Here is a 72089-nt window from a genome sequence, read left to right as displayed (position 1 = left end):
AAGATAACAAAGTCTTACATGAAACAACATAAAAAAGGCTGGACCAAATCCAAAGACTAAGGCCAACTCCAAGCACTTGATTTCGCGCCGCCGCGTCTATTTGGGTCGAAACGGACAGAAAACACGACCCAACACGCCGACGCAAACTGACGTAAAACTATGAAGATGATCATTTTTGTAGGCTGGCATGTGTGCCGGCCGCTGGAGCTCTAGCCGGCATAACTATGCCCACTGGCATGAACTACGGCCGTAGGGCCTAAATTTTAGATTCAATTTCCTTTGCAAAAATTTCAAACGGCCAAGCGAAATGCATCTGCCGGTTGGGTGCACGGCCAACACAGATGTAGAAACAGTTGGACGCTGCCCCTTTGCCCGACTCAACGAACAGAGTTAGGACAAAACGACGTTCGTTTGGGGTCGTGCGTTGAGTTGGCCTAAGGGACATCTCTGAAGCAGACCCTTGAATCGTCTGCCAATGTCCGGACCATGTTGTTTAGATGAAGTTTAGCATCCAACCCACCCCACATCGGCCCGTGAATCAGTCCGCTTGTCTATTTTCTCGCAAACCGGAAGTAAACTAGGGGGTTTTGCGGGAGTCGCAGCAGGGAGATGAAGAAAAGGAGAAATCACGTGGCGATGCTGCAACCTGCAAAGGCAGGTGCGTATGACAAGTCGGCCGTTCGTTGACTTAGGCCTTCTCTGGTTTACCGAAATTTTGTAACGATTTTGAAGGGTAGGAATTTTGTAGATTTTTCTTCTCTGGAGGCCTTTGGTTTGTAGAGATGGATTCATAGAAATCATACTTCACATTTCAAAGGAAAAAAACATTAGTCTAGACTTACTTTTTAATCCTATGCTTCAAATGATATCCTTTTGCATGTACGAATTGAGATATATGTCATCTCATTTTCTGTGCCTTTTTTATTCTTACAATATTGTTGTCTATGAATCAAGGAGCCTAGGGTTACTACCGCACACGATAGAATTGAGACCTGGCCAGATGGGCCGTCCCGACCAATCTAAATGGACCAAGCATGGTCCGGCACTCGTGCCACACTCCCTGGCCCAGGCACGACACAACAAGGAAACGGGCCGGCCCACCGGCACATTTAGCCAACGAATACGCCTAACTTTGGGTTGTCTTGGGTCTATTTAAGGGTGTTTTCTATTTGACGCTTGCGAGCGTCGAGGTGCTGCGCTTTCGCTGAAGTGCTCGAGAGAGCACCACGAAACGGGCCGGCCCAATTCCAGTGTCAAAGCAGACAAACTGGTTTTGGGAACCTTCTAGAAGGCTCCCTCAACCGATATTTTTTCTGGTTTTTCCCTTTTTGCCGGTTTTCTGGTTTTATTTTTTCTTTTCTTTTTCTTTTTCTTTGTGTTTTTGTTTCTGCGTCTATTTCTTTCTTTTTTCCCTTTCCTTTTTCATTTTTATTTTATCCTTTGTTTTCAAAAACGTTTTTTTTGTTTATGATTTCGAAAATTGTTCACAGTTTCAAATTTGGTTCATGTTTTAAAAATTTGTTCATAATTCAAAAAATTGTTCATTGTATATCACAAAATTATTCAACATTTGTTAACATTTTGTTTAGCGTATATCACAAAATGTTCAATGTGTATTTAAAAATTGTTCACGTATATTGCACAAAATGTTCAATGTATATTTAAAAGTTGTTCATTGTATATCACAAAAAAAAAGTTCAATGTGTTCTAAATATTGTTCTGTGTTTATCACAAAAATGTTCAATGTGTAGTTAAAAGTTGTTCAGTGTATATTACAAAAAGTTCAATATATAACTAAAATTTGTTCATCCTACATAAAAGAATCAATAAATGTTTGGAATTTCATAATTGTACTCATGTTTTAATAATTGTTCACGTTTTTAAGAAAATACGTTTTAAAATTTTGTTCTACTTTTGAAATTTGTTCAAGAAAACATTTTTCATTTTTTTGAAGGACGATTAAAAAAATGGATGTGCCGGTGCACATAGCACTTTAAGGGTGGCGCCGTAATTTAAGACATGCACAGTCCGTAGATGCAGTGGTTTTTTTGCGGGCAACTCAGAGAGCTTTATTAAGCAAGAGCATTCCTTGGACAGTCTGCCAATAGGCTGGTCACAAGGAAGTTAGGGGTCTCGTCGAGCCAACTCCGAGTCACATTCAGAGTGCATGCATGTTTTGCACAAAGATGCGTTGATAAGTTAGCCGGCCTGCTTATATGTTGTATAACAAAAGAAGTGAATAAAGAACTAAGCTCTCCTAATTCTAATAAAATCGAAGCCACAATAAACGAGAATTGTGGCGAGCTTCCCAGAGCTTCACCAGCTCCAGACAGTCAACCTCCATCATCACATGCTGGAAGCCACGTAGAGTAGCAAATCGGACTCCTTCCCGCAGTGAAAACGCCTCAATGATCAGTGGGTCAGACACCCCAATGAAAGGTTTACACCAGGCTCCTAAGAACATGGTGGGCGAGCGGGCTACCCCACCAGCGCCACCCCGTCCATCTGTGAAATTGAGCGCACCATCTGTATTGATCTTGATGAAGCCCACATCAGGTGGTCGCCATCCAAAGTCCGGCAAGGTAGCAGCCGCCTTTCGGGGCAGTTGAAGGAGAGCAATCGCCTCCTTGGTAGATCGGATAGTTGCAGTAGGATCTCGCCCTACCTCTCCATGTTTGATCCGATTCCTAGAATGCCAAATAGACCACATAATGGTTGTAATATTTGCACGATCATCATCTGAAAACAATGGGCTGCGTGTGATATCCCGCGCCCATGTCTCCCGCGAGAGAATTGGCAGCCGAAGCTCAAACCATGCCCATGCCTCCTCCCAAAAAGGTGTAGCATGCGAGCAGGATATAAGAGCATGGTACATGTCCTCCTCCCCGGCCAAACAAACTTTGCAGCTACTAGCGTCTGCAATATGACGGTTTTTGAGCGTGTATTCATTTGGAAAAATGCCACGAAGTACTCTCCACCAGAATACTCTTACTTTTGGAATAACATTAAGTTTCCATAGGGCTTTCCACAACTATTTGTCATCCTTTGAGGTCACGGTAGCCGTCCCTTCCTCTAGAGCTAGTCGCTCTTTCTGAGTCACGAGAGCTCGGTATGCCATCTTGACAGTGTAGTTGCCCGATCTATCAAACGCCCATGCAGGAAAATCAGGCCCTCCGCCCTGAAGAATAGGAATATTAAGTATAGCAGCTGCATCTGAGGCACCAAACGTTTCCCGAATCAAATCCTGCCGACATGTCCAACTCTCAGAATCGATCAAATCTGATACTTTTTCCACCTGTGAATTTAGTGGTCGTGCTTCTGGAGTCATAGAAATGGTGCCAGGGATCCATTTATCAGTCCAGACTGATATAGTGGAGCCATCCCCTACCCGGGAAATCAACCCAATCTGGAGAGCCTCTCGACCCGCTATGATCGCCTTCCATGTAGCTGAGGCCGACGTGGGTGCTGTGGCCTGCATAAATCTGATTCTGGAAAATAGTGACCCTTGAGTACCCTTGCACAAAGCGAGTCTGGATTGGCTAAAAAACGCCAACCTTGTTTACCCAGCATAGCCAGGTTAAACTGTTGTAAATCCCTGAAACCCATTCCCCCATTACACTTGGGTGTAGCCAAATCCTTCCAAGACACCCAATGCATAGACTTTTTGTTAAGAGAACTGCTCCAAAAATATTTTGCATAGGAAAAATTATACTCTTACAAACCTTCTTAGTCAGCAGAAAGGTACTCATCGGATAGGTAGGTATAGCTTGTACCACTGTCTTTAGCAAGATCTCACGTCCTGCACATGCTAACAGCTTCTCTGACCAACCCTGAATTCTTCCACGAGCTCTCTCACTTAAATGATCAAAAGTACCGCTCGTGATTCGCCCAACTGTCGTGGGAAGACCCAAATATTTTTCACTAAAGGCCTCAACTTGAATATTCAGAATCGCCTTCATAGAGTGCCTCACAGTATCAGGAGTGTTAGCAGAAAAGAAAATAGAGCTTTTGTCACGATTAACACGCTGACCTGAAGCATCACCATATATCCTGAGAATCTCATTCAGTCTATAGGCACTTTCTGTTTTTGCATTGATGAAAATCAAACTATCATCTGCAAACAGCAAATGTGTTACCCAAGGTGATCGGTAGCTAACACGCAAACCTTGGTCCACTGTACCTCCATCATAGCTCTTGAGCAGAGGAGAAACCTTCTCCACATAGTAGGAACAGATACGGCGAGATCGGATCGCCTTGTCGGAGTCCCTTTGAGGGGGTGAAAAACGGCAGGAGCTCACCGTTCACCCTGATTGAAAACCGCACAGAAGTCACACACTTCATAATTAATCTGACAAAATCGATGTTGAAACCAAGCTTTGATAGTATCGCTTCCAGATAGTGCCACTCGACACGATCATATGCTTTCATCATATCAAGCTTCACCGCGCAAGAAAACTTTTTTTCCTTTTTTCCTTCTCCTCATAGTATGCACACTCATATGTTACTAGAACATTATCAATGATTAGTCGACCTGGAACAAAGGCACTCTGTTCCTCGCTAACAATCTCGTCCATAATGCATCTTAGTCTGTTAGTGATTGCTTTGGATGCAATTTTATAGAGAACCGGACAAAGTGCAATAGGATGATACTGAGATATGAACTGTGGATGTTTTACCTTGGGTATAAGAGTAATTGATGTGTCATTTAGGCCCGAAGATAATTCTCCACCATTAAGAAATTCCAATACAGCACTCGTAACATCACCACCCAAGAGGGCCCAGTGACTTTGATAGAAGCCTGCCGTATATCCGTCCACACCCGGCGCCTTCGAAGGATCCATCTGGAAAAGTGCATGCTGATGACCCACAAGTATAGGGGATCTATCGTAGTCCTTTCGATAAGTAATAGTGTCGAACCCAATGAGGAGCAGAAGGAAATGATAAGCGGTTTCCAGCAAGGTATTCTCTGCAAGTACTGAAATAAGTGGTAACAGATAGTTTTGTGATAAGATAATGTGTAACGAGCAACAAGTAACAAAAGTAAATAAGGTGCAGCAAGGTGGCCCAATCCTTTTTGTAGCAAAGGACAAGCCTGGACAAACTCTTATATGATGTAAAGCGCTCCCGAGGACACATGGGAATATCGTCAAGCTAGTTTTCATCACGTTCATATCATTCGCGTTCAGTACTTTGATAATTTGGTATGTGGGTGGACCGGTGCTTGGGTGTTGTCCTTACTTGGACAAGCATCCCACTTATGATTAACCTCTATTATAAGCATCCGCAAATACAACAAAAGTATTAAGGTAAACTTAACCATAGCATGAAACATATGGATCCAAATCATACCCTTACGAAGCAACGCATAAACTAGGGTTTAAACTTCTGTCACTCTAGCAACCCATCATCTACTTATTACCTCCCAATGCCTTCCTCTAGGCCCAAATAATGGTGAAGTGTTATGTAGTCGACGTTCACATAACACCACTAGAGGAGAGACAACATACATCTCATCAAAATATCGAACGAATACCAAATTCACATGACTACTAATAGCAAGACTTCTCCCATGTCCTCAGGAACAAAAGTAACTACTCACAAAACATAAACATGTTCATAATCAGAGGGGTATTAATATGCATATAGGATCTGAACATATGATCTTCCACCAATTAAACCCACTAGCATCAACTACAAGGAGTAATTAACACTACTAGCAACCTACTAGCACCAATCCCGGACTTGGAGACAAGAATTGGATACAAGAGATGAACTAGGGTTTTGAGATGAGATGGTGCTGATGAAGATGTTGATGGAGATTGCCCTCTCCTGATGAGAGGAGCGTTGGTGATGACGATGGCGATGATTTCCCCCTCCGAGAGGGAAGTTTCCCCGGCAGAACAGCTCTGCCGGATCCCTAGATTGGATCCGCCAAGGTTCCGCCTCGTGGCGGCGGAGTTTCGTCCGAGAAGATGGCTTATGATTTTTTTCCCATCGAAAGACTCCATATAGCAGAAGATGGCCACCGGAGGGTCACCAGGGGGCCCACGAGGTAGGGGGCGTGCCCAGGGGGTAGGGCGCGCCCCCCACCCTTGTGGGCAGGGTGTGGCCCCCTGGTGAAGTTCTTGATCTCAGTATTTTTTATATATTTGGAAAACATCTTCCGTGAAGTTTCAGGACTTTTGGAGCTGTGCAGAATAGGTCTCTAATATTTGCTCCTTTTCCAGCCCAGAATCCCAGCTGCCGGCATTCTCCCTCTTTATGTAAACCTTGTAAAATAAGAGAGAATAGGCATAAGTATTGTGACATAATGTGTAATAATAGCCCATAATGCAATAAATATCGATATAAAAGCATGATGCAAAATGGACGTATCAACTCCCCCAAGCTTAGACCTCGCTTGTCCTCAAGCGAAAAGCCGAAATTGAAAAATATGTCCACATGTTTAGAGATAAAGGTGTCGATAAAAGTAAAATACGGACATGAGGACATCATGATCATTCTTAGAACAGCAACTTATATAATTCTTGTCATATGATCTCTAACGCTAGAGTAATAATTCAATCACAATATCAAGCATGAATCGTAAACTTTATTGAAAACTAACAAAGTACAATCTCAGTCATTGAAGCAATTGCAATTTATCATAACATAGGAAAGAGTCAATGTATAAGAGCTTTTTAGCAAGTCCACATACTCAACTATCATATAATCTTTCACAATTGCTAACACTCACGCAATACTTATGGGTATGGAGTTTTAATCGGACACAGAGAAAGATAGGGGCTTATAGTTTTGCCTCCCAACGTTTTACCTCAAGGGTAATGTCAACAGTAATAGTTCATGAAAACTCACATCCAATTAGCCATATATACCAGGATCTTTCCAACATATTGTGCTTGCCAAAGGGTAAAATGTAAAAAGGAAGTAGGGTGAAATATTGCCTTAAAAACTGTTTTGGAGTCGGTTTACTTACCGTACCACATACCTATTCCTTTTCGGAGTCTGAAACGTTCCGGAAAGTGTCCCTTATGTATTCCTCCGGGGTTACGGTTTCAATAACATTGGTTTCAACATTTATGGGATTACCTGAGATATAATGTTTGATTCTTTGACCGTTCACCACCTTCAGATTTGTGCCTTCAAAGTTGTTGATTTTTATGGCACCGGAACGGTAGACCTCCTCGATAACGTAAGGACCTTCCCATTTAGAGAGAAGTTTTCCTGCAAAAAATCTTAAACGAGAGTTGTATAGCAATACATAATCACCTACATTAAACTCACACTTTTGTATCCTTTTGTCATGCCATCTTTTAACTTTTTCTTTAAACAACTTGGCATTTTCGTAGGCTTGGGTTCTCCATTCATCAAGTGAGCTAATATCAAATAACCTCTTCTCACCGGCAAAGTTTAAAATCATAATTAAGTTCTTTAATAGCCCAATAAGCCTTGTGTTCTAGTTCGAGAAGTAAGTGACATGCTTTTCCATAGACCATTTTATACGGAGATATACCCATAGGATTTTTATATGCAGTTCTATAGGCCCATAATGCATCATTAAGTTTCTTGGACCAATTCTTTCTAGACCTATTAACAGTCTTTTTGCAAAACTAATTTGAGTTCTCTATTACTCAATTCTACTTGCCCACTAGACTGAGGGTGATAAGGAGATGCAATTCTATGATTAACGTCATATTTAGCAAGCATTTTACGGAAAGCACCATGAATAAAATGTGAACCACCATCAGTCATTAAATATCTAGGGACTCCAAATCTTGGAAAAATAACTTCTTTAAGCATTTTAATAAAAGTGTTATGATCAGCACTACTAGTTGGAATAGCTTCTACCCACTTAGTAATGTAATCAACAGCAACTAAAATATGTGTATAACCATTAGAGGAAGGAAAAGGTCCCATATAGTCAAAGCCCCAAACATCAAATGGTTCAATAACAAGTGAATAATTCATAGGCATTTCTTGACGTCTACTGATATTACCAATTCTTTGACATTCATCACAAGATAAGACAAACTTACGGGCATCCTTGAAGAGAGTAGGCCAATAAAAACCAGATTGCAGTACCTTATGTGCAGTTCTATCTCCAGCATGGTGTCCTCCATAAGCTTCGGAGTGACACTTGTGTAGGATCTGTTCCTGTTCATGCTCAGGTACACAACGTCTAATAACACCATCTACTCCTTCTTTATAAAGATGTGGGTCATCCCAAAAGTAATGCCTCAAATCATAGAAGAACTTTTTCTTTTGCTGGTATGTGAAACTAGGTGGTATAAACTTAGCAACAATGTAATTAGCATAATCAGCATACCATGGAGCAGTATGAGAAGCATTTATGACATTTAATTGCTCATCAGGAAAGCTATCATCAATAGGTAGTGGGTCATCAAGCACATTTTCTAACCTATATAAGTTGTCTGCAACGGGGTTCTCAGCTCCTTTTCTATCAACAATATGCAAATCAAATTCTTGTAGCAAGAGAACCCATCTAATAAGTCTAGGTTTAGCATCTTTCTTTTCCATAAGATATTTAATAGTAGCATGATCAATGTGAACAGTTACTTTAGAATCAACAATATAAGGTCTAAACTTATCAGAAGCAAAAACAACTGCTAAGAATTCTTTTTCAGTAGTAGCATAATTTCTTTGAGCATTGTCTAGAGTTTTACTAGCATATTGAATAACATTTAGTTTCTTATCAACTCTTTGTCCTAGAACAGCACCTACAGCATAATCACTAGCATCACACATAATTTCAAAGGGTAAATTCCAATCAGGTGGCTGAACAATAGGTGCAGAGATCAATGCTTTCTTAAGTATTTCAAATGCTTCTACACAATCATCATCAAAAACAAATGGTATATATTTTTGTAATAAATTAGTCAGAGGCCGAGAGATTTTCGAGAAGTCCTTAATGAACCTCCTATAAAAACCGGCATGACCAAGGACGCTTCTTATACCTTTGATGTCCTTGGGACATGGCATCTTTTCAATAGCATCAACCTTGGCTTTATCAACTTCAATACCTCTTTCAGAAACTTTATGACCCAAGACAATACCTTCATTAACCATAAAGTGGCACTTTTCCCAATTCAAGACAAGATTAGTTTCTTTGCATCTCTGCAAAACTCGATCAAGGTTGCTCAAGCAATCATCAAAAGAAGATCCATAGACAGAAAAGTCATCCATGAAAACCTCACAAATCTTTTCACAAAAGTCAGAGAATATAGCCATCATGCATCTTTGAAAGGTAGCAGGTGCATTACATAAACCAAAAGGCATACATCTATAAGCAAAAGTACCAAAAGGGCATGTAAAAGTAGTCTTCGATTGAACTTTGGCTGACACAGGTATTTGAGAGAAACCAGAATAACCATCTAGAAAGCAAAAATGTGTATGTTTGGAAAATCTTTCTAGCATTTGATCAATAAAAGGTAAGGGGTAATGATCCTTTTTAGTAGCCTTATTTAATTTGCGGAAATCAATTACCATCCTATAACCTGTAATAATTCTTTGAGGAATCAATTCATCTTTATCATCAGGAACAACAGTAATACCTCCCTTCTTAGGGACACAATGGACGGGGCTTATCCATTGACTATCAGCAACGGGATAAATTATACCTGCCTCAAGGAGCTTTAGTATCTCCTTTCTTACCACTTTTTTCAATTTAGGATTCAGACGGCGTCGGTGATCCGAACTGGTTTAGCATCTTCTTCCAAATTAATTTTATGTTGACATAGAGTGGGACTAATGCCCTTGAGATCATCAAGAGTATACCCAATAGCAGCACGGTGCTTCTTCAGAGTTTTCAATAATCTATCTTCCTCATGCTCTTAAAGGTTAGCACTAATAATAACAGGATATTTCTTTTTCTCATCAAGATAAGCATATTTAAGAGTATCAGGTAACGGTTTAAGCTCAAACACGGGATCACCCCTTGGGTGGAGGAGGATCCCCTAGGATTTCAACAGGTAAATTGTTTTTCAGAATAGGTTCCTGTTTAAAGAATACTTCATCAATTCCCTTCTTTCATTCATAAACATATCATTTTCATGGTGTAGCAAATATTGTTCTAAAGGATCACTAGGAGGTACGGCAATAGAAGCAAGACCAATAATTTCATCCTTACTAGGTAATTCTTCTTCTCGGTGTTGTCTACTAAATTTAGAAAAATTAAATTCATGAGTCATATCATCTAAACCGATAGTAACAACATCTCTTTTGCAATCTATGGTAGCATTAACAGTATTTAAGAAGGGTCTGCCAAATATAATGGGACAAAAGCTATCTTGTGGGGAACCAAGAACAAGAAAATTCCCATCGGTGAAATAGTATCTCTATTGGCAAGTTTAATTGTGACATCAATACCTTCCATCTCAGCAGGTGCAATATCATGCATAACTTCTTAGTATAAAGAATAAGGTATTGCACTAGCACTAGCACCCATATCACATAAGCCATGATAACAATGATCTCCTATTTTAACAGAAATAACAGGCATGCCTACCACAGGTCTAGGTTTATCTTTATCACGGGGTTTAGCAATTCTAGCAGTTTCATTACAGAAATAAATAACATGCCCATCTATATTATCAGACAAGAGATCTTTAACAATAGCAATATTAGGTTCAACTTTAACTTGCTCAGGAGGTGTATATGTTTTAATATTGCTTTTATGAACCACGGTTGAAGCTTTAGCATGATCCTTTATCCTAACAGGGAAAGGTGGTTTTTCAACATAAGAAGTAGGAACAATAGGATCATTATAAGTGATAGTCTTTTCTTCAACTTTAATAGGTGCAGCTACTTTTACTTCTATGGGAGGATGATATTTAAACCACTTCTCGTTGGGGAGATCAACATAAGCAGCAAAAGATTCACAGAAAGAAGCTACTATCTCAGAGTCAAGTCCATATTTAGTGCTAAATTTAAAATATCGGTATCCATAAAAGATTTAACACAATCAAAACTAGGTGTCATACCTGACTCCTTACCATTGTCGAGGTCCCAATCTTCAGATGCGTTTAATTCTTTCTAATAAATCACATTTGAATTCAATAGTCTTCATCATAAAAGAGCCAGCACAAGAAGTATCAAGCATGGTGCGATTGTTACCAGAAAGCCGAGCATAAATTTTTTGAATAATCATTTCTCTTGAGAGCTCATGATTGGGGCATGAATATAACATTGATTTAAGCCTCCCCCAAGCTGGAGCGATGCTTTCTCCTTCGCGAGGCCAAAAATTATATATATAATTGCGATCACGATGAACAAGATGCATAGGATAAAACTTCTAATGAAATTCCAATTTCAATCGTTTGTAATTCCAAGACCTCATATCATCACGTAGCCTATACCATGTCAATGCACCTCCCCTCAAAGATAAGGGAAAGACCTTCTTCTTAACAACATCTCCGGATACACCTGCAAGCTTAAATAATCCACAAACTTCATCCACATATATCAGATGTTCATCAGGATGTTTTGTTCCATCTCCTAGAAAAGGATTAGCTAGCAGTTTTTCTATCATACCCGAAGGAACTTCAAAGCAAGCATTTTCATTTTCAGTAGGTTCAATAGGATGAGGAGCAACTCTTTGCTCTACTGGTCGGGGTGAAGATACCCCGAACAAGCCCCTTAGAGGATTACTTTCCATGATAACAAGTGACAGTAAATTTCAGCACACTATATAAAATTTTCCTTACCAAATTCCACCTACCAAAGGCGCTTCACTCCCCGGCAACGGCGCTAGAAAAGAGTCTTGATGACCCACAAGTATAGGGGATCTATCATAGTCCTTTCGATAAGTAAGAGTGTCCAACCCAACGAGGAGCAGAAGGAAATGATAAGCGGTTTCCAGCAAGGTATTCTCTGCAAGTACTGAAATAAGTGGTAACAGATAGTTTTGTGATAAGATAATTTGTAGCGAGCAACAAGTAACAAAAGTAAATAAGGTGCAGCAAGGTGGCCCAATCCTTTTTGTAGCAAAGGACAAGCCTGGACAAACTCTTATATGATGTAAAGCGCTCCCGAGGACACATGGGAATATCATCAAGCTAGTTTTCATCACGTTCATATGATTCGCGTTCAGTACTTTGATAATTTGGTATGTGGGTGGACCGGTGCTTGGGTGCTATACTTACTTGGACAAGCATCCCACTTATGATTAACCTCTATTGCAAGCATCCGCAAATACAACAGAAGTATTAAGGTAAACCTAACCATAGCATGAAACATATGGATCCAAATCAGCCCCTTACGAAGCAACGCATAAACTAGGGTTTAAGCTTCTGTCACTCTAGCAACCCATCATCTACTTATTACTTCCCAATGCCTTCCTCTAGGCCCAAATAATGGTGAAGTGTCATGTAGTCGATGTTCACATAACACCACTAGAGGAGAGACAACATACATCTCATCAAAATATCGAACGAATACCAAATTCACATGACTACTAATAGCAAGACTTCTCCCATGTCCTCAGGAACAAAAGTAACTACTCACAAAGCATAAACATGTTCATAATCAGAGGGGTATTAATATGCATATAGGATCTGAACATATGATCTTCCACCAATTAAACCCACTAGCATCAACTACAAGGAGTAATTAACACTACTAGCAACCTACTAGCACCAATCCCGGACTTGGAGACAAGAGTTGGATACTAGATGAACTAGGGTTTTGAGATGAGATGGTGCTGATGAAGATGTTGATGGAGATTGCCCTCTCCCGATGAGAGGAGCGTTGGTGATGACGATGGCGATGATTTCCCCCTCCGGGAGGGAAGTTTCCCCGGCAGAACAGCTCTGCCCGAGCCCTAGATTGGATCCGCCAAGGTTCCGCCTCGTGGCGGCGGAGTTTCGTCCGAGAAGATGGCTTATGATTTTTTTCCCATCGAAAGACTCCATATAGCAGAAGATGGCCATCGGAGGGCCACCAGGGGGCCCACGAGGTAGGGGCGTGCCCAGGGGGGTAGGGCGCGCCCCCCACCCTCGTGGGCAGGGTGTGGCCCCCCTGGTGAAGTTCTTACTCTCAGTATTTTTTTTATATATTTGGAAAACATCTTCCGTGAAGTTTCGGGACTTTTGGAGCTGTGCAGAATAGGTCTCTAATATTTGCTCCTTTTCCAGCCCAGAATCCCAGCTGCCGGCATTCTCCCTCTTTATGGAAACCTTGTAAAATAAGAGAGAATATGCATAAGTATTGTGACATAATGTGTAATAATAGCCCATAATGCAATAAATATCGATATAAAAGCATGATGCAAAATGGACGTATCACATGCTTGACCTCGTCAGCAGTATACGGTCTTGTAATAATCTCATTCATTTCATGTGTAATTTTGACCAGAACATGAGCTAACAGCTCGCCCACATCAGCAAAACCTTGCGATCGATACAACTCTTTGTAGAAGCTCTGAACTTCCTCCTTGTCCTCATCTTCATTAGCACAAACATATCCATCTGCCCTCCGAAGGCCTTGTATCTTGTTTAGTCTCTTTCGTTGTCTAGCTTGTGCTTGAAAATAGGTAGTATTACTGTCTCCCTCTCATAGCCATGGTACTCGGGATCGTTGCCTGGACCACACTTCCTCCTGATGAAGCGCTTCTTTCAATTTTTTAATAGTGGACAGCTCCTCAGGCGACGGGCCCCGGCCCAAAGAACCAGATCGAATGCGGTCCAAATTCTTCTGTAGTTGCCTCACTCTCCTTGTTAAACAACCGAACTCTTTTGAACTCCATGGCTCTAGTGTAGCCTGAAGTTCACTCTGTGCATCTGATATGCCTTGCATACTGGAACAGCATTGCAGACCCTGCCAAGTATCTGCAACTAGGTGATCATAATCACTATGGGTCTGCCACACGTTTTCATATCTAAACTGCTTCTTAGCCCGTGGCCTGAGAGCTTATGTTTCTTTTATTTCCGCCACAACAAAACAATGGTCAGACTCCACCGATGAGAGATGCCTTACTCTTATATGCTGAAATTGTTGTCAGAACACCTCATTAGCAAAGGCATGGTTGAGTCTTGCTTTCACATTGTCCTCTCCAGCTTGGTGGTTATCCCAAGTGTACGATGTACCTGACCAACCCAAGTCCTGGAAGGAAAGATCGTCCACAACCTCTCGAAAAGCTTGCATCTATCGCTCAGGGCGAACAGCTCTGCTGAAATGTTCATTGGAGAACATAGTCTCATTAAAATCCCCCATGCACATCCATGCAGCATGTGGCACATTATAAAGAGTACACAATAACCACCAGCTATCACTTCTATCTTCAGCACACGGTGATCCGTAAAAACCTGTGAACCTCCAAGTTGGAGAACCAGGACTTTTATTACTAACCAAAACATCAGTATGACATTGACCATAGCTTTTTAGTTCTACTGAAACATCATTAGACCAAAAAAGACCAATGCCGCCACTAAGGCCAACACTGTCCACAGCAAAACAACCTCCGAAACCTAACAAAAACTTCAAGTCCTCTACTCTTTTTGCTTTTATTTTCGTTTATGTAACAAAGAGCAGAGAGGGCCCTTCCAGCCTCACAATACTACGAAGCTCACGGACTGTCTCAGGGTTCCCAAGCCCCCGACGGTTCCAACTGATGCGACTCATTGGGACGGGCAGGACCGCACCGCGGTCTCTACCGAATTCTCTGGAGTAGGCTTCTTCTTCTTTGGCTCTCTAGCAAATGCATCGTTATCATCCTTAGTTTCTGAAGATTCAGCAGCGCTAGCCTCATTCAAAGGCCCAGCAAAAGTCTCGGTACCTCCATCCGTAAGCAGCAGCGCAGTTTTTGCAACTGGTCTATAGACCTGATTTGGAGCATCTTTGCGTTTTTGCTGCTGCCTATTCTTTACAGGCGAGTTCACCTCATCTCCCGTGTCTTTAGTAGTACTCGAATGCCTCGTCTTATTACTTGCATTATGCTCCCTAGAAGAATTCTCAGAAGCCGTTGGCTTCCTGAACTCCTTCGGCGCTCTTAGCTTTGAACCAAACGACAGATCGCCATTCTCATCACGGGATCCTAGCGTTGGACAGTAGAGGTCAGAGTGACCCAACTTGCCACAGGAGAAACAGAAGTAGGGAACCTGCTCGTATTGAATATCATACATGTCCACCTTCTTCCTCCTGGCAGAATCAATGAGGATCCATCTTCTAAGCGGCTTCTCAACATCAATTGTAATTCATGCTCGCAGGAAACCACCATTATGATCAAAAGCTACCGAATGGGCATGCTTGTCCATCTGCTGCGCTATTGGCTTCCACCAAGATTCATCCCTCAGGTTATAGGGCAGATTGACAACTCTGGCCCAGATTTGCAAACGATCGAACTTAACCTCATATGGCCGCATGCACTCATCAAACTCCGCTAACACCACAACGTTCTTGTTAATGTGACAAGGCGATCTAGCCCAGACTCGATCTCTATCCCGTTGATTCTCAAAATTAGCCTCAAACATGTTAACTCCAACTAATCTGAACTTTAGTCCTCGTGGGTTTCCCCACGCCGGCCTGAGGGCATTGGTGATGGTCTGGATATGAAAGTGATTTCTGTGAAGAATCTTACCCGCCAAAAGCCACTTCACCAGACCTCCATCAACCCGATCGTCGATCACCAGGGGGGTCGCCTCTTCTTCAGATATGTCAAGTTTTCCCAATGCTTCCTCCAGCTTCCTCCTGGCCTCACGACCTCGTTGTTCATCATCTTCCCTCCCCCCTCTGGTCGAGGCATTGGGAGCAGCCATCCGCCCGATCACGCGGGGGCGCTCGATCAGCACGGGCGATGAATCTCCGGCCGAATAATCCGGTTCCACGGTCAAAACCCTAGTCGCCCAGGCGCCGCCAGAGCGTTTTAGGGGTTTTGGGAAAAACTCAACGCGCTTTATTTCGTTATCCAGAGTTAGTTTGAGGGTTCGACTCCATCCTACGCTGGTATTTTTTTTGTTTTTATTACGTTCGCTCAGCTCCTAGGAATGGGGCGGCCCGTTTGCGCGAAACCTTCAGCGAAACTCCATCCTAGGCTGGTATTTTTTTCGTTTTTATTACGTTCACTCGGCTCCTAGGAATGGGCCGACCCGTTTGCGCGAAACCTTCAGCGAAACCTCTCTGATTGACGCTAACGAGCGTCGAACATGAGCTCTCCTATTTAAGCTATTTTGGGGGTAAAATCCAACCCCCCAAATCATGACCCAACCAAAATTCATGGGAGGTTTGGGTTTTCGAGACTTCGAATTGTTAAATTTGGCTCTTCTTGCAAAACAGTCATGGCGCCTGCTCCAAAACCCACAGTCACTCTGCGCCAACATCTTCAAAGCTACCTATTATCCCAACCGTACTATACTTTCTGCTGAGTTGGGAACAAAACCTTCGCAGGTGTGGCGCGCTATAATGGAGGGTAGAGATGTGCTCAACCAGGGTCTTATAAGGAGGATAGGGAATGGAAATACAACGCCCATATGGGAGCACAATTGGTTACCCAATGAGGTGATGATGAGGCCGATTGCATGTATAACAAATGACCCGCAAGTTTTGGTAAGTGAATTGATATATCATACCAGCGCCGCTTGGAGGGTCAACCTGTTACAGCAAGTTTTTTTGGCGCCAGACATTAACAAAATTTGGAGCATCCCCCTGTGTACTAGGAATATGGATGATACCTGGGCATGGAATTATGGAAAGCATGGTAGATTCACTATCAGGTCGGCTTATCGCATGTTGGCAGATACTAAGAGGAGGAGGGAGGAGTGGCTAGAAAATAATGCAGGAATATCAAACTATGTTGAGGAGGCAAGGGCGTGGACTTCGCTTTGGTCGGTTCAAGTTCCCGGAGAGGTCCGCAACTTTCTCTGGAGATTAGCAAGATGTTCTATTCCAACTGAGGATGTTCGGCACGATAGAAAGATGGCAGACGATGATAAATGCCAACTTTGCGGGGCACAAGATTCTTGGAGGCACTCTGATAGAGGCAAAGGTGTCCCGATGTTTCGATGAGATGGTGGCTATCGTTTTCTGTGGGAGTCGACCTTGACGATCCGACTACGAACGTGCGAGACGTCGCGCCTTAACAATCGCTAAACCAACTTTCGAGGGGTTATTGACCACGCCGGAGCACGATCAACCTGACCACGAGGGCCTGTTTCCTGCGAGCAAACGAAGAACAAGCAAGAAACTGAGATTGCAATCTGGATATTGCGAATATAAGATGAAAGCTTTATTGATCAAGGTGGGGTTCTGTGACGTCTTGGTCTGGTCGTTGGACACAAACGAAGTACGCGAAGTTGCAGCTACTTATGCCTCTGATTTTGCTCAGCTTGTGTAACCTGCACACTCAAAACACGTTGAGCAACTAAACATTCATACCTGTCAGCATCTTCAGGAGCCATGTATTGCGTCTCATGATCAGAATCGTCTCCACCGTGTTCGTCACGTGTAATAAGAGCCAAAGTCTCCTCATCATAGTCACTAGCGGACTCATACCCACCATCCTCAGTAACAATCATCACACGCTTAGATGGGCATTCTCTCGCATAATGACCTCCACCCTTGCAACGTCGACAAATAATATCATGTGTTTGCCCTGTTGATGCCATGGATGAAGAAGAGCTCTTTGCAGGCCCAGAAGGTGTGCTCTTGGCAGATAGTGGTGATTGTGCCTGCTTTATTGTATCACGGTTGGAGGTGGCAGCCGACGGAGGCGCCGGTGAAGCAGAATGTGTGGAAGTAGATGATGCACGTGGTGTCCATGAAGAAGGTCGACCTGCAGAAAAGTTAGTCCGCGCCAATGCCTGTCGATCCTGCACTTCACGTTCAGCTTTACAAGCAAGATGGAATAAACGAGTGATATTAGTATACTCCTTATACTCTAGAATCGTCTGAATCTCTCTATTTAATCCACCCATAAAACGTGCAAGCATAGCTTCATTCTCCTCAACAATACCACATCTAATCGTGCCAGTTTGTAATTCCTGATAATATTCTTCTACAGAATTTTTTCCCTGTCTTAAGCGCTGCAATTTTTGAAGTAATTCACGTTGATAATATGGTGGAACCCAACGAGTACGCATAGCAGTTTTCAAAGCAGTCCAAGTAGCAGGAATGGGATATAATCTACAATGCTCAGACCACCAAACACATGCAAAACTAGTGAATGCACAAACAGCAGCAGGAACACGTCTCTCCTCGGGATATTGTAAACATGTAAATCGTTGTTCAGTTTCTAACTCCCAAGTAAGATATATATCAGGAACATATCTACCCTCAAATGGTGGAATATTCAATTTTAGTTTAGGGAGATGGTCATGATCTCGTACCTGAGGGTGAGCCCTACCATTGCCATTATTTGCATGTGGACGACCTGATGGTTGCTGTGCTGGTGGTGGCACGTAGTTCTGATTTTGATCAACCTCATCCTCGTAATCGCCAGCAAAATCATCCTCCTCCGCATCAGCAGCAGGAGCCACAGAAGTAGCAACAGCGACACCAACAGTTTGGCCAGGTGCAAGAGGGAGACGGCTCGCTCGGCGGAGGGCTGTTTCACGATGTGTAGGTAGTCGTCGTTGTTGTTGTTGTAGAGGTGCGTTAGGTGCAGCCGGTGGTGGTGGTGGAAGACGCGCGAGCAATTCATTAAACCTGTTATCGAGCTTTGTTTCGAACGTCTTCTCCATGTCATCTATCTTCTCCATGGCCTCTTCAAATCTGTTTAGCACATCCTGCACCTGTCCATTCATCATTTGCTGAAATTTATCATGCAACTCCTGATTCGTCATGTTCTCCCAGTCAGTCTCGTCGGCTTGTGATCCTGCCATGGTTAGCAACAATAGAAAACACACAAGAATATGATCCTACAGAATACTAACAAGAGGTGGTGGTGGCGGGTGTCACAAATCCGTCAAGCAAATCTCAAATTCTTACCAGTTCTTACCCAGCAGCAGGCGGTGATCGGCAACCGTTGTAGTCAAAACTCTCAAAAGTTTGGATAGAGCGATTGCCAGGGAGAGTCAAACGCACGACGTAGAGGTATGTGGAGCCGGGAAGGCTTATAGTATGGTAGCAAAAAGGGTCAGCAATAATCAATTCAGAGATGCAAAGTTGAATAAACGCTCAACGACGGTACTGTGCTGGTCCTAGGCTAGACCGTGCTAGAGACGCGAGCCTAGAACACTAACAAAATCACGACGCTGCACGTAAATAAGGGAAAAGCACACTCTGGAACTTTTTTTTCGCTTTTTTTTTGCGCTCCTCTTTTTTTTTGCGCTCCTCTTTTTTTTGTGAAAAATTACTATAATGGCGAGTGTCTCAAAACTCTTCCCTCGTCAAACTGATAGGATGGGCACGGAAAAAAATTTTTCACTTTTTTTTTCGGAAATCAGGGCAGCGACGACGAAAAAGTGCGACAAAAAATCACTATGATGGCACGTGGCTCAAAAGACTCAGAAAAGCCTAAAAATAGGATAGGGAAAAAATATTTTTGCCCGTGAAAATTTTGGCCTAAAAACTGCCCGGGGGTCTCCAGACTCTTTTTTTTTTCGAGACCTACGCAGGCAAGGAAACACGAATCGGAATTGAGATTGATCTCAAGAACAAACCTAATATGAGAAGAACTCGGATTGGTGGTGGATATATGGTTGTGGTTATATGGCAGCGGTGGTGGTATATGGTAGCGGTGGTGGTATATGGATACAGATTGGATATATGGATACGGATTGGTAGTGGTATATGGATAAGGATTCAGAGCGGTGGCGGATAAGCAAAAGTGGTAGATGGGCGATGATGATGGTGCGGCGGCGGCGTGACAACTTATGACCAGAACTCGAAACTCTAAAAGACTAGACTCTAAGACCAGCAACTTGACACGACGATGCAACCGCAAATTCAACAAAGCAAAAACCCGAAAAAGATTATGCAAAGGCTCAGATTGGTTCGGATATGATGAACTAACCCTAATTTTTTTGTGTGGCTTTTTCGTGGACTGTAGGTATGAAGAACAGACTCGATCTAATCTACGAAAAACTGTAAAATCTCACAGAGCAACCTGGAAATCTGATACCACTTGATAGAGGCAAAGGTGTCCCGATGTTTCGATGAGATGGTGGCTATCGTTTTCTGTGGGAGTCGACCTTGACGATCCGACTACGAACGTGCGAGACGTCGCGCCTTAGCAATCGCTAAACCAACTTCCGAGGGGTTATTGACCACGCCGGAGCACGATCAACCTGACCACGAGGGCCTGTTTCCTGCGAGCAAACGAAGAACAAGCAAGAAACTGAGATTGCAATCTGGATATTGCGAATATAAGATGAAAGCTTTATTGATCAAGGTGGGGTTCTGTGACGTCTTGGTCTGGTCGTTGGACACAAACGAAGTACGCGAAGTTGCAGCTACGGGCGAACTTTTAATCTAAACAAAACTCAAAGTCTAAACGACGCCCTAAGGGCTGTATATATGGAGGAAGAGAGGGGAATTTCGTGGCCCTTGAGGGTGGGGTCCGAAACCAACCCTAACTCTTGTTTCCCCACACATACGGACTCTAAAAATAGCCTATACTTAAGTATTTCAAAATTACATGGGCCTGGCCCATTAATAAGGTGACGCAGCACCTAGAATAGCCTATGGACGAATATTATGAAGTGGCATCTTGTATATTTCGTCCATGGCTTCATGCACTCCTTATGGCGGCTTCAAAGTCCTGAAATCATCACTTGTAACTCCGTTCTTGATCCCCTTGCGCATGCCATCAACTTCATGCGTGTTCTTGCTCCAATGTTCATCCTTCTCCAAGCTAGGCCCTTCATTTGAAAGCAAAACAAATATATCCAATTTAGGCAGCATCATAATCTCATGAACATTAGAATCATTACCAAGAAACGAAAGTACCTGGTAATTTAATTGGCGTGCGCGAGCTCTAGTAATTGGTCCAGTATATGTAACAGTAGGGGCTGTGGGTGTAACAATGGTATTGATGTCCTCATCACACTCCCTGCTGTAGTTCTCAATGTCGAGGTGTGTGTGGGCTCTAGATGACGGAGAGGTGCCCTAGTAATTACTGGGTACTGATAGATGCCCCGGTAATTACTGGCAGTACTATGCGTGGTGCCATGTTTATCTCCCTGGGGGAGAGAGATTTTATACGGTGGGCCTGGCAGCTGCCTGCTGGGCTATCTGGCTGGCTCGAAATCGAGCCACCTTTGAGAAGAAAATGATCAAAACTCCTTTTGAGATAGTCTTTTCCATGTGCTCTTTCTTGCTTTATTGGACATGTCTGCAGCAAGGAGATGATGCTAAGAAGTTACGCGCAGGCGCGGAGCAGATCAGGGCGGGGACCATGCAGATGATGAAGCTGTGCGAGGCGGCCAGGCAACCGATCACCGGAGAGTGATTCTACTAGGAGCTACACGCTGAAGTTTGAAGCCTGCTGCTCTTCGTTGCTTCGATTAGTATGATAGTTTGGTCTGGTGGTGTCAATTTGGTCCATGGCAGGTCGGTTTGTGTAATAGCTAGTTTGACTTTAAAAGATATTGGTGCTGCTCAGGTTTTCGCCCCATGGCACTCGTCACGATGTCGGGCGAGTGTGGTGGGTTTCCTGGTAGTGCTTGAACTCGCTTTTCCCCTTTTCCTTTCCTTCTGAACATGTTTCTGAAACTGTTGTATTTCCGTTCGATGCAATGGAAAGGGGCCAAAAAGCCCAGTTCAAAAAAAAGGCTGACGGAGAGGTGGTCGATCACATCCAAACTACTAGAGAGCCAAACGCAAAGAGCCGAAGGGAGGCACTCGGTTATTGTGAAGGAGATTGTAACACGGGCAAGAGAGTTTGCTACATGTGATATCACTTTTGAAGGACGAGCATCGAATTGGGAAGCCCATAGTCTTGTTAAATTTTCTAGTTCTTTATTTCTGTCGCCATGTGTGGCTGGGGATTCTCCACGATCCCCTCATTATTTCTGTAAACCTTGCAAGTATTGAATAAAGTGTTGGTTTACCGCTAAAAAAATGCTATTTTGGGGGTAATATATAAAAAATGAATAAATAATAAAAAGGTAAACGGGCCGTGCCGTGCCAGCATCGTGCCCAACCTCGTGGCCCAGGAACGGCCCTTGGCGTGCCACGTGCTGGCACGGCCCGATTACCAAGCTACCGCAGGCCATGCGCATCGGGCCAGCACGCCAGGACCGGTCCATTTGGCCAACAAAGGATCGATGACACTGATGGGTTCGGCCGAGCGGGAGAAATCAGGACGGTTGGCCACCATCCAACGGCAGGAAATCCGGCTCGTGCTTTCTTTCACCCGGGTGCGGGACGTTACTGCTCCAGGGCTTCAGGGTTCAGGCGAGGTGCGACCCGGGACGACGTCCGCCTCCCCCCTTCATCTCCGCCGCCCCCCCTTCATCTCCGCCGCCGGCCAGATCTCGTGCCGCCCCTTCTCCTCTGCCCCCCTCGGCGAGGTATTCCCCTCCTCCCCTTCCTTTGTTCCCCCGTTCGCCAGTCCGGACCCCCCGCAGGTCTCAGCCTTCTCTGGCAGGCGGCGCGGTAAACCCCAGACGGAGATTTCCCCGTGGGCACCCTGTGGGGTATAGTTTCTTCGCCGCAATCTATCCCGTACAAAACTTAATTCCTCTATCCATCCAGTTTGTTGTGGATTTGTTTACTGCCCGGACGCCTGGTGGAGCACTTCCTAGTACTGAAAAGATTTTGGGGCTCAACTGAACTCTGCAGGGTTTATCCTGTGCTTGTTCGTTCATGTATTGCCTGAGGAATGGAGTCTTCGCTCAACTTTGATCCCAGCGTGTGCATTTTCTGTGCAGAGGACTGGTCACAGGATGCAGTCTTTGGCGCGGACAGTCTGTCGAGCCGGAACCCGTGCCACGCCTCTGAAGCTCCTGGATTGCGCAGCTCCTAGAGTTGAACAGTCGTTCGCGGAACCCCTGAGGCCTTGCAACTGGATTCGTCAAATTGTGGTGCGTGTGCCAGTGTTTGTATTGCGGATACAAGTCGCGGGTTTGTGATCCTGTGTTACTAATATGTCCTGGTCATGCCTATCGGATTGTATTTTGATCTGCAGAGTCCAATCATTCCACACGACGGTGTTCAGGCATATGGTTTCTGCACGAGGGCTTTGGCGGTGAGGGGGTTCTCGACAGTGGGAGCTGCCGAGGTTTCTGTTGAGGATGAAGATTCCAGCTCTCCCATGGTTGAGCACCCGCCGCGGATTAAGTTCAAGAGGCCCGACAAGACGGCCAGGCACATTATGAATGTAAGTTAATGTGTTATTTCCAGCAACGGTATAACTTCTGGTGACAAGTTACGTTACGATGATCACTTAAACAACCTAACATATCTGTTACTTGAGTTTGCCAGATCTTAAACAAAGAGGCAGTCGACAAAGTTCGTACAGAGAGGACCATTCCTGATGTACAGCCTGGATGTATTGTTCAAATGAGAGTGGTAAGTACTAAGTAAATGCGTTCTTGCCTTGTTGCTGTTCATTCATATATCTGTTGTTCTGATTCTATGTATAAACAGCAAGTTCCTGAGAACAAGCGACGTGAGTCTACATTGAAAGGCATCGTCATAGCAAGGCGCAATGCTGGGATCGCTACGACTTTCAGATTGCGTAGATTAGTAGCTGGGGTTGGAGTTGAGTCTGTCTTTCCACTGTAAGTGACACCAAATTTGTGCTTCTCTCTGATAGACATTGCTTCGTTTCTGAGCTTTCCACGTGCAAATTAGAACTACTTCTTAGTTCTGCACTATTGTGTTTCTGTGAGAATAGCTTGTGCATTCACATCTGGTTGCTCTCTGTTCGTTAGCATGACAGAACAATCCATATTTGTTGGTTGTGCATGAACATTTTAATCTGTGTGATTATAAGGAAGACACCCACACATCACTAATTCATTACGCATGCACACCTCCATGTGAGGCATATCTTCTAATCACATGCAAAAACGATAAAGACCGGGGATAAATCTGTGGATCTCACTAAATTCCTACTTATCATGTTGCTGCATACATCTTATTAGACATATATCAAATTATGGATGCACAGTTGCCATATTAGAAGTGTAGTTTGCTCGGCTGAACTGAAAATTAGTATTTCATTTTGATTTTATATGTTTGTCTCTAAGCTATTTGTTGCCTTCTTGATATACCTGACATTATCTCATCTGCCATGAGAATGATGGCACCACCTTCATTCTTGTTACTAATAGCTGTAAATCCATGACAATGAGTACTATTGTCTAAACCATAGAATGCTATGTATCTGGTTAATGAGCCCTTAAGTGAACCATGCAAGATGCTGGTAGTATTCGAGACAAAACACATAGTTTTTCGTTACCATTGTACAGAATTGATTGCTTGTGCTGTGTTAGCATTTTGTTACAAATGGAGCTTGTAGTTTCATACATTTGTGCATCCAGCTATGGTTAAACTACCTTTCATGCGTACATAGCCTTTGTCCATTCCGTGTCTGCTGCTGGAATACATTGGAAGAATGGCATAAGTAGGATATTTCCTATGCGCTCTCCTTTTGTTTTTAGGATTTGTTCACTTTTGTTCCGCAGTTAATTTCTTCAATCTTTCATTACATAAAAAGCTGCCTTTAGTTGTTGAAGAAGTCAAACATGAAAGATACCATCGCATCATACTTGTTTCACGCGGAATATTTTCCTGATGCCATTTCTCTTTTGCATTCAGGTACTCGCCAAACATCAAAGAAATCAAGATCTTAGACAGGAAGAAAGTCAGGAGAGCAAAGCTGTATTACCTGAGGGACAGAATGAATGCACTCAAGAAATGAGGCAGCATCGGCTTGGTTGTTGCCATTTTGTTTCTGATGTGGATCTGCATGGCTTTCCTAGTGGCTGCAATTCGAGAAGCCCAATGCTTACTCCCAGCTCCTAGAACTACTGTTTCGGGTCACCATGCCTGGTTTCTGGGGCAAGCGCCAGCAGAAATACGCTTATGTGATTTGAAATTAACAATGTGGATCTGTCTCCTTTTATGTTTTTAGCAACTAGTGTAATGAGAAAGAAATAAAAATGCTCTCCTTTTCTCTAACTTATTGCTTAAGTTGGAGAAGCTTGCACAAATTTTGTTCTACCGTTGGACCATTCCTTGCTGCTATCAAGATGGTTGTGTTGCACACAACTCAAAGTAGCCGAAATTTTCATGTATAACTTTGATGGACTGTTTGTAATGCAAGAAATTGGAAGGCTAGTGTTCCTGTGCTTTAGAAATGGCATCTTCAGATATTCTTCTTTGATCAGTACTCCGTCCGTTCACATATATAAGATGTTTTGGCCATTCACAAATATAAGATGTTTTGAATATTTCAGTATGAACTACAAACGGACTGAAATGAGTGAATGAACACAGTAAAACACTTCTATATACGTCCAATCCAGAAAAAAGTTAGATCATCGCATCGACTTTTATTCATTTTGATGACAAGTATTTCCGGACGGACATCCACTTTTACCTTTGCAGATACTAACTGGGAGGTGCGAAAATCACCAGTGTTAATGAAAGAAATTATCGAGATTAAGTCTTGGAGTGTAAGTTGGAAGTTGACTCGTGCAGTAGTCGAAGGTTGAATTACTTGAGTGCAAATGTGCAATGTTTTTAACTCCAGCCCATTGAAAAAAAATAACGGAAATATTGAAAATCTGAAGAAAGTCTGTAATAACATCTGCAGAAAAACTCGTGCAGTAGTCGAATGTTGTTTTCCTTCTTTGAGTTTCGCGTTCACATCCCAGCTTTCCAGCAACTCGCTTGCTTCCTCTGGGCCGGCCGCCTCCGCCCTACTCCTCCGCCGGCGCCGTCGCCGCCGACCGCAGCCTCCTCCCGCCGGCCGCCGCCTATTTCCCGGAAGGGAAGGAAGCCTTCCCCGTAGGCGTCCGCCCGCCCGTCCTCCTCCCCCCATCCGCCTCCACTCTGCTGGACTGGCGTGGAGCGAGCGAGGTCCCTCCCCTCTTCCTTCGCTGGTAAGTAGTATAAGCCCTAGCGCTTGCTTGGGTTGCTGACTTGCTGTTCGTTTCGCTCTGGACCTCTGGCCTGCTTGTTGCTGTGAACCATAGACCCCGACCAGATCGATCTCAGTTGGCCCCATTTTTCCATCCCCGCTCGCGAATTTCCCCATTTCGGTGCCTGTTACCCTGAATAGCATCGCCGGTGCCAGCATTCCTTTGGAGAAGAAAAAGTGGAGGGGTTTAGCTTGAATCGTTCGGCAGCAGGGGAGCCCGAGTGTGTGATGTGGGTAATTACTAATTAGTACTCCTTCCGTCCAAAATTCTTGCCTTAGATTTGTCTAAATACGGATGTATCAAGTCACGTTTTAGTATTAGATACATCCGTATCTAGACTAATCTAAGACAAGAATTTTGGGACGGAGGGAGTAGAATTATGTTGAAATTCGTTCAGTTCAGTTGAGGATTCATGTTATTGTGGTGAAATTCAGGTGTCAAATCTCTGCCATACTCACGAATGTTTTGTGTCAAATGATCTCTGTAGCATATGTTGTTCTGAAATTATGGAGGTTGAGATGCAGTGTTATCCTTTTCGGCTCATTCTTTTTGTATTCTTGATTATTGCAGCCCTTCGCCGTGCCGAGGAAATCTGGAACTGTAAGTTGAGCTTTGGTACTCTTGGATGGAGTTCTCATCAAGTGAAGACCATGATCTTGTTGAAGATTTCATGGATGTTGAGGATGATACAGGCACCACTGATGTTGATCAAGGAACTAGTGTGATGTCTTCCCAGATTCATTGCATTGATCCTTCTGAGGGATCCATGTCGACTGCTGTAAATGAGCTGCTTCCGGCAGCTGACGAGCTGGGCAAAAATGCGGAACCGTACTTGGGCATGGAATTTACGTCTGATGCAGCTGCACGTGCATTCTACAATGCGTATGCACTAGGCCTTGGGTTCGGCATTCGTGTTGCCCGGTCCCGCAGTGAACGGCGAAAAGGTACCGAGGTACTTGTTATGAAGCGTTTTGTGTGCATGAAAGAGGGACATCACAAGAAGAAGAAGGATGTTGACTCTAGCAACAAGAAAAAGAGGAAGCGCCTCTCTATACGGGAAGGCTGCCCAGCAATGATGGAGGTGGTGAGGAGGGGCCCAGAAAAGTGGGTCATCACGAAGTTGGTGCTCGAGCACACTCATGTCATTGTTAGCCCAGACAAGGTGCGGGAGGTCCAGCTCCTTCGCCTCTCTGGGAAGGAGCATGCGGACCAATTGCAGGAGGCGCGGAGGAATGTGTTTGGAGACACAGGTGCATCTGGTCTCTTCACCTACCTGATGAGAAGGCAGTCGGAGAACTCTGGTTTTTTCTATAACGTACAAGTTGACGGTAGAAACTGTTTGAGGAATGCAGTTTGGGTTGATGCAAGATCTAAAATGTCATACAAGTACTTCGGAGATGCTGTTTACTTCGACACTACTTATACTCAAAACGAAAATATGTTGCCTTTTGCTGCTTTCACAGGCATGAATCACCATGGTGATTGTGTTGTTTTTGGTTGTGCGCTTATCTTGGATAAGACAGAATCTTCATATGCTTGGATTTTTGAGACATGGCTGACAGCAATGGATAAGCGGCTGCCATTTTCATTTACAACAGATGAAGGCAAAACAATGACAGAGGCAGTTGCCAAAGTATTTCCTCAATGTTTCCATCGTCTTTGTAGATGGCGAGTTCTTTCTAAATGCAAGAAGAAATTATCTGATGTCTACATGAGATTTCCTGAGCTCCATAACGAGTTAAAAAGATGTGTCAATGAGTGTGATACCGTGCCTGTTTTTGACATGTTCTGGGGTTCTATTCTCGACAAGTATGGTCTGAGGGAGAACACTTGGTTGCAATCACTGTTTGAAGCAAGACATAAATGGGTTCCTGCGTACCTAACAAGCTCCTTCTTTGCAGAATTGTCACTGACCCGTAGAGCAGAAACGATCAGTGGGTTTTATAGGAATAACTTCAGTACAAGAGCTCCCCTCCTTTCTTTTATCACTACATTTGATCAACACATAGACAGATTGTATATGAATGAAGCTCAGAAAGATCTTGCCTTGTTTCCTCCTGAACAACTCCTGAAAACCAATTCAATCTTGGAAAAACAAGCAGCGAGCATCTACACCAGGGCTGCATTTGAATTTTTCCAAACGGAGTTGATTGAATCACTGCATCACTATGCTGTGAAGGTTGAGGAAAGCCCTTATGAAGCCAAGTACTATGTTGAAAGAGACGGTGATCCTCCTACCAGGCACACTGTTGTCTACAATGTTGCCGAGAAGAAGGCTTGGTGTGACTGCTGCAGGTTTGCTTTCTCGGCGATATTGTGCAGGCATGTGCTGGGAGTATTCATCTTGGCTGACATCGACATGATTCCGGAGCCATGCATCACGAAGCGATGGACAAAAAAGGCAAAGACAGGGCCAGTGTTTGTTGGACGCATCCTTGAAGATGAAAACCGGCACACAGATTCTGTGACTTCGAGGTTCAGTGATCTCGTTCGCGACACCATGAGGTGTGGAGAGAAGGGAGCTCTATCAGAAGGCTCCTTCAAATTTGCAAAGGAAGTACTGCGCAAAGCCTATAGAGAAATAGATAAACTGACCAAGGCTGGTCCCCAGCAAGTTGGCAACAGATAACATCAGTGGCCTTGAACATTGCTACCAAGGATGAAAACATGGTCTATTTCTGCTGTGCTACCATGAGCAAGAGCTTGCGCTTGCCGCCGTACCATGTCAATGACCAATGGCACTTTACCTTGTAAGTTGATGCTGTAAATCCAATCCTATTGACCTAGTGTTGGCCAAGTGATGAGTGCTGGCTGCTGCTGCTGCTGCTGCTTGCGATGTCACAACACAAACACTGGTATAGTGCAATCACCATTGTAGGAAACATTTACAATTTTATTTCGTGTGTCAAAATATCTAGCAAACCTTAATTTTTCTTGTGAATTTTAAAAAATTGAGCAACGTTTACAGGAACTAGGGTCCTATATGAACCTTTTGCGAGCCTGACCAAGCCAAGCCACGAGCCGGCTTGGCTTGGCTCGGCTCAATTCCACCCCTAGTTTGGACCATTTACTATAAAGATGACATGTGTGATGTTGTGGTCTTGATTGAAGGGGTGAGGGCCATCAATTATAACCAACCATAGATGATAAACAGGTTCTTGGTATTACGGGCATTAAGGTTCCATAAATGATGTTGGATGCAGGTTTTGTGCTCATGCATCATCTAAACTAACTGAAGAGGGGCATATCATTCAAAAAGTGAGAAGAATCTGACATAAAAGATAAATGGTTGGAAGATGTGAGCCAACGTGAAAGACTAGGGTAACTTGAAATGCATGCTCTAACTATGACCCACTCCCAGCAACCAGAGAGGTGAGGAACCCCTGGGCCGTAACACCACCACCTAGCAATGCAGTATTCTCCCGGTTGGCTTCTATTCAGGGATCACTTGAACTCCATGGGATCACCATCAGAACCAGGGAAAACTTTGTTGACACAGTGGCTAGGAACTGGCCGGTTGGAGCCAGAAGACGTGGACGATAGCGATGTGAGAAACAGATTGCTTCCCTAGAGAAGAAGGTGATGAAGAGGGCTGGACAACTAACCCAGATCTGGCCTGACAAATCCGGGGAGACCTTACCTTACCAGCTCCCCGACGAAGCCAAAGTTGACTATATACACTTCGTCGGTTGTAGGAGGAGCCCAAGGACCAAAACACCAGTTCACTACGCTAGACGACGCCTTCGAAGACCACCTGCCAAACACAAACACACAGCCAGATCCGCCGCTTCGGAAGAGCAACAACCAGACGAACCCCCTCCCTCTATCTCTAAACAATAACAAACTCTGTAAGTTAGGTATCCAGTTTTCTGCAACTGTTAACTCGCTGAGAGCATAATGATAACCAAACTTGGTATTTCCCTGTCGTACTTTTACATAATACCCATCTCGTCCTCATTGAGACTCGTTGAAGCTGGTATGATCCTCCTAAGTGTAGTTCCTTCATTGTTCAACCCCCTGCTGCAATACCATGGCCGATAGCATCACCTAGACCTTGGTGCTCGCCTTCCTCATAATTCTTCCAAGCCTTGTCGTCGGTATGCTTCAGCCTTGTCTCATTGCTTCTCTCTCATTACGGGGTTCTGCCTCTTGGCATTCAAGCAGCCAAGACACCTTCCTCTTGCTACCACCTGCTGGAGTTTGCCGCTGCATTGCCAGGTTATGGTCCTAGCCTGCCATGCCATGGAGAAGATAAACATGAGTTGGGTGGAGCCAGTCTGATGAGAGCCGCAACCCTACGTACTTGTTTTTGTGTGAAATTGAATAACAAATAACTACTATCTAGAAATTTACTGTAGTAGATTGACATGTGCACATTGTACTGAATTCAGATGTCGAATATTTCGAATACTCTGTGCTTATTTCATGCCTTCCTGGCTTTCTTGAGTTTTGCTCCTGAAAACATAGCTTTTTTTTTTACATTGGTGAGTGTCTGTCCTTGGTTTTACAGGCAACTGAGTTACGTTGGAAGGAGGGCTCTCTTGAGAGTGGTCGACATCATCTCTTAAAGGTTTCTCCCTACTATCCTGAAAATACTGTTCTCAAGTATTTGCCCTTGAGTCAAAGCTTAGCACAGTCACGGAGCTCCTGATTTGCTAACCACCTATTATTATCCTGCAGAGTGCAGACTAATCACTCGTATATTGCTGATGAGAGAGTAGGACGAGTGAAGCCTGCCGAAGGAGTGGAGCTGTGCCTCTGCCCTTCTCAAGGGAAGGCAGCTCAGATACTTGCTGACCACCTGCCAAAGGAGCACTCGGGTAGTTAACCGAGCCTGGAGCATCCATCGTCGGAGTCGTTGTGTGGCGAAGACCCCATGCCTCATCTAGGGTGCCCAACAGGCAAGAGGACTCCAAGTGGCAGGCTGCCACTTCTGGTTCAGCTATGCCCATGATCTCTCAGCCATCATCTCGCTCTTCCAATGCTTCTCATCAGGAAATTGTAACCGCTGATGTTCCTCCTGGCTTTGGTTCTGGTGTTGTTAGGGATGATGATGGCCTACCTGAATACAATTCTGTCAGCGTCTCAAACTCATCTACCTCACGCTTCTGTCCCGATAGAAGACTGAGCGAGGGAATTGGTTCGTAAGTATGGTGACAGACCTTCTGCAGCCCAGCCGTGGAAAGGCGATGGCAACGATGATGATGACATGCCAGAATGGGATCCGTATTATCAAGGTAATCTCCAGCAAGCGCCGATTCGGCAACCACGTTACCCTTATCAGCAGCAGATGCACTAACATTCCATGATTCGGCAACCATGAACCAGGGTCTGATGGCATGGTATCCAATCCACGGCAGTTTTGTGCAATCTGCAAGCGTCCGTTTTGATGGTTGCCTCGTCCTACCCGTCGATTCCATTGTTAGTTTGTAAGTCCGAGTTGGCTCAGGATAGAGTGACTCCGAGTCCGAGGTGAGCATGGATCGCATGCCATCATGCCGATCCGAATTGGCTTAGAAGTTAGAACTGAAGATCCGGCCGAGAGTTCACCGACCTGCCGATACCCATAAAAGGAGTCTCCAGGGCATACAGGAAGGCAACAACAGCCGCCGCGTCCTCGCAATCCAGATCAAGGCGAGCGCGCCGGGAGACCGTCGTCGTGACCGCAAGAAGGAGAGCGCGTCGGGGGCCGCCGTCGTAGCCGCAAGAAGGAGGCGACGAGTGACAAGGAGATGACGGAGGTGTCGCCGGCGGAAGTCTTGCTGGGCAGATTGGGCAGGAAGCTGTCAGCACCTCAGCTCCACTGGGCGCTGCCGAGCCAGGCAGGCGCAAGATGAAGAAGATAGAACTAGGTGGCGACTGAGTCAAGGCGAGTAAACGGGCTAAGTTGGGTTGGTGGGCCATGGGCCGTCTGGGTGCGAGCGTGTGTGTTGTAATGGGTATATATCCCCACAGTCTGTACTGGTTTGGTATCGAAAAAGAAGGAAATGAAATAGGCTCCGTCCTTCCTCTCCTTTCCCTGCTTTCCTCTGCTCCCCTCGATCTTCTTCTTCCCCAAGTCCCAAATCCTAGGGTTTACCCAAGGCAAGGACGTGACAGTTGGTATCAGATTGCCTTGTCGATCCGTTGTTCCCCGCTGCCTTGAGATCAGACTGTAACATCGACCGATCGGTTGTGCGGCTGCTTCGGTGGCTGCCTGTAAATCCGAGATCGGTGTTGGTCTGGTTCAGAGAGGGTGACGACGGCTTCGTTCAAGCTGAGCGCGCAAACTAAGCATCTGACGGAGGTCATGGCAACGTTCGAGGAGCGCGTACTCAAGGAGCTGGCCGCCCTCAAGGAGATCGGAGAGAAGGTGTCGCGCATCGACGAGATCAGCGCACGACTCGACGACCTCGACACAAAATTCTCCGAGCAAGTACATCGCCTCGATCAGGTACAAGCAAAAGTCGATCTATCAGTTACTTCGATTGGGGAGATTCACCAGGAACAAGTCCATGTCGCACGGGTGATCAAGCAGTCCCACAGCACTCGGGATGCAGAGGTAGATCGCTTGGCGCAGGCAGGGTGTTTGGCGGCATCTCCGACGGCAGTATAGGCAGGGTCATCAGTTCAGGTGCCACCACCTCTTCGCCGACCATTTGACCCAGGCAGGACTCCCCCATCACCGCGTCCCCCTGATGAACAAGGTTCCAAGCGGCCCTGGATGCCGAAGATGGAGTTTCCTTGTTTCGATGGTGAAGGGGTTCGCATTTGGTTGGATAATTGTGAGGTATATTTCCAGTTGTATCAGATTCCAGAAGGATTTAAGGTCATGTCCGCCTCACTGCATTTGCAAGGGAATGCAGCTCATTGGTACCAGGCAAACAAACACACTGATGGGTGTTCCGATTGGCCGCGCTTCAAGACATCCATATTGCAGGAATTTGATGTCAACATACATCGTAACTGTTTGCGTGAGCTGTTGTTGTTGAAGCAAGAGGACTCAGTACAGCAGTACCGTACGATGTTCAGTCAGTTGGTGTATCAAGTGCGGCTATATGATGCAACGATTAGTGAGACTATGCTAGTCACTCAGTTTATGCTTGGTCTTAAGGAAGAAATTCGAGCAGCGGTGGAAATACAATTACCTCACACGGTTTTATTGGCTGCTGAATATGCTCTAGTGCAGGAAGCAGTCTTGGAGAGACAGAAACTACAGGCTCCTAAAGTTCAGAAACAATGCTCTCCTTCCAAAATCACTGCCCCTCGTCAGGATAACACAACTAGACCTCAGTTTGCAGCTGGGAATCTTTGGCGTGCCAAACAACTCAAAGAGTTCAGGAGAGCCAATGGGCTCTGTTATAGCTGTGGAGAGAAATACAGCCAGGGACATATGTGTGCCCCAAGCCACCATTACAGTTAAAAGCATTGGAAGCCCAGGAAATTGAAGGGAGACTATCTGATGAGATGTTGAATGCTATCACAGTGGAGGAAGCTGTAGATGATGTAGCAGCATACTTGTCAGTCATTGCCTTGGCTGGGTCTGACAATCCCAAGACCATCAGATTGAGAGCTTGGGTAGAAAACAAAGTTCTGTTGCTGTTAGTGGATTCAGGAAGTTCACACACATTTATTGACAAACAATTGGCCGACAAATTGAAACATGAGGCAACTACTCTGAACAAAACCCTCACAGTCAAAGTGGCAAATGGAGAACAGTTGCAATGTAACTCTGAACTGCAAGGGTTACAATGGTGGATCAGTGGGCACACCTTCACATCAGACATGAAAGTAATTGATCTGGGTGGTTATGATGCAATATTGGGCATGGATTGGTTGGAGCAATGGGGAGCTATGACCTGTCATTGGGAGGAGAAATGGTTGCAGTTTGACAAACAAGGCCAGCAAGTAAGACTTCAGGGCATTGTTGAGAAACAACAAACAGAGCTACAAGCCATCACCATGGACCAGATGCTGAAATGGCAAAAGGGCAATGATATTTGGGCAACTGCAGTGCTGTCCCCATCTTTACAAACTGAAGATCATGTGGTGCCTGAGTGCATTCAAAAGACACTTGCTGATTTTGCAGATGTATTTGAGGACCCGAAACAACTTCCTCCCCATAGAGTGTTTGACCATGCAATATCTCTACTGCCTGATAGTACACCTGTCAATGTGAGGCCTTACAGATACAATCCACAACAGAAGGATGAGATAGAAAGACAGGTGAATGAGATGTTACAAGCGGGACTGATTAAACCTAGCATGTCTCCTTTTGCCTCTCCAGTGTTACTAGTGAAAAAAAAGGATGGCACATGGAGATTTTGTGTGGATTATAGAAGACTGAACACCATGACCATTAAAAACAAATTTCCAATGCCTATAGTGGATGAGCTCCCGGACGAGTTGGCTGGAGCTAAATGGTTTTCCAAGCTTGATTTGAGAGTTGGATATCATCAAATAAGGATGGTCGAGGCAGATGAGGAGAAAACTGCTTTTAAAACCCATCATGGACAATATCAATTCAGGGTAATGCCATTTGGGCTCACAAATGCACCAGCAACCTTCCAGTGTCTGATGAATGTAATATTTGGCAAACATGCCAGGAAGTTCATTTTGATCTTTATGGATGATATATTAGTGTTTAGTGAAACCTTGGAAGATCACCACCAACACTTACAACAAGTCCTGCAGATTTTGAGGGAAAACCAGCTTTATGCTAAGATGAGCAAGTGCTCTTTTGCTACCCAGCAGTTGAGCTATTTGGGCCACATTATCTCTGACAAGGGTGTTTCTACAGATCCTGAGAAAACGAAGGCAATGGAGCAATGGCCTCAGCCCACATCTTTCACTGAGTTGCGAGGGTTCTTAGGGCTTACTGGGTACTATAGGAAATTTGTGCCCCAGTATGGCATTATTGCTAAGCCCCTCACGTCTATCTTGCAACAAAAGACATTTCTCTGGAACCCTACAGCCCATGCAGCTTTTGATCAACTGAAGACGGCCATGTCATCCACACCTGTATTGGCTCTCCCTGATTTCTCTCTGCCATTCAGCATTGAGACTGATGCATGTGACACTGGCATAGGTGCAGTCCTCAGCCAGCAGGGCCATCCAGTGGCATATTACAACAAGGCACTTGGGGTCAATAACCAGAAGTTGCCTACCTATGAAAAAGAATTTTTGGCAGTAATGATGGCAGTGGATAAGTGGAGATCTTATCTCAACATGGGGCCTTTCATCATCAAGACAGATCATAAGAGTTTGTGCAATTTAGAAGAGCAGGTTCTGCACACTGAACTACAAAAGAAAGTATGGCAAAGTTAGCCGGTCTACAGTTCAAGTTCCAGTACAAAAAAGGAACTAAAAACAAGGCAGCTGATGCTCTTTCAAGAGTGGGCCATGTGTTTGCAATTCATGCCGTGTCGACTGCTCAGCCTTTGTGGTTGCAGGAAGTAATAAATTCCTATACAGTAGATGACAAAGCTCAAGAACTGCTCACTAAACTGGCAGTATCTCCAAGTGCAGAACCAGACTTTACTTTGACTCAAGGCTTACTTAGATACAAAGGAAGAATTTGGGTGGGAACTAATTCAGTGCTACATACCAAGCTCATCGAGGCCTTCCATGCATCCCCTATAGGAGGTCATTCTGGGATTCAAGCAACGTATCAAAGAGTTAAGAAGCTCTTTCACTGGAATGGCATTAAACAAGATGTTCAGAACTTTGTGCAACAATGCCAGGTCTGTCAGCAAGCAAAACATGAAAATTGTAAGTACCCAGGCCTGCTTAATCCACTTCCCGTTCCTGCTCGGGCTTGGGAGGATGTGACTATGGATTTTATAGAAGGACTGCCCAAGTCCAATGGTTTCAGTGTGATTTTGGTGGTGGTGAACAGATACACCAAATATAGTCATTTTATTCCACTTAAGCACCCCTACACGGCTGCAACAGTTGCTCAAGTGTTTATGCAAAACATAGTGAAACTGCACAGTATGCCGTTAACAATCACTTCTGACAGGGATACCATTTTCACAAGCCACTTTTGGAAAGAAATGTTGACTATTTGGGGCCCCAAACTGCAGATGTCCACTGCTAGACACCCTCAAACTGATGGTCAATCAGAGAGAGTGAATCAATGTCTTGAAATGTACTTGAGATGTGCAGTACATGACTCTCCCACTAAATGGCACAACTGGTTAGTATTGGCAGAACTTTGGTACAACACTGCTCATCATTCCTCCTTAGGGTGCTCTCCATTTAAAGCTCTCTATGGACAGGAACCTCATATGGGACAGTTTCTGAGAATTTCTGCGGATGCATCTCCTGATGTGCAACAATGGTTGCAGGACAGACAAGCCTATTCTGAGCACTTGAGACACCATCTTCAGAGAGCTCAACAAAAGTTTAAGGCTGATGCTGATCGACATAGATCACCTAGGGAATTTCAAGTTAGAGAATCTGTTTTTCTCAAGTTACAACCTTATGGCCAGCTTTCGTTGATCAACAAACCATGCCCCAAATTAGCTTTCAAGTACTTTGGGCCCTTCCAAATTCTGGAGAAATTGGACCAGCAGCCTACAGGTTGGATTTACCCTCTGAAGCTCAGATACACCCAGTGTTTCATGTATCTCAACTCAAGCAGCATGTGCCAGATCAGACCCCTGTGTTTAGATCTCTCCCTAAACCTCTGTCTCTGGATACTGAAGACTTGACTCCCACTGAAATTCTCGACAGAAGGTTGGTCAAGAAAGGAAACACTGCTCTATTACAAGGGTTGGTTCGCTGGGCAGACCTGCCACCTGACTTTGCCACCTGGGAAGACTACACTGCCCTGCAGAAGAGATTTCCAGCAGCAGCAGCTTGGGGACAAGCAGCTTCTCAAGAGGAGGGCACTGTCAGCACCTCAGCTCCACTGGGCGCTGCCGAGCCAGGCAGGCGCAAGATGAAGAAGATAGAACTAGGTGGCCACTGAGTCAAGGCGAGTAAACGGGCTAAGTTGGGTCGGTGGGCCATGGGCCGTCTGGGTGCGAGCGTGTGTGTTGTAATGGGTATATATCCCCACAGTCTGTACTGGTTTGGTATCGAAAAGGAAGGAAATGAAATAGGCTCTGTCCTTCCTCTCCTTTCCCTGCTTTCCTCTGCTCCCCTCGATCTTCTTCTTCCCCAAGTCCCAAATCCTAGGGTTTACCCAAGGCAAGGACGTGACAGAAGCCCGCGGCCGAGGAGGCGGGGGGCAGGAGGAAGAGGATGAAGGTGGTCAAGAGGAGGCTGTCGCAGGCGCTCATCGTCCACACCATGGCCTACCCCTACAAGATGGAGCACATCCCCGCCGACCGCCTGGCCAAGCGCTCCAAGTTCTTCCGCGAGTTCTACGCTGAAAGCAAGCAGACGGCCGACAAGATCGTGGCCTACCAGCGGGGACTCATCGACCAGTACAAGGCCAAGGGCTACGCGGAGGAGGACAGGGAGGTCACCGACGACGAGGAGGAGACGGTGGAGAGCTAGGGCAGCAGCCGTTTTTCTCTCTCAAAACTTCAATCTAGGGGTTGATTATCTGCAAGGAGACTACGTAGTACGGCGTCCGTGTTTGGTGCGCCTGTCATGAGTGTCTCCTGACTCCCTCAGTAGCTACTATCGTGTAATCATTCTCGGTGTTATCTTCGAGTGCCTTAGTGACCTAAAACATCTTACATTTGTTTACAGAGGCGGTATGTTGCCTTGTAAAATGAGAGAAGGTTATCTTCTGTCAAATTCATAGAGGTTCGGGTACAGAATGTGATACCCGGTGGAGAGCTAGGGCAGCAGCCATTTTTTCTTTCTTTCAAAACTTCAATCAAGGGGTTGATTATCTGTTAGGAGCCTACATAGTACGGCGTCCGTGTTTGCTCCCCTCACTAGCTACTATCGTGTATTCATTATCTTGGTGTTATCTTCGAGTAGCGAGTACCTTAGTGATCTAAAACATCTTACATTTGTTTACAGAGGGGTATGCTATTTATCATGTTGAATACCTTCTGTCAAATTCATAGAAGTTCAGGTACAGAATGTGGCCACACCCGGGTGAACAAAAAAAACAACAATATAAATCAAATCCAAACATTCTGAAACTTTGTGACATCAAACACGATCAAATGTTTAGGGAGATATATAAGCTATGGTTGGGATGAAGCCACACAGAGCTGTCCAAATATTGCCCGGCCCGGCCTTTACTGAATTATTTTGCTCTCCACTTCACCGCAAGCAGTGCTTTGCAGCTTGGTGTGCTTTTGCCCGAGTATTAATCATCCTGATCGTTTTTGTGCTGTGTTCAGAACACATATACATCGGTGGTGAGTTCAGAGCAATTTAATAGGAGAAGCTACACCAACCAATACAAACAGAACTAGTAGCCCAAGATGAGGAGCTAGCTTCATATTGCTACATTTTACTTTGACTGTGCCGGCGCCTGAAGTTTTTGTGAAGTGTTGGACCGACAACTATCCTTGCTTCTCCACAGCTTTGCACTGTCCTAAAATTGTGTGCAATCTGCTGCACAGCAAGCATCCATGTTTGAAGGGGTGCTTTGCTCCCTGTAAGGTTTGGAGGAATTTTGTAGAATAGAATTCTTATAGGAATCTTTCCTTCATAGAAATGGATTCCTATTCCTACATAAGATTGATTCCTATCCTTCATATTTCAAAGGAAAATAAACAAGAGTCTAGATTCAATGAAAAATTCCTTTGATGTGAATCAAATGACATCTCTTTTTCTATTCTTACTTATAGGATTTGAGATACATGTCATCTCATTTTCTATAAGTTTGTTATTCCTATGATAATTCCTATTCTATAAACCAAAGGAGGCCTAAATTTTTCATCAGTTCTACATGAAAAATGGTTTATTTTTTCAAAAAGGGGTGCTTTATTAATACTTAAAAGATTTAAGCATTACACCCGGCCTCTGCATAACTAAGATGCACACAGTCAAACAAGGTCCTCTCACACACAACGAAAAAAAAGATGAAATACAAAGAAGCATGTAGAGTCTGTATAACGCCTAAAGTGGAGGGAGGCTAATCCTATGATCATACTGCCACCCATGTTGGGTAAAAGGATCCCTCGTTTGTAGCCTCCAATCCTGCACACACCTCGGTAAACAGGTCTCGATTCTCCACGTGTTGTAGAGAGGACCATAAACGAAGAGTCCCGGTACATCTGTAAATAACCTGCCACAAAGAAGTACTTTTATCGTTAAAAACCCTATCATTTCTACATAGACAAAGCAACCAGATAATAGCAAGCACTCCCACCCCGAGAAGAGTTCTAAACATGTGACCAATCCCATGTAACCAGTTGCCAAACACATTAGCATCACTACAAGGAGGATACAAATCAGAAGCTATTTGAACGACTCACCATATAGAACGAGCCAATTTACATCGGAAGAATAAATATTTTATTGCCTCATCCTGGTGACAATAAAAACATTGTGAACTTCCATGCCAATTATGTAGGATCGAAAGTATGTCTAGAGGGGGGATTAGACTACTTGACCAAATAAAAATCTAGCCTTTTCCCAATTTTAAGTCTTAGCATATTTTAGCAACTTATCACTAGTCAAGCAATCAACCTACACGTGCAATTCTAAGAGTATAGCAGCGGAATATAAATCATTGCATATGAAGGTAAAGGGGAGGAGTTTGAGGGGAGCAAACACAATGTAGACACGGATATTTTTGGCGTGGTTCCGATTGGTACATCCACATTGATGGAGACTTCAACCCACGAAGGGTAATGGTTGCGGGAGTCCACAGAGAGCTCCACCCACGAAGGGTCCACGAAGAAGCAACCTTGTCTATCCCACCATGGCCATCGCCCATGAAGGACTTGCCTCACTTGGATAGATCTTCACGAAGTAGGCGATCCCCTTGCCATTACAAGCTCCTTGGTTCAACTCCACAATCTTGACGAAGGCTCCCAAGTGAGACCTAACCAATCTAGGAGACACCACTCTCCAAAAGGTAATAGATGGTGTGTTGATGATGAACTCCTTGCTCTTGTGCTTCAAATGATAGTCTCCCCAACACTCAACTCTCTCTCACATAGATTTGGATATGGTGGAAAGATGATTTGAGTGGAAAACAACTTGGGGAAGGCTAGAGATCAAGATTCTTGTGGTTGGATTGGAATGTCTTGGTCTCAGCACATGAGTAGGTGGTTCTCTCTCAGAAAATGAGTAGTGGAAGTGTAGGCACATTCTGATTGCTCTCTCCACGAATGGAGGAAGGGTGGAGGGGTATATATAGCCTCCACACAAAATCTAACCGTTACACACAATTTACCAAACTCGATGGGACCGAATAGTGAAACACGGTCAGACCGATTCAGTTCAAAATGTGAACGTTAGGCTTTTCGGTGGGACCGATTTTGTTAGGGTTAGGGCATAACTTAACCTCGGTGAGACCGATCACATGAACTCGGTGAGACCGATTTCATTAATAGGCAAACAGAGAGTTGGTTAGGCAAACACGATGGGACCGATCGCTCATTTCGGTGAGACCGAAACATTACGAAAAGGAAACAAAGAGTTTGCATTGCGAACTCGGTGGGACCGATCGCTCATCTCGGTTAGACCGAAAGTTATGAAGGGAAACGGAGAGTTTGCAATCCCATCTCGGTGAGACCGAGATCCCTATCGGTGAGACCAAACTGATTAGGGTTTCTGGCTATGGCTATGTCAAATAAATTCGGTGGCGCCAGATAGATCAAATCGGTGGGGCCGAATTTGTCTTTTGGTTTGGGACATATGTGGATATGAGAAAGTGGTTGAGGGCTTTTGGAGCAGATCACTAAGCATTTTGAGCAAGCAAGCCATTAAGCAACGCCTCAACCCCTTTTAATAGTATTGGCTTTTCCTATGGACTCAATGTGATCTTGGATCACTAAAATGAAAATGTAGAGTCTTGAGCTTGTGCCATTATGTGTCCTTAGCATTTTGAGGGGTCCACATCTCTAGTCCATGCCATCCCAATCATTGAACTTTCTGAAAACATTATCTTGAATGGATATTACTTCAATGAGCTATATGTTGTTAATAATTACCAAAACCACACAGGGATTAGTTGCACTTTCAAATCGGAATACATCAGACCCATGTGACAATTACACCATGGACAACCGCTGGAGCAGGATGTTCCATGATTGTAGTCTGGGTCCAATTAAATCTCTTCTGAGCGTCACATTTGGTGGAAATGATTCCATTACCACGGCGATAGTATCACCCTTGTGGTGCACAATGTTGTATAGAGCCGAATATTTTTCCTAGAGTGTGGCATTTCATAGCCACTTGTCCTCCCAGAATCTGATTTCTGAGTCGTCCTTAATCGAGAAGGATCCATAGCGGAAGGAATATTTCTTCGTAGCCATTAGACCCGCCCAAAAGTGGGAATCCCCAGGCTTCCAGTATACTTGGGATACCGCCTTGGAACCCACATATTTCCTCCTTAGTAGGGTTTGCTATACACCATCTTGCGTCAGTAATTTAAACAACCATTTGCCAAGGAGGGCCCTATTATTAACCTTAAGGTCATAAATGCCTAACCCGCCTTGGTCTTTGGGACAACAAACCGCACTCCATTTAGCCAGCCAATATTTCTTTCTCTCGTTATCTCCTGGCCAAAAGAATCTGGATCGGAAGTAATCCAATCTATGTAAAACTCCTTTTGGTAATGGGAAGAAGGAAATCATATATGGTATCATATTACTTAGTATTGAATTTATGAGGACCAATCTTTCACCCAGAGACAGCAGTTTACCTTTTCAACTGCTAAGTTTTTTTTGTAGTCTCTCCTTGATGTGTTTCAATTCAGGATTTATGAGTCTTCAATAATGTATCGGTATCCTCAAATATGTGATCGAAAACTGGCCCAACCCGCATCCAAACAGTTTAGCATACAGGTGGGCCTCGTCTTGAGCCTCGCCAAAGCAAAATAATTCACTTTTATGAAAGTTGATCTTAAGATCCGAGAGTTGCTCGAATACTAATAAAATCAGTTTCAGATTTTTCGCTTTCTCAAGGTCATGATCCATGAAGAGAATCATATCATCGACATATTGAAGTATAGAGAGACCACCATCAACTAGATGATTTATTACCCCATCAATTTGGGCATCAACCTTGGCACGCTCAATCATGACCGCTAGCATATTCGCCACTATAATGAATAGCATGGGCGATGATGAGTCACCTTGTCGCAATCCCTTCTTCGTTTGAAAATAGTGTCCAAAGTCATCATTGACCTTAATGGAACACTACCACCAGAAATGAAGTTATAGATCATAGCGCGCCACTCTTCAGAAAATCCTTTCATTCCGAGAATCCATCGAAGAAAGGGCCACATGTTGCTTTTTGAGATAGCTTACCAGGCTTGCTGCCTGGTAAAGAAAGGGCCACTTGACTTTGTCATAAGCCTTTTCAAAGTCTATTTTGAATACCACCCCATTCAACTTTTTCCAGTGTAATTCATGGACTGTTTCATGGAGGATAACAACTCCATCAAGAATGTGTCTGCCTTGCATAAAAGTCGTCCGTGAAGGCCGAATCACATGTTCAGCAACCAAATTTAGCCTAATAGTCGCAACCTTCATGAATATTTTAAAACTAACATTAAGGAGGCAAATAGGTCTATATTGTTGTATCCTTTCAGCCTCATTAACCTTAGGTAATAAGATAATCTCATCGTAGTTTAAGCTAAACAATTTTAGTTGGGCACCATGTAGGTCGCTAAACAAAAACTATGAGATCTGGTTTGATGACGATTGATATATATATATATACGGTATGCCATAAAGGCATCAGATATGCATCGATGAAACAGTGAAAATGGATGAATGACGCAAACCTATGATGGACAGTCAAAGCATCGTGTGATGGTGTGATGTGGAGCATCCTACGAACATCACCATGTCAAGAGTCCGTTTGGCAAGTGACACGTTCGACATCCACTTCACATACACAAAGGTGAATCATCTCCTTTACGTGTGTTCAGTTGGCCCCTTTGAGGATGGTATACTACTTGACACTCCACTCACGTGCATGCATAGGTATTTTCGGAACACTATGGACGACGAGGAGGAGTGCGAGCGCAAGTGTACAACTACACCATCCGCGAGGGAAGCGTGGAAACGAAGACGCAAGAAGAAGAGCTGCCGAAGAAGCTCTAGCGAGCGGACGTCTGGACGACCGGCCCCTCCCAACAAGCGGACGTCCGGCCCCCACCGGACGACCGGTACATCTACACCCGAGCCAATTCAGCGGAAGACCGACGACACCAGACAACCGGCGACCGGACGATCGCTAGCTACCGGACGTCCGGTGCCACCTCAACCGCGCCAAAGTGAGCGGAAGTCCGGCGACAACCGGACGTCCGGAAGCCCACGAGCCACCGGACGACCGGTCCCCAGCGGACGTCCCGTACCTGTCTGCGTACAGAGATCGGGCCCGAGGCCCATGTATCCCTCTCCCACTTACCCGTTCGTGGACCTAGACTATATATACCACTGTTCAAGATATCTTCCGATATGCTGATAAATCGGCCGATTTATCTCTTACCGCTGTCAGACCAATAAGATAAATCGGACGATAAATCTGCCGATATGGCGATAAATCGGCCGATATGCCGATAAACTGGCCAATTTACCCCTTATCGTGGGTCGACCGATAAGTTCCCGATAAGCGATATCCCCAACATTGATATATACTCCTCCACCTCCTCCTAGTTAGGGTTAGCGTTGGTTTAGCTCATATTTAGAGATAGATCTACGCTCATCCACTTAGGATCTACTCCTTGAGAGAGACCGCGACCTCTTCAGAGAAGATCCCTTTGGATTAAAGACCTCCTTGCGGAGAAGAACATCAAGACCTCCTCACGGAAAAGACCGGTTACCTCTTGTATCGTCCGTTGTTGACTTTGGATCGTGTATCTTCCTTTGTGTTCATGGATCTAGCGCATGTGTGATCATATTTGTTGGTTTCTCATGTTCCTCTCGTGTCTTTCCCCTCGTTTCTATCCTTGTGTTCTTCGTGTTCATCGCGGGATCCGCTCCTTTCGTGAAAGATCGGGCGATTAGGGTTCTACCCTACATCATCTTGGTATCATGAGCCACGTTGATCACAATTTCAGAGCCTCCCCTCTTTGTTTTCTAGCCTAATTTTGTTGTGTTCTTCCCCAATTTCGGAAATCTCCACCAAAAATAGCCCCAATTTTTTTTGATTTGTTGGTTTGAAGAAGTTTTGTTGATTTTGATCCATGGATTTGCTTCGTTTCAAGTGGATCTAGCATCTCCCCAAGTTTCCCCATTTTTCATCCACGAAATCTCTTCAATTTTGACCCCCAAATCCTCAAATTCCGACTAAAATCGCGTCCCGGATCTCAAATCCCGCGTTGACCCCGACCCACTGGACGACCGTCACTTTACCGGACGTCCGGAGCCGCAGGAACCACCCGACGTCCGACCTTACCGGACGACCGGAACCCCCTAACCAGAGCAGAATCAACGGACGTCCGCTACCTGTAGTTTCTCATTTTGGCTGATTTTTATTTTGTCCATAACTAATTCAGCCGGAGTCCGATTTTCGCGTTCTTTAGCTCGTTGAAAAGCTCTTGACATCCTCCTTCCCACAAAAATACAACCAACATCTTTTGACTCCATCAATTTTTGACAATTTTGGCATCTTTGCCTAGGGCTTCCACCACATCATCCGCTACACCACCACCGACTTCCGCAACCTAACCAATTTTGTTCCCCATCGCATTAGTGGTTGCTTGAGGAGTGATTTGAGTCTCCTAAGGTGTCTAGGCTACTTAGGGATGGTTGCTTCTTCTTCAACCACCACCACCACTTCCGCATAGGCATAGCCCACCATACATTTCCGCCACCCCAACTTAACCCAATTTTGTTTGTGTTGTGAGTTGTGTCTCCTAAGGTGTTTAGGCTACTTAGGGACCGTGCTTCCAACTCCGACACCGTGTATAGTCCACCACCTTAACCTCCACTTTGCCTACTCACATAACCCATCATTGCATTTCCGCAATTCCACTGAGCATCCACAAAACCACCACTGCATTCCCGCTACCACCATTTGACATTTCACGTTTGAGATTTTGAGTTCGCGGTTTTTCCATTTCCTAAGGTGTTTCGGCTACTTAGGGACGAGTCTCAATCATCTTGGTATCTCCATCAAGATCACCGCCACTCATCATCGCCAAGGACGGTAACCTCCATATCATCTCGGTATCGTGGTATCCCTCCATTGTATATTCCCTTCCCATTGCATTGTTAACCCCTAGCCCATTTTGCGCTACTTGCCTATCGAGACTAGCCATTTGAGTATTGCCGGCAATGTTACTTGTGCACATTAGTGATCTACACCATACATTGCACACATACCATATCATATTGGTATCATCATATCATCTCTTGTGCCTCAAGTTTGTTCCCGCATATACCCAATCGCTATCTTGGTTTGTGCATTCTACATAGTGGCCATATAAAAAAAGAATAAGCTTTTAAGCAAAAGAAAAGAGCAAAGAAGCTTGTAAGCAATAGCCATAGCATCATACCACATTGTCATATCCGATCATCTTGGATCATCTTGAGAAACACCGGGAACCATACATACATAGCATACTTGGGATAGAAAGTTCATACATTTTGCATCTTATAGGTTGTGCATAAGTGTCGTATCCGCCTATTGAGCAATCTTGCTAGCGTCTCTCTTGAGTTGTGCAACACGAGCGTTTTCTGTGGATTCCACATTTTGTGCTCATCCTTGGTTGCACGACCCCATTTATCTATCCGTGTGTGCATTTCCGTGTGCCATTCATTGCTATTGGTATACTTGTTTCACTTGCGAATTTGTGAATCTCTTTCAACATTATGGACTCCCGCTAACATTTTACATCAAATTTTTGTGCCACTATCCTCACCGAGCTCCACCATAAGCCTTATTTGTGTAGGTGTGAGAAACCGACAAGAATTGGTACCAATTGTGCTATTTCCTTGTCCACATTGGAGTGATCATTGACCCACTTTCAACTTCGGTCAAGGTACATTTGGTATTCGTTCTTCTCTTTCTACCACTCACATTTTTCTCTTGGAGGGATGGATAGGCAAGGCATTTCATCTTTGGTCTACAACAACAACGACGAGTTCGATGCCACGAACAACTCCAACGACGCCAAGATGCAAGCTCAAATGGAGGAGATCAAAGCCCTCATCAAGTCCTACAAGCGGTCTTCCTTGTCTTCGAGAAGATGCTCAAGAGCACATGCCTCCGAGCTACCATCTCCGGCAAAATCACATTGGCATCGACACCATCACCAACAAGGACGTGAAGGTCAAGAGCTCAACACCAACAACCGCTCAAAGACTTCACCATCTCCCTTGGCATCTTCGCCAAGCGACTTCAAGGCATCTTCGCCTTCGGATATACGACATCTTCGCCAACAAGCACCTCAAGACTACGCTCAACAGAAGCTCCCCAAGCTCAAGTCCGCGACTTCCACGAGCTACTACGACCTCGACACCGACCATGAGATTCCTTTCTATGGGACTCTAGAACCCGAGGAGTATCTCGAGTGGGAGCGTTTGATGGACGACTACCTCAAGCTACATCAAGTCCCTCCCGAAGATCAAGTGAAGTGCGCCACAAGGAACTTCCACGACTACGCGTCCACATGGTGGCTTCACGCACCTTCGGAGACCTACGACATGAGTTGGCCCAAGACGAAGAGAGCTTTGCGGCGAGAGTTGGTGCCTCCAACCTACACGGAACAACTTCTTCGCCAATTGGAGAACACCACCCAAGGATCCAAGTCCATCGACGAGTACTTCAAGGAGATGAAGAAAGCCTTGCGACGAGCCGACGTGGACGACCTCATTTCGATGAAGTTCCACTTCATGATGGGATTGCACAACGACATCTCCAAGACTCTCTTCCTCGAGAACTACAAGTCCCTCGACGACTACTATATTGGTGCTCTCAAGGCCGAACAAGAACTCATGAAGGCCAAGGCTTCTCCACCCCAAGCACATTTCTCGAAGACCAAGCTCCAAGAAGGTGAGCATGAGGATAGTACCACCAAGATGTCCAAGCCCGACGAGCTCCAAGACGATGATCCCAAGTTCGACTTCACCGCCATACCTCTTTGTGGCATTGTTGATGCCGAGTCCTCCATGACTCTTTTTCAAGGCGGTGCGTCGACGAGTACGACTACGGAGACCCTCAAGGACCAAGCTTTGGAGGCGAGCGACATGGTGACGATCAAGGATGATGCTTCCATCTTAGGAGGCGAGAGTGATGATGTGCCATCTTCGGCCTTCATCCACGGAGACGGCGATGAGATGGTTGAGCATGGGATTTTCCCTTCGACCACGGCGACATATGATGACTTGAGTGACTTTTGCCACCATATTGAGAGTGAGAGTGACTTCACCACTAGCCCCATATATGATGTGTTTCCACAATTCCCATGTGAGGAGAGCCACAACCCCCACCACTTGAGTGAGATGAGTAACTCCACCATATGTGAGTTTGAGCGCACCTATTTTGAGGGAGCGAGTGAACCACCACATAGAGAGTGTGTGATAGTTGATAGGGCATGTGAGGCCATTTGCATTTCTAACAACTTGACCTCTACCTCTATTGTGTCTTCTCATTTGGTGCTAGGTCCCATCTATGATGACGCGCCGGTTCTCGACGACTTCATCCTACCTTTGGACAAGACGATGGCCATGGTGGAATATGATGCACCCCCCACATGGTTGCATCAAGATGAAGATGACCACCATTTGGTCTTTCCCACCTCACCTACACCACTTGAGTGGAATGAACAAGGTAACATAGGTGAAGGTGATGCTCTAGTCCCACTAGTGGACATTCATGACATTGATTGCTTGCATGATGTTGATCCCCCTATTGCCATGCTTCATGCTAGTGCAACTTCCCCATGCGATGATTTACCCATTTATGATGAGTATGATGATTGCCATGTGGAGTCTATTAGTTGTGATGCCATGTTACATAGGATCTTTTATGACAATTCTTTAGGTCACATCATGTTTGCCAATCTGCTTGACTTGTCATATGCTATGCATGAGATCAACAATATGTCATATTTGCAATCTCTTCATAGTGACTATGCATATTCCATTAAAATTAACCCAATTTGCACATATGGCATAGATGACAAGCCCATGGTTATTGGCATTTGTTTCTCTTGTGATGATATTGATATGCTCCCTTTGCATCATTTATCTCATATGCCATGCCATGACTACCTAGCATCGGATATGCATTGTTGTGGATGTTGTCCATTTTCTCCATGTGATGTTTACGATATTGCTCATGAGGAGACCCCCATAGTTTCCTCATGCATTTTAGGAGATTTTGATTCATCCCATTCATTGCATGATCCCAATACTTGTGTGCACAATATGCTCCCCATGAATAACAATGCTATTGTTGTGCCTTATACTTGTATGCTCAATTTGCATCCCCATCGTGTTATACACAATAACTATTCTTTCATGATGGATGCCATGTTCTTATACCATGCATCAAATTTCTTTGAGCGATGCTTAACTTGTACTAACTCTCATGTGCACATACACATCATGATGGATGATGTGTACATTTACCACACACACAATCTCTTTTGTTTGTGCCTCTTTTGTGTAGGTACCCACGAATACTTGTCAACCTCACAATCCCATGAGTTGACAAAACGAGCTCTAGAGAGCAATGATGACTTGGGATCCCATGGAGTGTCTTTCCTGATGAAGCTATGTACCTAGGGTAGGGTCATGGACCTGTCCAGCATACCCTCCCCAAGGACATCTTTACAAAGAATCGGAAGCAGTCGAAGAGAAATCATCATCCACTCGACCGCGGAGATGCGCTCACTCGACCACCTTGAAGACACTCGACCACCAGAAGATGGGGAACCCTCCACTCTGCAACGGTTAGGACTTAAACCATAGCATCATGAGAATTTATGACATTTTACTGTAGACGTTACCAGTAACGCCTTTCCTTTATGAGCATTGAACCCTGAGTAACGGAGGGGGGCTGGGGTCCTGACGCACTCTATATAAGCCACCCCCTCCTCTGGGACAAGGGTTCGCACTTTTGTAAACTCACACACACACATATAATCCAGTCGACCGCCTCAGGGCACCGAGACGTAGGGCTGTTACTTCCTCCGAGAAGGGCCTGAACTTGTAAAACTCGTGTGTACAACTACTCCATAGCTAGGATCTTGCCTCCTCATACCTACCCCCCATTCTACTGTCAGTCTTAGATCCACGACAGTTGGCGCCCACCGTGGGGCAGGTGTCTTAGAGAATTATTGGAGAAATTGCAATTTTTCCGATAGCCATCATCATGGTTCCAGGCGAAGGTTTGGCTGAGGGCCGCGAGATCCGTCTCGGCGCGCTCGTGTTTGTCGCCGACGACTCCGCTTGGCTTCAGGAGGCACCACTCGACGTCGACGCGCTCCCCGCCCGTGGGGCGACACACTTTCACGCGTGCGTCCGCGGCGTCCTCCTGCGGCAACCGTCGACCCAGTACCAGTCGACTCCAACGGCTTTCCCCCTCCCTGCGACCCGCCGGAGCAAGCGCACCGACCGATCGAGGATTCAACGGTGGGTGAAGCATGCGGTGGCCCGCCAGTCGCCCACCCCTCAAGTCACGGCGCTCGAGCCCGACGAGTCTCTCTACGTCCTGTTCAATCTGTCGACTGGCTCCGTAGAGATTGCATCTGAGTGCGGCAGCAATGACTCGGCAGCGGAAGTCCTGATGGTCAATGGACCACGCGGTCCTCCTGGCTTCGATCGTGAAGACGGAGGTGACGGGAACGGCGATCCGTCGCGCGTTCACGAGGAGTACCGCCCCGAGCCTCTCTCCTCGCAACAGAGAGAAGAACTTCGTCGCCGAAACATGGATGCCCTGCATACTCCTATAGTTGGAGAAACGCCCGAGGCCCAGGCCTTGGAACAGGCTCGCTTGGCCAATCTGGCTGAGCGCACTCGGCTGGAGAACCTACAGCGCGCACTCGACGATCGCGCTCGTCAACGTGCTCCTGAGTCCAGCCGACGCCAACTTTTTCCACCTCCGGCTCAGGTATACCGGACACCGATCCAAAACCTAGCAGCTGCTTCCCGGATAGCAGAGTCGATTCAACCTTCCCAGTCAGAAGCTGGCCGAGGTCTGGCGCAGATCAGGGCCTTGCTCCGGGCAGCAGGAGAGCAGAATACGGCCGTGTCTCAGTCGTGGGATAGGATCCATAGCAGATCTGTGGTCGCAGATATGGTCCAGCCGGCCCATAGCCCGAGATCGCCCCCGAGGCGTGAGGGACATGGAGAGCGGCATGATCAGTACAGAAACCAGGAGCAGTATGATCGTCGAGCCGATCGCGATGGTCACCGTCGAGTGCCCACGCCTCCTCCAAGGAGTGGGTCATACGTGCCGCGGCCACATGAAGACAGGCGCCCTAACAGCGTCGGAAGAGGTATTCCAGTCGACCCCAGGGAGCCAGGCTTTGATGCGAGATCTATTCTCGTACAAGGCTTGGTCGACAGAAACAGAGCTCACCGAGATGGCCATGACAGAGGCCCGCAAACCAGTAATAGGGTGCATGTCTCTGGCCCAGAGTGCTTCAGCAGCGCTATCAGAGCTACAGTGATTCCCCCCAACTTCAGGTTGGCGACTGGAGTCAGTAAGTTCACCGGAGAGTCCAAGCCTGACGCCTGGCTTGAAGACTACCGAGTGGCTGTCTAGATTGGTGGCGGCAATGATGAGGTGGCCATGAAACACCTTCCTCTGATGTTGAAGGGCTCGGCTAGGGCGTGGCTGAATTAGTTGGCACCTAGCAGCATCTATACTTGGGAAGATCTCGCCCGAGTGTTTGTCAGAACGTTTGAGGGTACTTGCAAGCGGCCAGCAGGTTTGACAGAATTACAGTGTTGCGTCCAAAAACCGAATGAAACTTTGAGAGATTATATCCAGAGGTGGATCACCCTGCACCACACGGTGGAAGATGTGTCTGATCATCAGGCAATTTGTGCTTTCAAGGAAGGCGTCAGGTACCGGGAGTTGAACCTAAAATTCAGTCGGACAAGAAACATGACTCTGACTCGGATGATGGAAATCGCCACCAAGTATGCCAATGGTGAAGAGGAGGAGCGACTGCGGAGCGGCAAGCACAAAGCAGTCGCCCATGAAGCCGGAGGAGGAAACTCCAGTCGAAAACAAAAACGCAAGGCCGAACCAGCTGCTCTGGGTGAGGCATTGGCTGTGGTTCAAGGAAAGTTCAAGGGGAAGCCCAAAGGGCCGTGGAACCCCAAGAAAGTAAAAGATCAGGATGGAAATGACGTGTTGGATCTGCCATGCCATATCCACACCAAAAAAGACGAAGAAGGTAATTTCATTTACCCGAAGCATACCACTCGACAGTGTCGGCTCCTGATCCAGCAGTTCTGAGAGAAACAGCCCAAGGAAAAGGAGAAGGAGGCAGACAAGGCTGAGAGTGAAGGAGAATATGATGATGGTTATCCTCACGTGAATTCCACTCTGATGATTTTTGCTAATGTTGAAAACAAGAGTCGATTGATAGTCATCAACAGAGAAGTGAACATGGTCGCTCCGGCGACACCCAGTTACTTGAAATGGTCGCAGACTGCCATTACATTCGACCAGTCTGATCATCCAGCGCACATCGCCACCCCTGGGAGGCAAGCGCTGGTGGTCGACCCGGTGGTCGAAGGCACTCGACTGACAAAGGTCCTGATGGACGGTGGTAGTGGCCTGAACATTCTGTATGCAGAAACATTGAAAGGAATGGGGCATTCTGATGTCCAGACTCAGTGAAAGCCATATGAATTTCCATGAGGTCATCTTGGGCAAGAAGGCTGCATCCCTCGGTCAGATTGCACTCGACGTGGTTTTCGGTGATGCCAAAAATTACCGCAAAGAAAAGTTGACGTTTGAAGTTGTGGATTTTTAGAGTGTGTATCATGCAATTCTGGGCAGGCCAGCTTATGCACGATTCATGGCTCGACCTTGTTACGTGTACCTCAAACTGAAGATGCATGGTCCCAGAGGAGTGATCACTATCTCTGGTAATCGGAAAAAGGCGGAAGAGTGTTTCCAAAAGGGCTCAAAGATCGCCGATGCCCAGATGGCCGTGGCAGAATTGCAAGAATACCAGAAAAATGCAGACCCGAGTGCCTTGTTGCGAGCCAAGAAGCCAGCCACGGATTCAGCATTCCAGTCGTCTGGCGAGACGAAGTCTGTTCACATCCACCCGACGAACCCCAATGCAGCTCCGACCCACATTTCGACCACACTCGACTCCAAATAGGAAGAAGCGCTCATCCAGTTCCTCCGTGAGAACTGGGACATCTTTGCATGGAAGCCTTCTGACATGCCAGGTGTTCCCAGGGGACTGGCTGAGCATCGTTTGCGAGTCGACCCGAAAGTGAAACCAGTCAAAGAGCATCTTCGACGGTCCGCCATCCAGAAAAGAAAAGCAATCGGCGAAGAGGTGGCTCGGCTTTTGGCAGCTGAGTTTATCCGAGAGATTTACCACTCCGAGTGGTTAGCCAATGTTGTCATGGTCCCAAAGAAAGATGACTCACTCCACATGTGCATCGATTTCAAGCATATCAATCGGGCCTGCCCGAAAGATCACTTCCCTCTCCCTCGCATCGATCAGATAGTCGACTCGACTGCTGGGTGCGAGCGTTTGTCCTTTTTGGATGCCTACTCCGGGTACCACCAGATCCGTCTGTACGGACCCGACGAAATAAAGACAACCTTTATCACCCCGTTCGGTTCGGGTGCTTCTGTTATGTCACAATGCCATTCGGCTTGAAGAACGCTGGAGCCACATTTATGCGAATGATTCAGAAGTGCCTGCTCACTCAGATCAGTCGGAATGTGGAAGCATACATGGATGACATTGTGGTCAAGTCACGTAAAGGTTCCGACTTGCTGACCGACCTCACTGAAACCTTTACCAACCTCAGAAGGTATGATATCAAGCTCAATCCATCAAAGTGCACGTTTGGAGTTCCAAGCGGAAAGTTGCTCGGTTTTCTTGTTTCCGAACGAGGAATCGATGCTAACCCAGAGAAAGTAGGCGCTATACTCCAAATGAAACGCCCTATGTGTGTGCATGATGTCCAGAAGCTTACTGGTTGCTTAGCCGCCCTAAGTCAATTCATTTCTCGCCTCGGTGAAAAGGTGCTGCCTCTTTACCGACTGCTAAAGAAATCAGATAAGTTCGAGTGGACTCCAGAAGCTGATGCAGCATTTGCAGAGCTAAAAGCGCTGCTTTCAACCCAGCCGGTGCTTGCTGCTCCAATCAGCAAAGAGCCTCTTTTGCTTTATATAGCAGCCACTGGACAAGTCGTCAGTACAGTACTTATGGTCGAGCGGGAAGAAGAAGGAAAAAGTGTAGAAAGTTCAACGCCCAGTTTATTATATTTCCGAAGTCCTGACCCCGTCAAAGCAGAGATATCCTCACTATCAGAAGCTTGTCTATGGAATTTACATGACCACGAAGAAGGTTGCACACTACTTCTTAGATCACTCTGTTACAGTCGTCAGCGACGCTCCATTGTCAGAGATTCTGCACAACAGGGATGCAACTGGTCGAGTGGCAAAATGAGCGATTGAACTCCTTCCCTTGGATATCAAGTTTGAGGCAAAGAAAGCTATCAAGTCCCAAGCAATAGCAGATTTCCTCGCCGAGTGGATCGAATAGCAACTGCCGACTCAAGTTCACTCGGAGCACTGGACCATGTTCTTTGACGGATCCAAGATGTTGAACGGTTCTGGTGCTGGAGTAGTTCTGGTATCCCCTCGAGGAGACAAGCTCAGATATGTCCTCCAGATTCACTTTGATTCCTCCAACAATGAAGCAGAGTATGAAGCACTCCTGTATGGGTTGCGCATGGCCATCTCACTCGGTGATTTGGTAGTTAATCAAGTGATGAAGGAGTGGGACGTCAGAAGCCCAGCCATGACTGGTTACTGCAACGCGGTGAGAAAGCTTGAGAAGAAGTTCGAGGGGTTAGAACTCCACCACATCCCCCGATTGAAAAATCAAGAAGCCGATGAATTGGCAAAGATAGGTTCCAAGAGAGAAGCCATTCCCAGCAATGTGTTCTTGGAGTATATTCACACACCGACAGTTCAGGAAGACCGCAAGAGCGCCACGGATCCGACTGAAGTTGAGGTCCCAGCTATGGTCGACCTAATCATGGAGGTTCTGGCCATTACTCCCGACTGGACGGTGCCCTACATTGCGTACATCCTCAGGAAACAGCTCCCAGAGGATGAAGAAGAAGCTCGACAGATCGTCCGCCGATCTAAAGCTTTTACTGTGATAAGAGGGCAGCTGTTCAGAGAAAGTGTGACTGGAGTCGGTCAGAAGTGCATAACACCAGAAGAAGGTCGAATGATCCTCAATGACATCCACTCGGGGACCTGTGGCCACCATGCGTCCTCTCGGGCCATCGTGGCTAAAGCATACCGAGCTGGATTCTATCGGCCACGAGCAAATGAGATGGCGAAAGATATAGTCGACAGATGTGAAGGCTGTCAATTTTACTCCGATATGTCTCACAAGCCAGCGTCAGCCCTGAAGACCATTCCCCTCGTCTGGCCCTTCGCTGTTTGGGGACTGGATATGGTTGGACCGCTGAGGACCTTCAAAACCGGCTTCACTCACGTGCTCGTTGCAGTCGACAAGTTTACCAAATGGATCGAAGCCAAACCTATCAAGAACCTTGACGCCAGCACCGCTGTCAGTTTTATCAGAGAATTGACATTCAGATATGGAGTCCCACACAGCATCATCACGGACAACGGGTCGAACTTCGATTCCGATGAGTTCAGAATTTTCTGCGCCTCTCAGGGCACTCGAGTCGACTATGCTTCTGTTGCTCACCCGTAGTCGAACGGACAAGCAGAAAAAGCCAACGTCCTAATTCTCAAAGGACTAAAGCCCCGACTGATGCGTGATCTCAAACACGCAGCAGGTGCTTGGGTTGATGAACTTCCATCAGTTCTGTGGGGTTTAAGGACAACTCCTAATCGGTCGACTGGAAGAACTCCTTTCTTCTTAGTCTATGGAGCCGAAGCTGTTCTGCCAAGTGACTTGCTCCACAACGCACCCCGAGTTGAACTCTTCTCCGAAGCAGAAGCAGAGCAGGCCCGACAAGATTCAGTCGATCTCTTAGAGGAGGAAAGAGAGATGTCCTTGATCCGCTCGACCATTTATCAGCAAGATTTGTGTCGATTCCACGCCAGGAATGTGAGGGGTCGGGCCTTTCAAGAAGGAGACTTGGTTCTTCGAGTGGATCAGCAGAAACCACACAAGCTCGCTCCAACTTGGGAAGGCCCCTTCATCGTCACCAAAGTTATCCACAACGGAGCATACCATCTTTACAGTATCAAGCATCAGAAAGACGAGCCACGGGCTTGGAACGCCGAGCTGCTCCGCCCCTTTTATACTTAAACACTTATTTGAATAAAATGTAATAAGCAACACCTTTTGTAATTCGTTTATCAAAGACAAGAGCTTACGGTTCTCTCATTCGATTGTGTTGTTCTTATTTACTCCTGAAATCCCCCAGTGGGTGGGTTTAGTCGCGAATCCGTTCCACCTAAGTTCGAAAAAATCCTACCAAGTGGAGAGCAATCCTCCCACTCGGGGGCTTAGCTGCAGTCGAGCACTCGCCTAAGTTCTCTCACTAAGAGGCTTAACGGCAGTCCAGCACTCGCCTAAGTTTGAAAAAATCCTACCGAGTGGAGAGCAATCCTCCCACTCGGGGGCTTAGCTGCAGTCGAGCACTCGCCTAAGTTCCCTCAATAAGAGGCTTAACGGCAGTCCAGCACTCGCCTAAGTTTGAAAAAATCCTTCCGAGTGGAGAGCAATCCTCCCACTCGGGGGCTTAGCTGCAGTCGAGCACTCGCCTAAGTTCTCTCACTAAGAAGCTTAACGGTAGTCCAGCACTCGCCTAAGTTTGAAAAAATCCTACCGAGTGGAGAGCAGTCCTTCCACTCGGGGGCTTAGCTGCAGTCGAGCACTTGCCTAAGTTCTCTCACTAAGAGACTTAACGGCAGTCCAGCACTCGCCTAAGTTTGAAAAAACCCTACCGAGTGGAGAGCAGTCCTCCCACTCGGGGGCTTAGCTGCAGTCGAGCACTCGCCTAAGTTCTCTCACTAAGAGACTTAACGGCAGTCCAGCACTCGCCTAAGTTTGAAAAAACCCTACCGAGTGGAGAGCAGTCCTCCCACTCGGGGGCTTAGCTGCAGTCGAGCACTCGCCTAAGTTCTCTCACTAAGAGACTTAACGGCAGTCCAGCACTCGCCTAAGTTTGAAAAAACCCTACCGAGTGGAGAGCAGTCCTCCCACTCGGAGGCTTAGCTGCAGTCGAGCACTTGCCTAAGTTCTCTCACTAGGAGACATAACGGCAGTCCAGCACTCGCCTAAGTTTGAAAAAACCCTACCGAGTGGAGAGCAGTCCTCCCACTCGGAGGCTTAGCTGCAGTCGAGCACTCGCCTAAGTTCTCTCACTAAGAGGCTTAACGACAGTACAGTACTCACCTACGTTTGGAAAAATCCTACCGAGTGGAGAGAAATCCTCCCACTCGGGGGCTTAGCTGCAGTCCAGTACTCGCCTAAGTTTGAGACCCATCCCTATCCGCAAGGACGACGAGGTGCAGGCCGACTGCAACCTTCTCCTTCGGAGCTGCGACACAAATACAACGTCCGCTCCATCCCTATCCGCAAGGACGACGAGGTGCAGGTCGACTGCAACCTTCTCCTTCGGAGCTGCGGCACAAATACAACGTCCGCTCCATCCCTATCCGCAAGGACGACGAGGTGCAGGTCGACTGGAACCTTCTCCTTCGGAGCTGCAGCACAAATACAACGTCCGCTCCATCCTTATCCGCAAGGATGACGAGGTGCAGGTCGACTGCCACCTTCTCCTTCGGAGCTGCGGCACAAATACAACGTCCGCTCCATCCCTATCCGCAAGGACGAAGAGGTGCAGCAAGCAAAGTCCATCCGAAGGCAAACACAAGCACATTCGGAGATAAACCAACTTCAGATAAATACTAAAAGGTTCCAAGCAGCGAATCAAAGGTACTCGGGCATCAAGCCCGAAGGAGTTTAACGGTTACAGAAACCACTCGGCGTTCCGAGGCAAATTTAAAGTGTATCCAAGTTTCATAAGATTGTTCACTCGGCCGGAGGAGGGCTGGCAGGCTCCATGAATGAGTCCAGATCGATCCCATCAGCGATCCGAGTGGCGGCAGCAATGAAAGTCTCCATGAAGGACTGGAAGTCGTGCTTTTTGGTGTTAGCGACTTTGATCGCAGCTAGCTTGTCTTCACGAGCCTCCTTGCAATGGACTCGCACCAGGGACAGCGCCACGTCAGCACCACACCGGGCGGAGGATTTCTTCCATTCTTGCACTCGGTCAGGGATCTCGTTCACTCGAGTCATCAGTGATTCCAGATCATTCTGAAGCATCGCCCCCGGCCAAAGCGTCGAGTCGATTCGAGAGACAACCTCCTTCAGGCGTGCGAGGTAGCTTGTGGCGCTGGCGATATGGGACTCCAGTCGGAGCACGTTCATCACAATTTCGTTGCAGACCGGGGAAGCGATAGGGTCCAGACCCGTCTCGACCCTTCCAGTTTCTTCGTCAAAGTCTTGACAGAGTTCTGCAGCCAAAAGTCAGTTCAATCAACCAAGCAAAATCCGATGGCAAGCATCAACACAGTCGGATTAAAAGAAATACCTCCCAGCACGAGATAAAGCTTCTTAGCGAGGGTCCTCAGATAAGCTTCCGTGTTGTTCCTCTTGCGGATCGCAGACTCCAACTTTTCGTTCAGGACGACCTTATCCTTCTTCAGGCTGGTCACTTCGCGGTTAGCTTCATTAAGACAAGATGTCAGTCTAGTCACCTCTCCTTCAAGCGTTCCGACTGAAGCAAGCTTCTTGTCTACGAGAACGGTTTTGTCTTGGGCTGCTTTTTGCGCGGCGGCGAGGTCCGAGTCCTTCTTGTCCAGAGCCAACTTGATTTTCTCTGCAAAAGAAATAATCAAATCAAAAAAAGATCAAAGAGATATATTGAAGTTCAGTCGGCAATCAGTTACCTTCCATACCAGCGGCCTCGTCTTGAACTTTTTTCAGATTTTGCTGAGCCAATTCCAAGTCTAAGTTGAGTTGCCTCTGCTTCTCTTCGAGTTCGGCAAACTTGGAGATAAGAGTACAAGACTTCTGCAGGAGGCAAGGGACAGATCAATCGATAGGTTCGAAGGCAGTTCATTTCCGAGTGAATAAAACCTAAAGAAGTGGACAACAAGCTGTTCAGACCCCAGTCGACTGCCAGCAGTTGACCGCGGTCTCGGGGACTACACCCAGTGGGTGCACTTGGCGTGCCCCCACCGGTTCTGATCCCACTCGACCGGCCCGCCAGAGTCGAGTGCAAGGAGTAAAAAGAAGAGAGAGAAAGAACAATTGTGCCATCAAGAAAGAAGAACTCAGACCACAGTCGACTGCCAGCAATCGACCGCGGTCTCGGGGACTACACCCAGTGGGTGCACTTGGCGTGCCCCCACCGGTTCTGATCCCACTCGCCCAGACCGAGTGGAAGAGCGAAACTACCAAAAACGACAGCAACACCCAGTGGGTGCTCTAATTCAACGCGAACAACAGGAGATTGTGCAGAAGAAGATTTTTCGAGAACAAAAATAGTCGGAAAGTCTACTCACCTGGACATTGGCCCGAAGGGCGGCACTAGCGTCGTAGGCAGCCTGATTGCTCTCGTGCACTATCTTCACCCGCTCCATCATCTATCAGCCTGTCGGATGGCTTCCGCAGCCGCTTCCGACTGGTTGTCTGGGACGGGGTAGCTGGTGAAAAAATGTGCAGACGACCCAGGCGCGGCTGCTTGAGGCTCCGTGGTGTGGAGTTGGATGGTTGAAGGAACCACAGGTGCGGTCAACCGCGTGGAATGCCCACTCGTCAAGGGTGCAGCGAATGTCACAGTGGCCCTGCCTGCGCCTTCAGCTTGACGGACGGGAGATGTTGCAGTTGGTTCTTGCCGAGCCACCCTGCCAGCTATTACCTTCTTGCTCTTCCTAGGCTTAGCAGCCACATCTTCGTCGTCGTCCGGAAGGTCAATGATGTTAGGTGGAGCTGCAAGACAGAACATTCGACCCCAAGTGAACCACTCGACCCTAAAAGGATCAAGAATCGAAATCGCAAGAGTTCATACCTGGGTTAGAGGTTACCGCATCCTACATTTCCTCGTCCCGGTACTGGTATGAAGAGGTCCCTGACGTAGCAGTACTGCAAAGGCCCGCATTCAATCGGTTACACCTAGTGGGTCGAATCCACATAAAGGACAAGTCATATGGTTACCCGGAGATAGTAGGAATGGTCACTTTGATCCGAGGCAAAGCTTTGGGCGGTTTGGAAGAGATGGCTTTCGGCACTGGAAGCGGCGCGACCTTGGATTTCTTTGGAGGCTTCTCAGTCGGCGTCAGGGAAGACGTCCCGGGGCGCTTCGAGGATTGCCCGATCGGCGCAGTCACCAAGTCCGGAGCGCGTGCCGGGTAATGAGTGTGCTTGGACCTCCTCTCCCTGCGAGGAGGCGAGTCGACTTCTTCCTCATCGGCCGATTCATCGCTCTCCTCGTCCTCCTCGGCTTCCGAATGCTCCTCGCCGCTCTCGCCCCCGCTCCCTTCTTCTTTAGCGCCTGGGTACTGCACTCCGTTGGGCATGGAGTACATTTCAATGAGGGCCTGAAAGAGTAACAATCAAAAGACATTCAGTCGACCACAAACGGGACATCACGTGGTGAATCGGAAAGATACTTGATAAAACAGAAATATACCTGCTCCGGCTGGTGCAAGTTGTCGAATGGAATCACCCTCCTGGATCCCCGAGGGTTGTCTTTGTTGCCAGTGATTCCCCTCAACCAGTTCTCCAAGATATCCTCGCTAACCTCCTCCGGGTGGATCCGAGTGGTATCCTCAAGCCCAGAGTTCATCCACATCGGATGATCGCGCGCCTGAAGAGGTTGGACGCGTCGATTGAGAAAGACCTCCAGCAGATCCATCCCGGTCATTCCGTCGCGGACAAGTTGGACGACCCGTTCAACCAGCTCCTTGACCTGCGCCTTCTCTTCTGGAACTACCTTCAGGGGAGCAGGCTTCTCCACTCGAGCCAAGGAAAGAGGAGGAAGTCCAGTCGACTGGCCAGGGGTTGGCTGATCCTTGCAGTAAAACCAAGTCGACTGCCAGCCCCGGACCGAGTCAGGAAGGATCACCACTGGGAAAGTGCTCTTGCTCCTCATCTGGATCCCCAGACCACCGCACATCTGGATCACCCGCGTCCTCTTGTCACTCGACTTGGCCTTTTTGACCGACTGGGAACGGCAAGTGAAGATGTGTTTGAAAAGCCCCCAGTGCGGTCGACAACCCAAGAAGTTTTCGCACATGGACACGAAAGCAGCCAGATAGACTATGGTGTTTGGAGTGAAATGGTGGAGCTGAGCCCCAAAGAAGTTCAAAAAACCCCGGAAGAAAGGGTGGGGAGGCTGTGAGAATCCGCGATCTATGTGGGTTGCGAGGAGGACACACTCACCCTCTCTAGGCTGTAGCTCGGTTTCGTCCCCTGGGAGCCGAGCCGACTTGTGAGAGATAAATCCCCCCTCCACCAGGTCGTCGAGGTCGTCCTGCGTGATTGCCGAGCGGATCCAGTCACCCTGGATCCAGCTCGCCGGCAGGCCGGACCTCGACGAGGATCCGCCCTGGCTGGTCCGCTTGCCCTTCGCCTTCACGGTCGCCTTCTTCGTGCGTTCCAGTGCCCCCGTCTTATCCTTCCCCATGGTGGCGGATCGAGCTCGAGCGGAGGTCCGTCGACGAGGCGGAAGCGAGAGTGGCGGAGGGATCGGGAGAAAGAGAAGAGAGAATGGGAGCGTGCGGAGCAGAGGCCTGGCCCGAGACCTTTTATAAGGCCTTCCACCGAGTGGCTGACTGGTGGACCCAAGCGATCTAAACAAATCCCGCAACAGTCGCGCACGCACTACGTGGCGAAAAAGGTGGCGCGGGGATCGAGGAGACTTGCCTAATCCGTCCTGATAACCTCGGTTCCTCCATCTGGCGCACTTCCCAAAATTTGAATCCCGCGAGATCCGCGGAGAGCAGAACAACCTGTCAGACTGAAGACAAACACCCTCTACATCATCATTCGGAATTCTACCATGAAAGTTCACTCGACAACAACCAAGAATGGACCAAGGCGATTGAGAAAGGAGTCGACGTCATCTCCTCAACTCATTGTTTCAGGACAAGGCATATTCATAGCGCAAAGAGTAGGTTGGAAGTGTTCTCAACCCCTTCCTCACTCAAACCCTGATCCATTCGGGGGCTAATGATGAAGCTATGTACCTAGGGTAGGGTCATGGACCTGTCTAGCATACCCTCCCCAAGGACATCTTTACAAAGAATCGGAAGCAGTCGAAGAGAAATCATCATCCACTCGACCGCGGAGATGCGCTCACTCGACCACCTTGAAGACACTCGACCACCAGAAGATGGGGAACCCTCCACTCTAAAACGGTTAGGACTTAAACCATAGCATTATGAGCATTTATGACATTTTACTGTAGACGTTACCAGTAACGCCTTTCCTTTATGAGCATTGAACCCTGAGTAACGGAGGGGAGTTGGGTCCTGGCGCACTCTATATAAGCCACCCCCTCCTCTGGGACAAGGGTTCGCACTTTTGTAAACTCACACACACACATATAATCCAGTCGACCACCTCAGGGCACCGAGACATAGGGATGTTACTTCCTCCGAGAAGGGCCTGAACTCGTAAAACTCGTGTGTACAACTACTCCATAGCTAGGATCTTGCCTCCTCATACCTACCCCCCATTCTACTGTCAGTCTTAGATCCACGACATTTCCCACCTCTCTCTTCGCGCAAAGACTTCACGCATTTCTTCTACATGACCCTCACTTGGCTATGGGTTATTGTCCATTACATATTCTATGCCCATCTTGCCATGTTCACTTTGCATGATATGCACATTACTATGCTTTTGCCATGCATTCATGGCCCATGCTTTGCATTACACATGATGATTGATTCTCATACTTGTATGTGTATTTGCAAGCTTGGTGGAGACATTGCTTGTTATTGCCATGTTTGCTTTGTGCCCCATGCCTATGATGATACTTTCATCTTGCTTTGTGTTCGTGCTTGCGATGTGTCATGTGCATTGCCTATGCCTATTATTTGCTCTCATGACATGATTGCCATGATTTACTCTAGTATGTTGCATCTTCGCACTACTAGCTTGCACAACTTGATTACTATGTTTGCTTGCCTTGTTGCATCACTGATGACTCAAACTTGCTCGCTTCATGCGGTTGATGACAACCATCTACATACTTTGCACATGATTGTTATTGCTTGCCGTCATATATCTCCATATGTTTCCTCTCTCATGCTAGATGATTTTCCATGTATTGAGTGCAATTATGCCTTTAGTCTTGATAATGAGTTTGCCCCCATATCATTCTCGCATATATTTGGAGATTTTGACATTTGTCTTGTGAAGCATGCTTGTCTTGCCTCTTTGCACCATATACCTAGTGCCAGCCATTGTTGCATCATATTATTCATGCACTTGTACTTCTAATGGTTATGTGCAAAAGAAGAGAACCATCATGATGGATGATGTGTTTATCTACCATGCGCATATGTTCTTTGCCTTGTTTTGTGCATGTGTAGGAAACTTGGACCTCGTGTCAACTTCCACGTCACGTGAGTTGACCATTCGAACTCTTGAGAGCGAACCACCTCCTACCGCGATGATTCTACATCGCACTTGCTTGTACTTCGGCATTGTGAAGGACGCACAAGGACATGCTTTCAAGGTGATATCCTTCTCTTTTGATAACCCCCAAACCATGAACTTGGACCACTTGATTGCACACTTGTTAGAGATCTTGCTTTGAGTTGTCATTTTCACCATTCCATGCATCATGATATATATGCCTTGTGTGTTGCATCCAATTCTTGGTTTACTTGCTCCTCTCATATGTTTGGTTGCAATAATATCATCACTTCACATATGGCATGTCCCATTGATTGCTACATGCTTGCCTTGATTGCCTCACACATGATGAACAATTGCTCTTTCTATTGTGTTGAGTGCCACACTATCTTTACTAAACCCTATGCATGTTATGCTTGGATTGTCTTGCACTTGACCCATGTGTTTAGACACTTCATTTCTTTTGGTGTTGTGAATGATTCCTATGCCTACCATAGACCTTTCATTGAGCGCTCTGCACATGTTTGCTACGAACTTGAGGTAGATGCTTCTTCTCTTGCCACACATATTTGCATCACTACCTCACATTCACATGCATGTTCCCATGATATCTTTGCTTGTGCTCAATTTATGTTCTTACATGCCATGTCACTATCCTTTGTCAAACCATATGCTTCGCATGATGACGACACTTGTTTGGTGAATCACCTCTTGAATGCTTGGTTTTGCACTAATGCTAACCAAATTTGTTTTTCCAAGTGTTTGTTGTCTTTTCTCCTTTTGAAGGAATCCCAAGATGGTGCGACATTGGAGAGTGCCCACTTCAAGCTTGAAGATGATGACTACTTAGTGAACGTCCACTCCTACACGGCGAAGCCATCTCTTTCCCATGGTGATTTGGTTTTTGATCCGAGGTCGGATCTTTACCAAGGGAGGGGAGATGATGCGGAGCATCCTACAGACATCACCATGTCAAGAGTCCATTTGGCAAGTGACACGTTCGACATCCACTTCACATACACAAAGGTGAATCATCTCCTTTACGCATGTTCACTTGACCCCTTTGAGGATGGTATACTACTTGACACTCCACTCGCGTACATGCATAGGTATTGTTGGAACACTACGGACGATGAGGAGGAGTGCGAGCACAAGTGTACAACTACACCATCCACGAGGGAAGCGTGGAAACGAAGACACAAGAAGAAGAGCTGCCGAAGAAGCTCCAGTGAGTGGACGTCCGGACGACACCGGACGACCGGCCCCTCCCAGCGAGTGGACATCCGGCACCCACCGGATGACCGGTACATCTACACCCGAGCCAATTCAGCGGAAGACCGACGACACCGGACGACCGGCGACCGGACGACCGCTAGCTACCGGACGTCCGGTGCCACCTCAACTGAGCCAAAGTGAGCGGAAGTCCGGCGACAACCGGACGTCTGGAAGCCCACGAGCCACCGGATGACCGGTCCTCAGCGGACATCCGGTACCTGTCTGCATACAGAGATTGGGCCCGAGGCCCATGTATCCCTCTCCCACTTACCCCTTCGTGGACCTAGCTATATATACTCCTGCACCTCCTCCTAGTTAGGGTTAGCGTTGGTTTAGCTCATATTTAGATATAGAGCTACGCTCATCCACTTAGGATCTACTTCTTGAGAGAGACTGCGGCCTCTTTGAAGAAGATCCCTTTGGATTCAAGACCTCCTTGCGGAGAAGAACATCAAGACCTCCTCACGGAGAAGACCGGTTACCTCTTGTATCATCCGTTGTTGACTTTGGATCGTGTATCTTCCTTCGTGTTCATGGATCTAGCGCATGTGTGATCATATTTGTTGGTTTCTCGTGTTCCTCTCGTGTCTTTTCCCTCGTTTCCATCCTCATGTTCTTCGTGTTCATCGCGCGATCCACTACTTTTGTGAAAGATCGGGCGATTAAGGTTCTACCCTACATCATGGTGACCTGGCGTACAACCGACGCCTGCTATTGTGCTATTCCCAGCTCATGGCTCATTTCTTCAGAAGAGAAATAATGAGTAAGGATTGTTCGTAGACTATCTGAGCTTGTTTGAATAGTAAAATAAAAAATCTGAATTCTTTTTGCAACAAACATTAAGAATTTTGTACATGCATGCAAAAATTTGTGATGAAATCACATTCCTGAAAGTGTGGACAAAATAAACAAAATCGATGGTAAAAGAAATATTTTTTGGAACATCTTTTTGGTTTTTTTCCATAGCTCCACGAATGTGATTTCATCACGAAAATTTACACGCATGTTAAACTTTTGTCAATGTTTGCTGAAATAAAAATGATTTTTTTTCAAAAATTTCCGATTTTAATGTTCGCTCGAGCTCATTTGATCGAGGTGAGAAGGTCACTTTGGGTCTGGAAGTGCATCGGGAATCTGGGTACATATAAACTCACTTTGAAAAACATATTTCTAAATGCTAAAAAATCTGAAAAAGGTTGCACGAAAACGTCTTTGTGTGTTTATGTGCGTGCAAAAGGTTTCAGGAAAAATAACTTTTTTGTGTGGCTTGAGCAAAAAAGATAAAAAATTGTGTCGTAAAATGTTATTTAGAAGAACTGCAATTTTTCTTGTTAGCGGAGACAAAACAAAATGACATTTTTTCCACAAAACTTTGTGCCGCGCGCACACATTTATGAACATGTATGCATGAATTATTTTTTAAAATTTTTAACATTTTAAACATGTTTAAAATGCATTTTTCAAAAACTGAATGCATATGCCCATGGATTCAGGACGTGGCGACTCCTTTGGGTCTTCGCTTTCATCCGTAGTACCTACTACTACCCGCTACCGCTGTACCGCACTCCGCACACCTTGGAGTCATCCACCCGAATTTCAACGGACGGTCTGGCCGTCCAGGCGGCGTGGCGTTAGAGCATCTCTAGCCACGCCCCTAACAAGGCCCTCTAGGCGACTTTTCGGTCGTCGGCGTCAAAAAATCGGCCCAGTCGTGCCCTCAAGGGCCCAATTTTCACTGACTCGGGTTGAAATTGGCGCCGGCGGACCCAACCCGAATCCGGCGCGCTGGGAGCGCTTGGGGGCGCCGGGCGAATCGTTTTTGGCACAAAAGAGCCGTGGGCCCTCCTTGCCAGCGACTCGTCTGGCTTCTCGCCGCGTCCTCATCGCCTTGTTTCCCGCGGCGAATCAATGCCAAAGCTGTCGCGCGCTGCCGCGCCGGTCAGCCTCCGCCATTGATGCCTCACAGGCGGCGCAGTGAAGGCGTGACGACGCGCGTCCCCGCGCATGCCACGCGTAGACGAGGCGGCCTCGCGTGCTCGCGCCGCCTCCGCCTATATAAGTCGACCTAGCTCGCCGATGGCATGCACAGAGTCTCCACCGCTGACGTGCCCTCTCTCCCCTTCCTCCCCCTCCCCTCACCGTCCCAGTTCAAAAAAATGGCCGAACGATTTCCAGGCGACGGCGCGGCGGCGAACGGCTTCGGCCACCGCCACCTTCACGAGGACGAAACTCAGCTCCTCTTCGAGGCCGAGTACCCGGTCCCGCCGGACATGCGGGTGCCCGGTGCGTGGAGAATCAGTGTCGGCGGGGTCCCGGTGCCACCACCACCCACTGGGGCGGGGCGGCGTGCGGAGATCGCGCGTATCCGCGCCTCTCTGCCGCGGGCGGCGAGGGAGGGGCCGCGCTACGTCCCAGACAGCCCTCTCTGGGAACCGTACTTCCGCCACCGTCACGCCGAGCAACTCGAGGCCACTAATGGTGTCGTGCCCTCCGGTAGGCTCAACCCCGATGGGCGGCTCCGATGGTGGGGCGTGCCCGGCCACATGCTGGAGGCCGTCCTCAAGTACATCGAGGGCGGCAACACGCCGAGGCTGGAGTACCCGGAGCCCCCGTCCTTCTCTCGCCGCTGTGGGAGCTCGTGGACGCCGAGGCGCATGGACCCCGGGGCGTCCTCCTCCTCGTCCGGTCGGTCAGGTGGCTCTCCCTGCTTCCGCCCCATCAAGCCGGAGCCCCAGGACGACACGCCTGTCAGCCGGCGCACCCGCAGCTCCGGTGTCCGCGTCGCCGACTCCGCCCCGCCTCGGGCCGCCTCGTCCTCGTCGCGCCCAAACCGGACCCCAGCCTCCCCCCGGAGTATGAGGAGATAGCCCGAAGCGGCTTCTCCGACGCGGACGCCCTGCAGTGGGCGCGCGATGACTACCTCCGGACTGAGATGACCCGGCAGACCCGGGCCCTGGATGAGATCGCCGCCCGCAAGCGTGTGCGCGAGGACGAGCACGGCGTCGTGATCCTCGACAGCGACGACGACGAGGACACCGCCGGACCGTCCAACCCACCGCGCCAACCGGGGGAGGGTTGTAGCAGGGACGGCGGCCAAGGCGGAGGCGGCGACGATGACGACGACGGCGGCGGCGACTACATGCGGTTCTACAGCCTCCTCGGCATGTAGAACTGCAAGGGCGGCGGCCGGCGAGGAGCGGAGCGGCGAGCGAGACGGCGGGCGGGCCTAGTAGTGTGTTTTTTTCTTTTTGTAAAATACTTTAAATATGTATGAGCGGGCATATTTGTGCCGTGTTTGGTTGAATTTGGTTTGAAGTCGCCGAAATATGTATGAACTCGGCGTGTTTGTGCCGTTCAAAAAAATCCCGTGGGCGCCGCGACTGGATGGAAACACGCCCCAGCGCGCGTTTTGCGCCGATACGCCTCCAGGGGAGATGTTTTTTGAATGTTGGTAGCTCTACAAAATTCATTGATCAGAAGAAAGAAGGTTGGTCCAGTTTATGAGGAAAACCGGACCCAAAAACCATACAAACAACGCCTTTCGGCAGCAGCACACACAACACATCACCTCCCGAGCCACGGGTCCCTCTAACCAGATCCATCTCCAGGACGATGCCCCCAAGAGAGAACACGACGCCGAATGGCACCGCCATCGTCCGATCTAAACTAGATCAAGAGTTTCCCTTGGAGCACGTTGGAAAAGGCAAGGTAAGATGCTACATCGATGCCTGCAACGAGGAAGCGACGCCTGAAAGTGCCACCATCGACGACTCTGGCTGCAACCGCAGTACGACTTGTAAGTGCATCAAGTACCCCTTAGTGATTTTGGTGTATTGAAGACTTATAGGTTAAGGGACTAATGCGTGTGTGAGTGTACACAGGTCTATAAGTCTATGAGGAGTTTGATATTTACAGGAAAAGTCGACCCCTAAAAATGAATATCTTCGACTGAAGATTTTGGTATTTCTAAAGACTTTCATGAAGACTTTGAAAGTGAAGAAATTGGTGTGTCCGTGAAGACTTGATATTCATGTGAGAAATATGAAGCTTGAAGACTTTCGTGTTCATAGTTTTGTTTTTCTCTTTCTTGAGTCATAGGAAACACCGTACTGTTAAAGGGGGTCGAGGAAATACTAAGGAAAAATTTCCATGTGATGCTCAACTCAAAATGCTACACCTACCAATCCCTTCGAGTGAAGCCATTGGAAATCTCATACAGTTCAGTCAATTTCTTCAGTGACAGAGAAGAAGTTCTTCTGGTCTTTGAGGAATTTGTCCTGACTGAGGAGTTAGGAATTTGCCAGTGCGGATTGCCTACACAGTGAGGAACATGATAGCCTTGAGGATTTTGCTACTCAAAATTCCGACCGTTGCTGTGCTATGCGCCAGCTGTCCCAAAATATCTATCCACCTAACGGTCATATCATTGAAGGGCATTTATGTCTTATCATGTCGGGCTGCTCCCTAGGCTATAAATAGCTGCCCCCTACAACCACTAGCTAGTTGGCTGCTCCGAGAGAAACTGACACTTGTCATTTGAGAGCAACCCATCCTCCGAGGACTTTGAGCAAAAATCATCAAGTGAGGAAAAACCAAAAACCAAAAACCCAAAACCCAAACACCTACAAACCCCAAGTGATTGAGCATCACTGAAGAGATTGATCCTGAGTGGATCCGACGCTTGTTACCTTTGAAGACTGTGCTTCTTCCAGACGGTTAGGCGTCATGGTATAGAGCATCCAAGAGGAATTGTGGATCACCGAGTGACCAAGTTTGTGAAGGTTTGGAAGTCGCCTGAAGACTTACCATGAGTGATTGGACAAGGTCTGTGTGACCTTAGTTCAAGGAGAATACAGTGAGGACTGGATGTCTTGGACTAAGTGTCCTTGACTGGGTGTCCGGGACTGTGTGTCCTCGAGTTTAAATACTCAGCCGCTCCAACCAGACGTACAACTGAGACAGCAGTTAGAACTGGTCTACCAAATCATTGTCTTCACCGAGCTTACTGGTTCTATTTCCTCACTCTTTCATTTCCTCATAACTGTGTTGTGTGTTTGTTCATATCTGTGTTTGAAGACTTTGACTGAAGACTTTCTCAATTTCCTCAGTTCAATTTCTTCAGTCTGTTTGTCTTCGTCCTGTGTTATCCTGTGATTACGCTTCCTGTACTCTGTGCCTGTCTTAATTTCATCATGATGACTATGCTTGTATTCTGTTATGTTTACTTTTGAGTACTTATTCCGCTGCTAGTAGTTCTTCGCTAAGGAATTTCCTCACCGGCAAATTCCTCAGTGAAGAATTTCGTAAAAATTGCCTATTAACCCCCCTCTAGTCGATATAACGCACTTTCATTTGGTATCAGAGCAAGGTACTCCCTTGTTCTGTGTGATTTTGGTTTAACTGCCTAGAGTTTTAGTTATGTCGACCGCAGGTATGATCAAGGTCTCTGCTGGGTGTCCTACCTTCGATGGGACGGACTACCCCTACTGGAAGAATAAGATGTGAATGCATCTTGAAGCAATTGATAACGATCTCTGGTATGTTGTGGAAAATGGTGTTCCCTCAGTCACACCTTCTCTGAATGCTGCCGATGTGAAGAGATTCAAGCAACTCGACTCTCAAGCGAAGAATATCATATGTGGCCATCTGAGCAAAGGACAGTATGGCAGAGTGAGTGCTTTGGAAACATCGAAGCTTATTTGGGACAGGTTGTCCAAAGTGAATGAAGGAGTCTCAACTCAGCATGACTCTCGAGTTGATGTTCTTCACAATCTCTTCAACCGCTTCAAAAGACTTGACAATGAAAATGTTCAACAAACCTTCGATCACCTCACTGACATCTCAAATGAGCTTCAAGCACTTGGTGCCACTGACATCACCGACCATGAGGTGGTGAAGAAATTGCTGAGATCGCTTGATTCCTCATTTGACACTCTGGCATTGATGATACAAGAACGTGTTGATTACAAGTCAGTTGACCCCGCTGATATTCTCGAGAGGCTAAATACTCATGATTTCCAACTTGCTGAAAAGAGAGATCTCTATGGTTCAAGCTATGGTAGAACACGTGCACTGAAGGCCAAGGCAGTATCTGAGTCCGAAGATGAAGACTCTGGTAGCAGCCTTGGTGATCCTGAAGAACTGAGCCATGATCTGGCTCTGCTCGTGGAGAAGTTCCAAAAGTTCTCAAGACGTGGTCGCCTTGGAAGATCCTCAAGGAGCAATGATACCTCATCCAGTGACTACAAGAAGAGGCTCTGTCACAAATGCAAGAAACCTGGACATTTCATTCAAGATTGTCCTCAGTGGGAAAAGGAATCAAAGAAGAAGAAATACAAGGATTATAGTTCTGATGATGCGAAGAAAAAGAAGAAATCCACAAAATCCTTATCATGAAAATCCTCCAAGCCTTCATATCACAAGAAGAGCATCTCCAAGAAGGCCAGGGCATTCATTGGCAAGGAAATAGACTCTGAGGCTGAATCTGAAGAAAATGAGGAAGAGGAGTCATCTGAGGAGTCCGAATCCGGAGTGGCGAGCCTTGCTCTCGCTACTGCATTCGTCAGCAAGTCTATCTTTAACACTGAAGAAAATGACCTCACTAACAAGGTTGATGAAGGCGATGATGACTACGCTCCCACCTATTGCTTCATGGCAAAGGGTGCCAAGGTACTCAAATATACCTCCTCTGAATCAAGTGAGAATGAATCTGATGAAAACCTTAAACCCAACTATTCTAAACTTGCTAAGATTGCTATAAAACAATAAAGGGCTTTAGAAAAGGTTCAAAACATGCTAAATAAAAGTGATGATATGTTGGGTGAAGAAATGGATCGCACTGAAACTTTGACTGAAAATCTTCAGAGACTTTAGTCCAAGCTTGAAAAACTTCAAAGTCATCATAACACTCTCTTATCGGATCATGAGAAGCTTTCTTATGAATTTCTTCAAAGAAAGCAAGACCTTGAGAAGCTAAGAGTGAGTTATGAAGATCTTCAGAAGGAGCGCGATTCATTACTTGCTCAACAAATCAGCGCATCTCAGGAAGAATTTGTTCCTCCATGCTTGAAGTGCACTGAACGTGAATCTGCTAATTCTTCACCTGAATGTTCAAATGCTGCTAATGTTTGAAATTCTTCACATGCCTATGATATCACTAATTTCTCATCTGAGGACATTGCTAGTATCACTGACAATGCAGGGCTGAAGGAATTGTACACGACAGGCATGTACAAAAGCCTCAAAGGGCATCAGGCTCTTTGTGATGTGCTTAAAAAGCAGATCCTCAACAGGAACCCTAGGAAAGAGGGTATCGCCTTTGAGAGGAAACTCAATGCTGATGGTACATATTGGAAGCCTGAGCAGTACCCCAAAACTACATGGGTTGCTGCAAAGGGACCTCCAGTTGATCCATCTAACTTATCTGGATTTGCATGTGAATCTCCTCATTCTGATGATGAGTCAATTGACTCCAACTATAAGCTATTCAAAAATCAGAATGGTGAAGTATTTGCTAGATATGTTGGCACTAACTGCTGGAACGGCTCCCCTATGCAGAAAATCTGGGTTCCCAAAAGATGTCTTGAAAATCTTCAGGTGAATGTCATCATGACACCACCTGTGAAGAATAGGAACCCCAGATCAAATTCCTCATACGGACCAAATTCCTCATATGGATCAAAGTCCTCATATGAACATCATCGTGCTAACCCGTCTGTTTCGCAGGGAAGATCTAAGGATTATGGATATATGCATTATTCTTCAAATCATTATGTCCATAAGTCCTCGAAGAATTTCTCTGCATACTCTTATGCTTACTCTAACCCCTCTTATGTGAAACGAAATGGACTGGCTTCTATGCCATCCTT

At 46.5% G+C, this 72089-nt stretch overlaps 2 protein-coding genes across 3 annotated transcripts; both read left to right on the top strand.

Moving 5' to 3' along the window:
• The first annotated feature begins 22303 nt into the window (after positions 1-22303).
• LOC125524393 (50S ribosomal protein L19, chloroplastic-like) lies at positions 22304-25205 on the top strand. 2 transcript variants are annotated; one of them, XM_048689447.1, is made up of 6 exons: positions 22304-22463; positions 22824-22976; positions 23081-23272; positions 23377-23463; positions 23542-23675; positions 24718-25205. In XM_048689447.1, the coding sequence occupies exons 2-6, from the start codon at positions 22839-22841 to the stop codon at positions 24818-24820; spliced, it is 654 nt and encodes a 217-aa protein (XP_048545404.1). In that variant the 5' UTR covers positions 22304-22463; positions 22824-22838; the 3' UTR covers positions 24821-25205. The 2 variants fall into 2 exon arrangements, with proteins under 2 accessions (XP_048545404.1, XP_048545405.1); XM_048689448.1 differs by having other exon boundaries at positions 22343-22589.
• An 11724-nt stretch (positions 25206-36929) lies between these two features.
• LOC125518864 lies at positions 36930-38090 on the top strand. The gene has a single exon (XM_048683737.1). It carries the CDS (start codon positions 37275-37277, stop codon positions 37530-37532), a length of 258 nt encoding a protein of 85 aa, XP_048539694.1. The 5' UTR covers positions 36930-37274; the 3' UTR covers positions 37533-38090.
• Positions 38091-72089: the final 33999 nt, after the last annotated feature.

This window comes from Triticum urartu, chromosome 7 (assembly GCF_003073215.2).
Source record: "Triticum urartu cultivar G1812 chromosome 7, Tu2.1, whole genome shotgun sequence".
NCBI lineage: Eukaryota > Viridiplantae > Streptophyta > Magnoliopsida > Poales > Poaceae > Triticum > Triticum urartu.
Note: the sequence above shows the minus strand (reverse complement) of the source record. Positions and strands in the feature narration are given on the sequence as shown.

Excerpts from the sequence above, each read along its gene's own strand:
- LOC125524393 (XM_048689447.1), top strand. The coding sequence starts at position 22,839 with ATGCAGTCTTTGGCGCGGACAGTCTGTCGAGCCGGAACCCGTGCCACG. Across the intron at positions 23,464-23,541 it reads GTATTGTTCAAATGAGAGTG|CAAGTTCCTGAGAACAAGCG; the intron begins GTAAGTACTAAG and ends ATGTATAAACAG. Across the intron at positions 23,676-24,717 it reads GTTGAGTCTGTCTTTCCACT|GTACTCGCCAAACATCAAAG; the intron begins GTAAGTGACACC and ends TTTTGCATTCAG.
- LOC125518864 (XM_048683737.1), top strand. The coding sequence starts at position 37,275 with ATGAAGGTGGTCAAGAGGAGGCTGTCGCAGGCGCTCATCGTCCACACC.